General features: G+C 42.1%; 2 protein-coding genes across 6 annotated transcripts; one reads left to right on the top strand and one right to left on the bottom strand.

The window, feature by feature from the left end:
* Positions 1-18,409: 18,409 nt before the first annotated feature.
* Positions 18,410-26,588, bottom strand: LOC308045364 (ras-like protein family member 11A-like; the record flags this gene model as incomplete). The annotated part of the gene is made up of 4 exons (XM_080352615.1): positions 18,410-18,877; positions 22,594-22,676; positions 24,981-25,037; positions 26,444-26,588. 4 exons carry the CDS (start codon positions 26,586-26,588, stop codon positions 18,410-18,412), a joined length of 753 nt encoding a protein of 250 aa, XP_080208741.1.
* A 6,622-nt stretch (positions 26,589-33,210) lies between these two features.
* LOC308045342 (ubiquitin carboxyl-terminal hydrolase 12-like) lies at positions 33,211-68,645 on the top strand. Of its 5 annotated transcripts, none has more exons than XR_013922753.1 (10): positions 33,217-33,317; positions 46,093-46,173; positions 50,490-50,703; positions 51,676-51,902; positions 53,065-53,141; positions 54,040-54,123; positions 54,803-55,000; positions 58,375-58,453; positions 62,723-65,244; positions 68,564-68,645. XR_013922753.1 is itself a non-coding variant. In XM_080352580.1 (9 exons), the coding sequence occupies exons 2-9, from the start codon at positions 46,148-46,150 to the stop codon at positions 62,822-62,824; spliced, it is 867 nt and encodes a 288-aa protein (XP_080208706.1). In that variant the 5' UTR covers positions 33,211-33,317; positions 46,093-46,147; the 3' UTR covers positions 62,825-65,539. The 5 variants fall into 5 exon arrangements, 3 of the variants coding, with proteins under 3 accessions (XP_080208706.1, XP_080208705.1, XP_080208704.1); XR_013922754.1 differs by lacking the exon at positions 68,564-68,645 and having other exon boundaries at positions 62,723-64,706; positions 65,092-65,192; XM_080352580.1 differs by lacking the exon at positions 68,564-68,645 and having other exon boundaries at positions 33,211-33,317; positions 50,630-50,703; positions 62,723-65,539.
* The last annotated feature ends 2,796 nt before the right edge of the window (positions 68,646-71,441 follow it).

Here is a 71,441-nt window from a genome sequence, read left to right as displayed (position 1 = left end):
GATTCTCTGTTTTCCAAACCTTCCTGTTGCTACTTCCCTCGCTGAAAGGCTGTAAAATGCCACAAAGCTGTATTGGTGAAATTTCGTTTGCTTTGACTTTCTTTATAGCATTATAAATAATGATAGAAGATGAAGAAAATGGGACTTTCACATGTTCTTCTGTGTGAAGTCTCGCACACTAAGAAAGTCTAGAATCTGCACATCTTTGTATATGGCAGCGTGCAGGGACACCATCCTTCTGTCTACAACAAAGTAAAGGGATACTGCTCAGCTTTGGGGCTTGAGGGGAAGAATACCTGGAAAGGGTTCTGGTCTTTGCCAAGTGATGTCCAGTTCTCCCGAATCCTTTCCTTGTTTGCTTTTGTAGGATGCTTTGCTGTATTGCCCCTTATAAGAGTTTTCACAGTTTCTTTGGAGGTGTCTGCCACATTCCAGGGCACATAAGGAACATACTGATTTTCCCTGAAGCCTTTGTGTAAATGCTGATGCCATGTGTAAATTAATCAGATTAGCATCTCCTGGTTATCCCGGTTGTGTGCAGGTGTGGTAACTGGGAATGCTTCTGCTTATGTACTTCAGAACTGATCCAAGAGAAACACCTCTGCAGTAGTGTTATGAAGAACTGAGCTTTTCCCTCACTCTTTGACATCACTTGTCTTGAGGAGTTTTGTGTGAAGGATGTTTGTCTCCTAAACCCTGAGAACATTAAATTCACATCTAGTAGACCTCTGGAAAAAACACTTTTTGAGGTCTTTAGCTCTTGTTGAAGTGACATCAGGACTAAATTCACTATCTTTTCAGCTGCCTGAAACAGCTGTCATACTCTGCTTTCATTCACATTTATCCAGTGATCCCTGCAGTGACAGCAGTGGCTCGTGCAGGTACCTGAGCTGATGTCACACTAACCCAAGCCCTGTCCCCACATTAAGGTGTTGTCCAAATTTGCTGGTCCTTTGAACTTGCACCAACTAGGCTATTGGAAAGGTCAAGTGCTGCACACAGTGGGGATGCAGCAGCTCAAGTTTTAATAGCTCATCAGCCACTAATTCAGTAGGGCTGCTAATCCAGTCTTGCTGTACAGCTAATCAAATCACGCTGTGGATCTTGAGTGTCTTTTGAGGGTGTCTGCGCGTTTTCAAGATAACTGTTGCTGTGAAAACAAGCACTGGAATTCTGGCAATTCGTGCAGGTGAGGTAACAGGTAGCGTTATTCTTTCCTCCTTCAAGATGCTATTATCTTAGGTGGCTGGACAAGTTTTAATGATAACGTGATTTTGGAGAAAATAAAGAAATCCATCATCAGATGCTTAGATTGGGTCAGCTTCTCAGATTTGCAGTGATCCAGAGGACATTGGCTTAGCCTGGTGACTCCATTCCATAATAGCTTGTGGGGTTTTAGTGATAGGGAACTGGGAGGAGCTACATAAGTCTTGTCATTCTGGGCCAAAAATATTTTCACAAGAAGCGACTCCTGCCAAAGAATTGGTTCTCTGAAGTCGCAGACTTTGGCCTCAAAGTGTTGCGGAATGCCATGAGCTCTAAATGCAGGAGGAAAAACATATTTGCAGGCAGTGTTCTCATTTGATTATATAAGTGGGGACGCCGAGTAGTATAAATAAATGAATTTCAAGAACAGACTGTATTTAGCTCTAACTAAAGGAAGACTTCAAAATTTGCCAGATTAAGTAAATACAATATTAGATTTCTGTGTATGAAAACCATGGACAAACTAGTCTGTTTGGAAGTTACATTGTTTCCTGGAGACATATAAAAAGATAATGTGCTCTACCATAGAAAGTTTTGGTTGATCAAAATGCTACTTATGCCCAAATTAAGGGCTCAAATGATGCTCTGCGGTCTGTGATAGTTTTCTGTGCTGTGTGGGAATTGCCCCTCAGTGACTGGAGCTATATAGCTCCCAGAAGAACTGTGCAAAGGAAAACTTCTAGGAACTGCTGTAGGAAGTTACACCTGGCTGCCCAGTCTTGGACCATCTGTTGCTACAGGAGTTATTTGTGTCATTTGCGTTAATCAAAGAGGTAAACATAAGCCTTATTATATGTGGGCTAATGTGATCATAAGATATCACAATGCAATACCTACTTCAGTTGAAAATTTAATCAAAACATCTTAATCCCTTCATAAAAGGAATTATCGAGGCCTTTCATTGTGCCTTTGCAGTACAAGTTCAGGCTATGCACAGGGAAGGCTGTTGCAAGAAGGTCTGTCTCTTAACATGAGGGGAGAGAGTTCGTCACTTCACATTAGATACTTTTGAGGCATTTGCCACACCAGACAGTTGTCCAGGCTCTCCTTAAAGGATCTTCTATACAAGGTTTATCTGTAGTATAACATTTATATAATATATATGGTGACTCTACATAATAGAAAAATAGGTTCTTCTCTGAGGTGCAATTCTTCTCACCCTGGCAGAGATATTTCCAAATGTCTAGGATGAGACAAAGTGTGTCCTTCAAGTACCTGTTTCTCTTAGTTGCAGAGAGGAGTTGGAAAACTAGCCTTCAGCTATTTATGTCCAGTCTGTAGATATCCAAAGCTAATGAGATTAATCTAGGCTGTGTACTCCTCAGGGATGATGGCTGATGATCTGTCTGCCCAGCTCTTTACCTATTTACAAATACAGAACATTCTCACTGCAGATTTTCTTTAAAGCAAATTAATAATTCCAATCAGCTGCTACAGTCTTAGAAACAATTAAGGGAACTTTCGTTACTTATGCATGGCTGTAATGCCACCCAGAAATGTGTTAGAAGAAGACAAAGGAGACAATTTAAAATTTGGGACAAATCCAGGGAATTCAGTAAGAAAATCTCATGTGAGATTCCTGAGTCTAATTACTTTGCGTGTATTTTTCACGTGATTTATGGCACCCTGTACAAGCATTAATCATTCTGCAGTGTTCCAGTGGACTGACAGAATGCATATTAAAACCCTTCTGACTTTCAGAATATATGCAATTTCCCCTTCCCCACTCTTCCCTTTCTTTCCATGTTATTTCTTCTAAATTAGAAAGTCTAATGCTAACTCTGAGCTGAGGACCGAGACTTTTCACAGCTTGGTCATGTCTCCTGCCTTCCTTTGGTTTGTAAAGAGCTTAGCATACCATCAGTCCTCCACACATTTGTTGGTTGTATTTTGTCAAAGTCTTAATTCTAAGATGAGGAAACAGAGGTTTTTGAAGGAAATGTACTCTCCCTGGCTCTCAAACTTCCCAGTGTTAGATTCTAAAACAAGACTTTTATCAAATACTGTTGGTTTCCCTTGCTGTCTGCTGTGAGTGTATTTTATTTGAAGTGATGCTTGCTTCATTTCACCAGTTCATGGGTGATCTTCTAGGTGTTACCACTGACAACTACAGAAAAAGAGGGTCACCTTTCAAGGCCTTCAGAGAGCAGGTAATTAGGTGCAGTTTAAGGGCAACTCGTGTCCTGTAGGATAAAAGGCTTGTATCAGGCTTGTATCCTGGCTTGTATCAGGAATAGTGTGGCCAGCAGGACTAGAGAAGTGATTGTGTCATTGTACTCAGAATTAGTGAGGCCCCACCTTGAATCTTGTGTTCAGTTTGGGGCCCCCCGTCATAAGAAGGACATTAAAATACTAGAGAGAGTGCAGAGGAGGGAATGGAGCTGGTGAGGGGTCTGGAGCACAAGTCTGATGAGGAGCGACTGATGGAACTGGGGCTGTTCAGCCTGGAGAACAGGAGCTGAGGGGAGACCTTCTCGCTCTCTGCAACTACCTGAAAAGAGGTTGGAGCATGCAGGGTGTTGGTCTCTTTTCCTAAGTAGCAAGAGATAGGACAAGAGTAAATAGCCTCAAGTTGTGCCAGGGGAGGTTTAGATTGGATATTAGGAAAAAAATTCTTCACAGAAAGAGTTGTCATGTGTTGGAACAGGCTGCCCAGGGCAGTGGTGGAGTCGCCATCCCTGGAGAGGTTTAAAAGGAGTTTAGACGAGGTTCTTAGGGACGTGGTTTAGTGCTAGAGTTGGGTTAGGTTATGGTTGGACTCGATCCTGAGGGTCTCTTCCAACTGAAATGATTCCCTGATTCTATAACAGAACTGTTAATGTGGAAGCAGAGGAGTGGGACATGAAAGGTCCATGTCATAGACACCTGATTGACCTGGCCCATGGTGAGAGAAGTAACAAGGCCCTAGTGGCCACAGACATTAGGCGCACACACTGATGTATTCCAGCCTGAGTTATTCAGCTAAGAACAGAAAATAAAAATGGTAAATAAATGGTTTGCAAATAAGCCGGGCTAAACAGAGCCCAGCTTCCGGCACTAGAATGTACAAAACCACTGTGGAGAACCTTGATGATGGAAAATAAATCTCTTTGATGTTTGGAAGCAAGCAGGCTCACTTTGGTCATAAGCAGGAACATCTTAGATTGGTTACCAGTAGGTGTCATTGCAGGTTTGCGTACAGTGGGATTCATTGGGGCCCCAGCACTTGTGCCATGCACCCAGGCCATGGCCATGCTTCTTGGATGGGCGCTCCACAGCAAACCTCTGCATCATCCCAACTTTATGCTGCAGCTTTAGGCTGGGGCAGAAGAAAATCCTCTTTTATTCCTCATCTATCATCTTGAGTTGAATTTTTCTCTATTTAGGATCAGTCTTCCTCATTATGACAATTTCTTTTTAGCCATAGTGGCCAGTTCCGCTTTTCTGTGTATTTGAAACACTTGAAGTCAATCTGCCCAGGATGGAAAACTTCAATATTAAAGCGGAGAATGGTATGGAAATGAATGCAGTGCAACAGTTCAGCATAAGAGATTAGGATATGCCCTTCTCCTGCTTACTTTAGGGCTTGTTCCTTCCAAGAAGACAGTAAGTCTCTGAAGCCTTGTTCTCCTGTCTTGGACATTGTGTGGTCGATGTGTCTTGAGATATTTGAGTGAAAAGTGCTCATAAGCAATACTGGTGGAATTTGCACTGTATCACAAAGGTACGAAGTGGGGGGAAATGGCCAAGATTTTTTGTGTGTATACAAATGCGGTGTGGTTTGCCACACATTTTACTGTGTTCTCTGTGTGTGCCAGGTCATTGGAAAGGACCTCCTTGGACACTTCCAGCTATTGCAAAGCTGTCTTGTACAGTCCCTAAGGGGCAAACCTGTTCTAAAACCAGTTCAAGTGTTTGTTCTGCACTGGAAGGCTCTTCCAGATCTTCACCTGCTGTCATGGACAGAAACCAGCTTCTAATTCCCAGACGAGTGGGATTCACAGGCAGTTTCTTCAGTAATCCCTGCTCAGTGCTGTTCCTCAGCTAACTAATTTTTCTTCACTGCTCTAATGGGTGTACAGCGAGAAACTTTGTCTTTTCTCAGGATACTTTCCATAAGCCCCAATAGGGCACCCTTGCCAAGCCTTGCCGCTACAACAAACACGCCATTTCGCCAGGGTTCTCAAGTCACCATTGACTGAGCAAACCTCAGATTTCAAGGAAGTGCAGACATATTTGACTGTCTGTAGACCTGATCTTGAATAATTAGCTTTTTATTGTTGCTGCATTGTTCTTTGGGTGGATCAATTTTCTGACTATGTTCCCAGGTGACTGCAGAAAAGTTTGTGTCAGCACGATGGAGAGAAGCAGCCTGGAGGGCAAGAACAGGAAGCTGGAGGCTCCAGCAGGTGCACAGAAGCTTGTGTATTTAGCCCTACCACCAAACATCCAGCCACACCTGGGTTAATATTTCTGTGCCTAATGTGCTATTCCATGTGGACTTGAAAACACATTTGGAGCCTGCTGCAGGATCCTTACAGGTGAGAGGTATAAAAATGTAACCACAGCTTCAGCCTCCTCTGATACAACAGGTTTCCAACCCTCGGTAATTCCTCTGCCTGTACCTGTCCTGTAATGAAAATGGGGCTGTGGGCAGCGCTCAGGGGAAGGTCTCAGGCAGCCTGTGTGCAATTCCACCCATACACCCAGCCTTTGCTGTAATTATTTTGCCTGACACATCCTCAGATCACTTTTCCTGTTTCACAGCTGCAAGACATTGATACCCATCCATGCTACTGTAACATGCTTTGGCCTTTCTCTTCCTGTGTTGCTTATGACTGATTAGGAGAGAAATCCTTGTTCTCGGTCCCTAGGCGTTTGCTTTTGCATCCTATTACAATGATTCAGTTCCCTAGAGGAATGTCATTCTTCCTGTAGGGCACTCTGATCCTCCTGTATATTGATGGTCCCACCCAGCTTTACATCATCAGCAAGTTTTACTCGCATATTCTGATGGTTTGTGCCAGGGTCATTCATAAAAATATTTAACGAGATCTGTTCCAAGTCTGATTCTTCAGAAACTCTAGTGTTATATTCATACGAGTCCAGACCTCTTCGGTCCATTCCTCTTCGGTCCATTCTGTTACCATTTCTCTTTTAAATAGTTTTCTATCTACAGAAAAATCCTTATACCAAGCCCTGTTTTCTCTGGTTTAACCACTATTTTCCCAGCTGATATTTTGGTAAATTCTACACTGATGTCCATATAGCCCAGGTCAATTATATGTGCGTGGACATCTGGTGAATAGCCATCCTCTTTCATTAAATCCTCAGATGCTTATTTGGATGCCTGGGTGAGGGCAGCTAAAGCACATAGTTTGGAACTTTGGTAGTGGAAAATGTTGGCCATAAAGTGTGGTATAGAGCACACCCCTGCACACAGCCCTTCTGCCACTCAAAAGTGGTACAATATAAAACTGAGTTTTCAATGACACGTAACTGCCTCCATGGAGTCTTTAGAGAGGATGTTAAAGAAATGAGATAAAAATTAATATCTGAGAATAGTCATTTATTATATAATATCTTAAGTGGTTTAGTAGAACACAGAAATAATTCGCTGTTATCCTTCCTTTAAAATTTAATCTGGCCTAGACTACTGATTCCCAGATTTGTGGGACTGCAGAGTGCTGTTAGCTATAAAGAAACGACTGCAAATTGCTAAGCACCTGCCTGACATTTTCAGTTGCAAATTTGAAGGCACCAGTGCGGTTCTGCAGGGCAGCTGCAAGTCTTTCATCATGGCCTTGTAAACCATCAGTGATCTGGAACCCCAGCTATAGTGCTAGACAATGTTTGAGCTCGTTTTCCCTGCTTTTTAGAATTGAGGTTAAAGTATCTTCGTTAAAGGAGGCTAGAATCTCAAGGCAAATAAAGTTATTCAAGCTGATCAATTGAAATCAAATGGAAAATCTCCTCCATGCAGAAGTACTAGTATCTAAAAATACTCAAACAGTTTTACAGTGGCAAGCTTCTTTTTTTTCCCCTCTACATTTGCTTGGAATGTGCTGGTACAAAATTTATGTTTTGCTTTTAGCATTTCTGGACTTCATAAAACTCACATAACAGACCTAGGCTGATGGCTCCTTATAGTTCGTTTTATTTCCTGCTTCTTACTTTACAGGTAATCTTTATTGAGGCATCTGGACTTACTGGAACATTGAAAGGTAAATTGGGCATGGATAGTCAGAAGGGCACTCAAAGATCTTGATGCTTTTGTAGCTGCCATCATCATTAGAAACAACACTAAAGCATAAGGAGGAAAACGCACTAAAGAAAGAACACAACCATAAAACTGAATTTAAATAGTATGACCTAAATTTTCCATGACTGGTTTCCTTAGTATCTCTTTAATTGCTTTTATGCCCTGCTGAATAACTGGACCAGAGAGTCCTGTTTATTTTTATGTGATAGCTCTTTCTTAGACCTGGATTTCTGGGCATGAACCGCAGTGGCATAGCTACTGCCACCGCTGATGTTATAATAAACGAACAAGCTTTGTGAGCTTAGATGTTTACAGAACACTGTCTGTCACATCTCCAGTTCACAGCACACTAAGCGTGCAGCAATTGTGAAGGCTGCTCATACCATAGAGCATTTATTAAACATTGCTTGAACATTAAAGGCAGGGAGATGATACCGCTGATGAATTTAGGCTTTGTTTTGCTCACTGAATTCTGGTGGTAAGATTATTTACTTTTTTGTGCTATTCAAAAGCAGTGGGGAGGTAATTATTTTTCTGTGGATTTCTCCAGTGATGTTGAGCAGTGCTGTATGATTATATGGGTCGTGCTTTGTTAATTATGACCACTTAGAAAAAATCACATTGCATTGTTTCTGGGCTGAGTGGGTGAGTGCATGAGCATTTCCAGAACAAATACCCAGCTGCATAACTCTAAGGGCATGTCCACATCACACAATAGAGTGTGGGGCAGCAAGTCCTCAGTTAATGCCGACTAAACCAGCTCCAAAACTGGAAGCAGCAGGCCTGTGCTAGCATAGTGCTACATTTTTGCAGTTAAGCAGGGATTATTAGCGAGAATGCAGCTTTGTGGGAACAGAGCTATGCGGTTTTCAGAGCTGGGTCTGGTATGGCTGCAGAGGCAATTCCTGTGCTATCTGGATGTACCGGTGTGGCCAGTGGGAGCTCACAACCTTCTGTACCGTGCTAGAAGGTACTGGTGCATCTATAAATAATCTCTTTGGTTGTTGCTGGAATATCATATTTGTTTTATGATAGTCTGGTAGCCCACGGGTGGATCAGGACTCCCATGTGCATCGTAGCAGTCTGATGCTGCACAGCAGTGCAATTGATATCATGAAGACATCAATCCTAGTTGCTAGGAGCTCTTGTGCCAGGATAAATCTCACCAGGCTATTCCTGGAAAGTGAATGCAAAATATGCATGAGGAGTTTAAAGCAAATCAAAAGGCCACTAAACACGCAGAGCTTTTGTTTACACAACTCTCCAAGCTTTTTCTGTGTGACTTAATGTAGACACCACAGCTACCTCTGCAAAGCTGGGCTTGGAAAAGATGACTGTCCTACTTTGTCTGCCTACGTGAAACTTCTTTCCTGGCCTCAGAAATCAGTTTTGCTGGGGGTGATTTTTAGGCTGGGTTGAATCCTCAGCCAATAAAAACTGACAGCTGGATTTCTTTTGATCCACAAGACTCTCATGATGCTACAGCAATTTACACCACTTGAAAATGTGGCTTAGGCACACGTTAATAAAAATCCCAGCTGCTTGATGTGGAGCCTGCACAGAGCATTTGCAACCGGAAACCCCGTGTCAAAGCAGTTATGTTCCAGACCCGTCCCTTGGAGAACATTCACAAGGTGAAGAGGAGGCAGGCTGCCAAGCCTGACCTTCTTTCAGTTCAGCTCCCTTGGAGACATCAATCTGGGTTTCTGCTTCTGGGATTCACTTTCCTTACAAACAGTTGTTCATTCCTAGGTTTACCCAGAAGCTACAGAGCTCTTGTTTGTGATTAGAGCTTTTGTTTGCGATTAGCAAGCAAAGTTTAATCCCCACTTCCTGCTCTAGTAATAACAAACCATCCGCTCTTCTCCACAGCAGCAATGGAATCTTGGAAACAGTGTGACACCTAGCTCACACACAGGAATTTAATCAATACACCTCAAAACACGTTACAAAGGAAGGAAGTATCATTTTAATTTTATGGAAACTGAGGCTCAAGGGTGGGACAACCTGAGCAACACCCTGCAGTGCTCTTGGTCCCTTAGGTTACATTATGTCTTGCACTGGCAGGAAAAAGTGCCTGAGAGACAGGGAGCGTGAATATATGGGATTAGAGGGACTGGTAGTGTCCCACAATACACACAGCAGCATTAAGGAAAGAGACTTAAATTAGAACCTTTCTGTTTGGTTTAAAGGGTGAAACTGCATGCTGAAAACTGGTAGGTCTGACCCAGGGAATTTTCACGTGGCCCATTTTAGAAATAAAATGTTTGGAGCTGTGGGCAGGAGTTCGACCTTTTCCTAAATCATAAGGAATTGTTTTCATGTAAAACTCTTAGAAAGAGTTGTAGAGTCCTCCTCCTTGGAGGAGCCTGCTTCTTCATCCTGAAAGCATTAGTACTCGCGTTTGCCTGAGAGATTAAAACAGGATTTGTACCTATCAGCCCACAGAAATGCTTGCTGACCAGCTTTCCTGGCTGTATCATTCACCTGTCAAAATCCATTGCTAGTGGCTCAGTTATTTAAATCTTTCTGAATCCTGGTGACAAACCAGCCTGAGGATTTCCTGCCATGAAAGGAGTTTGGTTCTTTCATGCAGCTTAGGGGTGAGTGGCTTTGAGCAAGAGGATTTGTCGACTGATTCCCTTCAGACATTTGTTATCATTTGGTAGGAAGATGCAGAATTTACTGTTCTCGGCGGAAGGCTGATCTACCAAATCTCCATGTTATTGCTATCATTTGGGCAGGGGGGTCTCCTTGTCTTTGCCGCTTGGGAACACCCCGTTGCATGCCCAAACCTCAGCCCACCAGAGGAGTGCATGATGATGCCCTTCCTCAGGCTTATTTAAGAAAGGAATTGGGGTGGCCTGAGTGTAACCCAGGCTGAAAACAGTGAGGCTGAGACTGTTGTGTTTGGCTTGAGGGAGACAGTAAGGAAATGTGTTCACTGAAGTGTTTGTGTAACTGTTTTTGTTTGTTTGTTTGTTTTCTCAGACCCTGTATCAGTGCTTACAAGTTTATGTTAAGTAGCAAGAAATTAAAGAAGTAAAAATTCCCCAAATGAAAACTTTTGCCCGTGGCAGAGAAGGTGGGGACTACAAGGGAATCAGATGAACTGATCTGTAGCAATACATTTCTGACATCATGATATTCATGAATGAGTGATTACCTTGTCCTTGCAGGAAGGCCTGCAAATGGTATCAAACCAGGCCAGTCTCTGTGTAACAAGTGATCTGAGATCAGGTTAGCCCAAAAAACCAAATTGATTTGAAATCTGATGAGTTTTGAAATTGAACTTTGCCACGTCAAGTAGAGCCCTTTGGTGTAAGAAACAGATCTCATAGCACAGGAAAAGCTCCACACAGGCAGGAAAAATAAATATAGCGAGAAGTACCCCCAAAGGAGTCCCACCTCCTGAATTTGCAGGGTGGAGGAAGGACCGAAGCTGCAGTTAGTGTCTGGGCAGCAATACTGTGAGAAACTCAAAGCACATTTTGCAATGTAGCGTGGGAACTGTGCCCAGAGCAGAAACACACACATGGGAGAAGCAGAGGCAGCCCCGAGCAGGAAGTCCTTAAAGTCACAGATTTTGCCTATGGCTCCACCACAGCCCCTTCCAGCTGGGCTGAAGCTGCTTGAGAAACCACCCTTTTTATTTCTCGGGGTTTCTGTGTGTTTCTCTGGGTTTAGTAGCTCACCACTCCATGCTCCCCCTCTTTCCTCCCCATCTCTCCCACACTTTGACCTCACACCATGAAACTGTCAGGGTGAGGAAACATTTTGAGCTGAAACATTCATTCCACATTACGTGATTCTAGATTAAAGGCAGGAAACATTTAACCCTTTGACAACCTTCTCCCCTCATCCTGTGAAGCCTCAGTTTTAAAGCTCCTTGCAAACCGTGTGTAAATAGGTAGTGAGCACTGATGCTTTTCAGCTGTATATTCTTCTCTCACCAGTGGCTCTTACCAGTAGCCACAGCACAGGGATTGAGGGGTATCTGGGCTTTGCAAACTGAACGTATTTTCTCAGCCCTTTTCATGATTATTGGTTCTTCCAGTGCTGAGACGTATTTGCAGTGTGGGGAAAATGTGCATTGCAAAACATATAAAAGATGAAACTTTGGCTCCATTTGTTTCTCTTAATTCCCCAGTGTGAGGTTCATAAGTGCAAATGGCTAAAATTAAAAACACAAAAATAGATAAAATGAGGAATCTCAGTGATTAGCACTCAGGATTTAGAAACAAAACTTCTTGCTTTCTGCAAAGCTGCCTAATAAATAATACTAGCAGAACAGCACTTACATAGAAAATGTATCATTTCACAGTCCTGACACAAATATGTATTCTGATCTTTAAAAGCTGCTCTTTTGGCAGATTGTGGCTCTCCTGAGAGCCAGTTACAGCTCTCCAGCACAGATTGATGAATGCAAGTCAGATATATTTGGTACTAGCTCTTGGACTCTGGACTTCATAGGTGGTCTTGGCAGTGAAAAGGTGGGTAAGGATGGCAACTCAAACCCGCCATTCATTGCTGGAGCTGTACCAGTGTCTACACTGAGACCAGCAATACTGCTGTGGTCCTTTAGGAGAAGAAGTGGCTTTGACATGGGCATAATTGAAGCACCTGGGCTGCAGTGTGACAGAGACGTGGGGTGTTCACCGCTGCTCTGAAAGGATGTAGAAGGGAAATGCTAATGGCTCTCCAAGGCCTGGGTTCCGGTTTCGCATTTCAGCAGAGCACCTCCAGATGTGCAGTTCACAGAAACGCCACTTTGGTTCTGCCTCAGAGAACCCGTAGTTTCCCGCTGACCCTTTTTCATGCACTTGGGAGGCTGTTCTCACAAATGTGACCTTCCCCACCATTCCCAAACGGAGGGACTGGAGCACAGTCTGTTGAGCCAGAATTGCCATCACTATGTTCATCACCATATTCTCTGTATTCAGCACTGTCACCAGCCTGTTGCCTTTCCCAGTGCTTGAGGGGGAGTCAGTCTCTCTTACTGAAAATCAAATGCACACAGGAGCATAATTTAAAGATTTGATGCCTCTCTTTCATTTCCCTATCCCACTCGTCTTTACTGACAGTCACAGAACAACAGTATACCTTGTTCTGCTAGTTAAATAATGAAGCCTTGTCCATTTGAAATGACAACCACCTTTGCTTATAGAGCACGAGTTCTAGTCCCCAACAAATGTAAAACTAGCTCAGATACCCATGATCTTGATCAAAAATAGTGAGGCAAGAGAATAGGCTGTTGCAGTTCAGTGTGATATTCCAAAATTGTTTCTCTTTTTCATCATGGCACAGAAAAATATTGAGAGTTTTGAAATGAAATACAATGCAGAACACTCTGAAGAGTGGTGGCTCCTGCAAGCATCTGGAAACCTGGATCACGGTCAAAAAGTGATATAATTCAGCTTTCTTTGTGAGAGTTCAAAAGCTACATCAGAAAAAGCCCAACCCCTGCTTATCTGGTGAGCTTTGTAACCAGCAGAGAAGGTACAGTGTGTCTCCAGATTCATCAAACAAAATTAATATCCTTTCAAACTGACCACTTACTGATTGCTAATGTTCTGCATTATTGCCCAGAAAGAATTAAAACATTATTCTTAGGAACAGTCTCCACAAGCATCCGTAATAACAGCACAAGGCATGCATACTTTCACCCATCGTATTTAGAAAATGTGCGGCTATCCCTTGACCTGCAGCAGAGGAGGCAGTAAGTGTCTGTGTGATGAGATCCAGAGCCTGTGTCTTGAAACCCATTTGGATAAAAAGGAAAATGTAAAAAATGTATCTTCTAAAGAGAAGAAGATTGGTATGACAGCTCCTGAATGAATTGGATCCCAGGGTTTACAGAGCCTATCAACTCATCTCTCTGCTTCATATTTGGTGGTTTTTTCCAGCTGTAGGAATCCTTGCTGAAACACTATCATTTAGGATAAACTTTGTCCACTTTGTGATGGATAAAATTATTGTCACCAAATGAGGATGGCAGATGAAAGGAGACTACAACTGGGTTTGCTGCATTGCTCTCCATGCTCCTGTTTATTCCAAAATCTTCAATAATGGGCAAAAATCTGACAGAGCAGAAAATCACCAGCTGTTCTGAGCTCATCTACCGCTTACACAGCAGCTCAGAGAAGAGAACTTACTTGATTAAACCAAAGAGATTTCAGGGAAACGCAGCAGAAGTTTATAAGAACTAAACAGGTTTAAATAAGCAATGACTATGCAACTCAAATGAGCTCAACACAGTAAGCACAAAACAAGGGAAGGAAATACTGGGCTAAGCCAGTGAGAGCACTTGGGGAGAAATGGAATGAATTCAAAAGTTTGTCTAAATACAGAGTTGTGCTGACTTCAATTAGATATGCTTTAAAATGCGTTAGGTAAGTAAGGTCAAAAGGCTAAGTAGACACTTATTTTGCTATCAACTGTGTTTGGAGTTAAAAATATATTTCTAAATCTAAGGGAGAACAATTGCAGAAGTTTTGCTTGCTAAATTAAATGAGCACAAAGGCATGAATGGAGAGGGACAAGGAAGGGCAGAGCCAGTGCGAACAGGGGTGAAAAACTATCGAAGGAAGAGTCTTGCTTTGGCTCCAGAGGTGACAGATTAGATTGTCTTTTCTAGCACCACTGTCCCTGCTTTTGAGATTTTGAGAGTGAAACTGGAGAACTCTTTTAACTTCTAGTTGTATGGCTTTCCTCTGTCAGCCCCAAAAGAGACAGGGACAGCTCCTAACGACTCTGAAAATACATTAATAACTAAATACTAGCAAATAAGTCATTATGTTCTGCTACCTCCGGGTCATGTGCTGGCTCTGCAAATATAGCTGCAGCTCGAGCAGAGTCAGTGTGATTTTGACCCCAAGTCTTCTAGCTGGGCAGAGGGAACTCCAGCAGTAACAATAAGCTGGCAGCCTTCCTGTTTGCCCTGTAAACCACTCAGACAGCTGTTTTCTGGTACAGACTAAGTTTCTTTCAGCGTCTCAGAAAGTTACTCTTTCCTCTTCATTTATACACCTGACATAAATCCTGTAGGTAGTCGAGTACCCCAGATACAAATATTTCTGTTGAGCTGTTCCTTGAAAGCAAGATCTGAATTTTCCATTTTGTTCCTGAGTTTTAAATAGGAATGTGAGATCCAAACAACTTTGAGTTTAAGGAACCTGGAACTGAGATCTGAATTCAGATGTTAAGATTTAAGCCATTCGTACTACAAATGCAGGCAATTCCTTTATTTCTCACTGGTGATTCTCTCCTGTGCATGGCAAAGATGTGACAATATCCTTCCTCTTAGGGACACAGTAACTTTGGTTAAGAGACCTGGCCTAAATCATCAAGCAACTCACAGGACAAGTTAAAAATGGAGTCTGATTTTCCCAACTCCCAAATCACACTGTATTTCCATGAGGAACCACTGCAAACGTGTGAAAAATGCAGCTGACAGAAATACTACAGCAAATAACCATTTACAGAAATCTTCAATAACTCCTGAGCCAGTCTGGGTATTACTATAATTGTGCATAGTGCCAGCACGTCAGTAATACTTTGCTCAGTCAGTTCCTAACATAGCTTGTAATTTAAGTTACTTTTTCCAACTTTTAATTACATTCTTGTGTAATACACCTCACTGTGCTTTGTGCATACCTTGAGGGAGGTGGTATGGTCTGGTAGTTATTGTAAAGAGTTTGGAATTAATTACAAAGGACATAGGTTTTGAGTTGCTCTCAAGTACTTGCTCAGCTGTGTAACCTTGGGGCAAATCACTCAACTGCTTTGTGCCCAAGTAAACCCAGCTGCAAACCATCTTGAAAACCAGATGGTGCACACGATTTAAACCGCTCAGGAGAATGAAGAGGGATGAGAAAGAAAAAATAAGTGAATTCTACAGCTTGTTGCTATTGGTTTTGCTTCCAATGAAGTTAATCTGGACTCAACCAATATAACTGAGAATAGAATTTGCCTTGATATCAGAAAAAACCACCTCACCCTCAAATCTTTTTTTTTCCATTCCTCTTGACTTTATGTCAAGCACCTTCTCTCTAGAGGCTTCATTTGAAACCTTCAGTAGAATACATGTTTTTTCCCTGGCAGCCTGAAGTTTCTAATTCAGGATCAGGTTCTACATGACTAATCTTTGATATTTTACATGATTATTTTTAGGCGCTTAATTCTACAGTGTTCTCTTCTCCCTGCTTTCATGCTACCGTTCTCCTTGCTTAGCTTCAGTGGCACAGCCCTGTGTTCTGGTGCTTAAGTCCTGCATTACTATCATAATAAATATGCTGAGCTCTATTGTCCTCTGTGGATGGTATATTCTGGCTTAAAACCAGGATCAGAGCTATTACAGGATTTGTATTGCTGGTCAACAAACAAAGGAGAAACTATACTCAACTTTCTGTAGCAGAATAACTGTTTGCCACATGTTAGTATTTAGGAGAAGACTTAAATATTTTTTAGCCTTAGCTAAAATGTAGATTTTATTTGTCCCCCACCAGTGCTGCAGGAACATGGGGATACATCCTTATGTAGGAGTACAAGCACAGGAATACTTGTGTGCACTTCCAAAGCAGGGTGTATTAGGTTATAGAAGTGGAAAAAAATATATTTATAGTATAAACAAGGAACACTGAAAGATGTGAGACGTAAAGGAGCTATTTTAGATGCTACTCAGGCAAGACCTTGCATGTTTTATTAATCGCTATTGAAAATAAAACATTGACAGGTTTGAAATTTGTTGAACTTTCTTCTCAAATAAGAAAGGGTTCGAGTTGAAGTTGCAAAAAATTTACCAAGCTAGATCACCTAATTCTCTGAGGCTCTTATAAAAACACACGTCAGCAAATTTAGCCCTTGCTGTGCAGTACTGGGATGGTAAAATATTTGGTTGCTATTCAAAATTAGTGATCATTTTTCCAGCGTGAACAATTTTCAGTTTGTTTCTCTCTTGCAAACTTTTTGCTCTATTTCGTGTTATGAATCTTTAGATTTGATATTTGAGCTATGCTATTAGTAATTTAAAATATTGAAATTCTGTGCCAATAAATGCCATATCAAAGTACCTGCAGTGAATAATGACACTGCACAAACATCAAATTGTTAATTAGACATAAGCTAAAGGAGAAATCCCCTGCTATTGTTTGAGTCCCTGTTTGGATGATCTAGCTTTCTTTTTCCCTTCCTACTACCACTTGAAACTAATAAAAAATACAGCAGTTCTTTTGTGTGAACAAAAGACATTTAAGTTAATCAGAACTTGTGTTCTCAGATGACCAGCTGTGGAAAACAATAAATAAAACAGAAAGTGAGCTGCAGATAGAGCAAATCCAGGTGATAAGGAAAACCATTATTAGAGCTGTCTAATAAAGGGACAAGAAAAATATAAAATACATTTTCAAGCCCTGATCTATATAAATACTCATCAGCCTCAGCTTATATTTTTGCTGCTCATAATGAGTAAAAGGTTGATTTAGCTCAGCATTGCCAGCTGAAAGCACAGCTGGGAGTGTTTTTCTGTATCCATCAAATGAGGGTTTCCCCTTCTGCCTTCCTGAGTGTAAATCATTGAGCTCTCCTTCATTTCATGGTCCTGTGAATTGCTCAGAGGGTCTGTTTAAAGAAGAGATTGTTCCTCCGTGACTTGGGCGCGGTCCAAGCCAGTTTCTTCCCACTCGCTTTGGGAACAGCACGATGGATGATGCTTCGCGTGTCATCACCATTAAACACGGCAGCTCCCAGGATGCAGCTTCCAACCCCTTGGTACGTGCTGAGACACAACGCAGGGACGTGCTGCCCATGAAATACGTGTTGAGAGACCAGTGAGTTGGATGTATTGCAAGGTATTGAGTAAAGGCTGGTTTTAAGGCAAATGACAGAAGGATGATTTCCAAAAGCCAGAATTTTCAGGCATCATCAATCATTTTCTTCTTAAAAAAAAACCAAACACCACCAACAACAAATAAACCCCACACTAATGAGTTAAATTTAGTTTATGTAATGACTTTGTTTCTTTAAAACAGCATCTTGAACTCGAAAGCTAACTAGTTTGGAAAAAAGAGAAAGTTAAATAGTTTTAGGTCACCTCCTTGCTCTTCTTTAACACAGTCCATTTGTCTTGCAGATTTTTAAACCACACTGCTCTGTTTTTCTCTCTCTTGTTGATATGTAAGAAACCTACAGAAAAATTAGAAGTATGCCTACAAAATGCTGCTACAAGTACGTATTTTGTCCATATAATTACTTTCAGAAATAGTCAATATACATTTAAAGAAAAATAATCTAAAAAAATAGTGATTTTTTAAAAATCTCCCTTTGAAGAGACACTGTGAGGCCAAAGCTTGCATATGAACAAGTCACTCCCCAAGTTTCTAAGAACACTTTCTAAACTGCAATTTAGAAGTGTTCAATCATTACTTTTCACTATTTATGCTCTTTGTTTACTTTTTGCCTTTATTTTCCAGTCTTGTGACTGGGCATATCTGGTAAATTTTGCTTGCTCAGTATAGCTCACATCACTCTCCTCCTGTCTTGCTGGAGCTTACAGCCATCCCCACGAGAAGTCACTTCTCTTCAAAGTAGGCTTGAATGATTTTTATTAATAAAAACTCACATTGTAATCCTAGACTATTTGACTTCATCCCTTTCAAAAAGGAAATTACTTAGGACAATCTATTTTTTAAATCGCAGTTTCTAAACTCTCACCCCAAAGAGCAAATTCTGCAGGTTCCTTTGCTGAATGAGCACGGGATTTTTAAGGAAGATGTAAAGACAACACAGAAGAGCCTCTCACACAACCTGCTTGCTGAATTTCAGCGGTGCCCCTTATGACCAGCTTATTTTCTTGCCTTTTTTGCTTTTTTTCAGGGCTGCGGAAAACAATTTCTGTGGGCTCCATCAAAGCGTCGTGGCAGATTTCCCTTTGGAAGTCAGAGCCTGTTTCAAACGTCTCTTCAAGTCCTGCATATTTGGGGACTTGGGCCGGACGAGGTGGAGGCCTCTTCGTTTCTCTCCGTTGCAGCTCCCGATCATCCTGCTGACCTCCTGGCAGAGCTGCTGGAAGGCTTCGTGCACTCCCTCGCAGTTCTCCCGGGCTGAGACTTCATAGTAAGTACCTCCCAGTTCACTGGCCAGCTGGAGTCCCTCTTTGGAGGACACCTGCCTGGCTCGCAGGAGGTCTCCTTTGTTCGCCATCAGAAGCAGGGGGATGTTGGCGTTAGGGTGGATCTTGCGGATGTGCTGGTGCAGGGGCCGGATGACTCGGTAGCTCTCGTAGTCTGTGATGGAGTAAACAAAAACGAAGCCATCCGCCCAGTAGATCGAACGGTTTATCTGCTCTTGGCAGCAGATGCTGTCAGTGTCATCCTGCCGTCAAAACCGAGAGGTGTGAGATTAGAAAACTGAGAAACGGGAGCAGACAGAGCAAAGAGTCGTATAGCACTGTTAGCTACTCGGAGCTTCGTTTTAACGTGTGGCTGTTTCTCAATGTACAGGCAGAAACCCCTCTGACCGCTGGGGAATCTACCAGGGACAGGAGAAATCTCCACTGTGACAGTAACGTGATGACGGGTAAGCTGTACAGGAGTGAAGAGGGGTCAGAGTAAATTGCTTGAAAATAAGACAACAGCCAAAATATTCATATTGAAAAGTTTGTTCTATATTCTGTTGTGCTAAATCAGTGTGACAGAAACCCACACTTTCATTGTGGATAAAATAATGATGAGCACCGTAAGAGCCTTATAAAATTCAGCAGTGTAGTCACACTGCTGGAAATGAACTGTTGTCCCCCAAAGGTGATTTTTTAGGGTTTTTTTCCAAGTTCTGTGCTCAGAGTCTCCATGGACGGGGATTCTCACTTACTCCGGTGAAGCCTGATAGGTTTTTCTACCATGTAGGTGTCCAGATAGTCAAAGGCAAAGCTCCTCTGAGAAAGCAATTTGTTACAAATCACCAATTCCTGGAACTTAAAAGGATGTGAAATCTCATTGCTCATTTGTAGAGCAGCAACGGGTTTACATTATTATTTTGCTGCTCAGAGGTTTGTTCAGTCTATCACTGCTCCTACTCAGCCAGCCATAACAATCACCAGTACTGGGAATATAAAACTGAATACAATAGCGTGGGGCTTGAAAAGAGATCAGCTTTCTTTCAAGATGAAGCTATTTTCAGCTAATCTTCTACTCTTTGTTATCCATGCTGGCGTGTAACCCAACGAGACATGGAGATCACTGCTTCAGTTCTTGCCAGTATGCTCAGTCTGTAAGAACTGACATTCCTGTCAATACTACAGGTTTTCTGGAACTTTGTAATTTCTTCCATATCCATCAAGGCCCTAAGCATATTCACTATTCAGCTCTTGATGAAATTGGTCGGAATTAGTGGCTTTTGTGTATTTTAGGGGGAGCTCAACATCATGGATATAGAGCCCAGACTTTTATTATTATTGCTAAATTCTATTCAAGGAAACTTCAACAACCTCAGTAAGACTATTAGAACATATGTTCCATTTTCTATTTACCTATAGAATATATATCAGCCATTCACACTCATTTTAACAGAATTTGCGTGTGCTCAGCAATCTCCCAAAACAGATCACTTTTATTTAGACACCTAAATATGAACTATAAAGCCTAACTTCAAGAAGCAGAGGTGGAAAAGAGTGAGTAAAGCCGGTCAGTTCTTTTATGGTAGATCGGATAGTAAAGAAAGGATGAGCGACAAGGCTTGTGGGAAGAAGGAAGCAGAATTTCTGAAGGCTCAGAGTATAAATCAGGCTTACAACTTTCAACAGGAGTTCTGCTAACTAACTGCCTTTCATAAATATTTCAGTATTGCCCACAGAGACGTTGGCTTATTGTACCTAGTAGTTCTTTGCCCTTGCCAGCTCACAGTTAACACTAAATCCTGTTAGCAGTGAAACTGTTGAACAGATGCTCTTATCGCTCCTCTCCCTCCCCAAAACCCTCAAACCCCAAACCCCAACAGAGTTGCACATGGAATCAGAGGGATCCTCACTAGCAGCCTTATTTGAAAGGCTAATGAGAGTGAACTCAAGCCAGGACAGGGCAGACTGTGGGAAGAAGGGCAATTTGTGCTGTTGGTGTCTGGGTTGTATCCAATCTGTAGATAATTAGCCACCCTTCGTGTCCTGCTAGCCTCTTTTCACCAGCAAACTCCTTTCATGGGGGAAAAAGAACTCATTGCTCTGGCAAGCGTCTGAAAATGTTTTTGGAGAAGGTGTACATTCAGACAGCCCTAATGAGCAGAAATTCTCAGTTACTCCATCTAGGCCCACCCAGCAGTGAGATGGATGGATAATCCCCAACGGAATGCTTTATTCAGGAAAATCAAAGGCTAATGGGCTACTTTTTAAATGGAAATCTCTGCTCCAGAATGAATTTTGCAACACACAGTCATTTGCTGTGTATAGACCAAGCAGCAATGAATGGCCTAACAAAATCAGTTATCTGTTTGCTTCTGTTTCTCTCTTAAACATTCACATTTCCAATGTGGCTAGAATCCTGAGGGGTTCCACAGGACTTCCTCCTGAAACGCTGTGCTCAGCCTGCAGAGCACAAGAAATTCTCTCCCTTAAGGTTTTTAAACAGAAAATCCAACCTGTCCTCAGACTTAACAAGTCCTGTTCAGGAACAGTCCCTTCAAATGATTTTAGATACATGATTTGATGCAAAGAGAGATAAGGCGAAGATAAGTGTGTCTGTGGGAACTATTGAAACAGTGCAGATCTTTGACTGGGACTTAAAAAACAAAACTCCTCCCTAACTAAATTAAAATTGCTTCTGACTAAGAAACCTCAGGTGTTGCCATTACTAAATTTTAAGGAGTTCTGGCTACAGTCACAGAACTTTAGGGCACAGTCTTGATTAAAACAGAAAGACTGGAAAATAAACACTTTTCCTGTGTGAAAGGGGGGGATTCCCTTTGTTATCAGGCAGTCCCAATTGTGCCTAATCACCACCAACAGCTTCTCCTTGCAGGTCTTCTTGAAGTAAGCTGGCATAGCCTTTGTATTAAGTCCTACTTGAATATTTGGAGGACTTTCATAGCAGCTTTTGTTTGCTTTTTAGTGTCCAGAGTAAATGAGGGGTCCTCTCCACTGCTCTGAGCACCCCCAGCAGCAGCAGAGAGCGTGGAACTTTGTCAAAGATTTCTGCTTAAATCTACTTTCAAGCATCAGAGAAAATGGAAATGGAAACTGAAGCTGTGGGAGCTTTGCTTATTTTGTTCTGGAAGCTCAGAGTGGAAGAGTTCTACGGCACAGAAATGAGCCCATGTTTGATGGTGACAAGAGTGTACCTAATTTTATCATGAAATCTCTGCTCTTCTCTGGGAATTATTTCTCTCATGAGATTTCCACCATTCATGTAAAAACAAACTTCACTACATTTCCTGCTGCTTTGACATTATTTTTATGCTCTTCAAAAAAAGACATCTTAATCTTAGATCCTACTTGGAAAGATATTTCTAGAAACAGGTTCCTAGTCAAATATTAAATCTAGAATACGGATAGAGAAAGGGGTATAGATAAATGTTCACACCTTTAATATAACGAATGAATGAAATAACAATAAAATAAATAAATTCATTAAAGAGACCACTGAAAAACACCCTGGCTGGAAATGACAACTGCTGTAAGGCCTGTTCCTTTGGAAAGAAACACCTTTCTAGAGAAGAAAGATTCTGGATGTGTAGATAGGTCTAAGCTGAGCCAGCTGGTCTTGTAGGCAGGTGAGTTTTCTGCCATGCAAGGACAGAAACCATTTGACAGGAAATAAAACAATAAAGGAGTTGGCAGGAGTGAGCCAGTCTATGATTTTACAGCTCTTTAGGCTTCGGAGGCAGTAATGTGTTTTAAATAGATTTGGTTTAATTCACTCTTAAAGGAGCCTGATTTAAGCTCTTCAAGGGCTCTTTTTGGCAGGGCTTAAGGTACCCCCGTTAGTATGCATTTAGATTTGAGCCCAAGTGTGTTTCTGCGAAGCGGAGTTACAGAAGTGCTGGCAACAAACAAGAGACAGTAACTGTGCTGGAAGGACCGATGCACTGAGCAGATGTTTTACCTCCAGTGAAACAAAGGGAGTATCCTGCACCTGTAGAGAGATCTGTTCCCCATCTATGGTGAACTTCCTTGAATACAAAGCACCTGGTGAAAAAGTAAGATCATAGGAGTCAGTGATTATAACAAGAAAGAGAACATAAAGGTAAAATGGAAGTGTTGAAATCCAGATTTTTGAGGCTTCTGATACGTACCTGCTTATAGAGAATTGGATGGCAGCAGAGCGGTTGTGTGGCTGTTTACTTCAGTAAAGCAGTTTTGTATTTGTTGTGTGGTTGGAGGTTTTGGATGTGTACCTAGTGTGGTATCTGGGAAAGGTGGCACCTTGTGTTGAATTAAATAGTCAAACTGGGCGCATAAATCCCATTCGGGGTTTCAGTCCATATTTTTTAACTTCTTAAAATGTGAACTGCATATATTTTTAATCTTAAACCAAGATTAAAGGTGTTGCCTGTAAAAGGACAGATCTGTTTCCTCTTCCTATTCTTGGAAAGTTTTTAAAAAGGAAATGTATTCCAGTTTTGGACACAGAGTGACTGTACACGAAACACCCAGATGCTGTTTGGGATTTGTGTGACCTTAGCAGTCAGGGATTGGTTGAAATCCCCAATCACTGGACACTTAGAATCTGACTTCTGATTTATCTGAATGACACACATTCAGGGCCTAGTGCAAGTTCCAAACATCTAGGTTCGATCCAGCTCTAGTAAGACCATCATTGTTCTGGGCTTGAACTTTATTACTGAAATACGGATTAAGTGATGATGAAAATTTAAGTTTTGATGTTATGAACTACCCATGGTTGTGATAAGGACAGCTTCAGAGATTTTTTTCTCATAATTTTTCTTTGGAACTTGATACAAGTCACATGGCTGTGTGAAGAAATGCAATATCCACAGCTGTTGAGTGCAGCCTTTCAGTCTTGTCCAAATACAATTGTCACCGCTACATCTAAACCAATGTATTTCACCTCAAATGTAGAGAAATCCCATCTATTGGAGAGTAAGGAATTCAGATTGACAGGGAGGTCAGTGACAATAATGCCATTGCTTCTGTGTTCCTAGAAACATTTACAATATGAAGAGATTTAGTATGGCAAAGTTTGCTCTAACTCAATCTAGCATTACCATGTTATGTTTTAATACTGACTCTGTGAGGTGATAGAGCCCTTCTGAGATGTGTTTTTAAAAAAATCAGATTTTAAGATGAAAAGATGGTACTGTTCTATGGGGAGACAAGACCAGACAACATATTATTCCCACTCTGTAATGCATTGCAGAAAAAAACGCAGGTACTTCCAGAGATGACTGTGCTCTGCCTTATAGCCAGCTGAAGGAGAAGCATGGTTGAATGATCACAAATACACTGCCACCTGTTTCTTATTTCTGGCCTATTTGTTTCTTCTACAGCGTGGCTGTTGGGCTGCTAGCTTAATGAGAAAAGCATGTGGATCTCAGTAATGTCTCTGGCAGCAATTCTTTGCAAAGCTCAGAAGTCTAACTTGATATACAGTCTCCCATGGAAGAGATGAAGGAAAAGAAAGAGAAATAGCGCAGCCAACCCTGAAGGTTACTTAGGGTCAGTGAGAGCTGTAAGGAGGAGCTTTCAGATTGTGTTTTGTCAGACAGGCAGAGATCAAAGGTGTCTGCCATCTCCTTTCCTAACTCATCGTTAGAAATTCAGCATGTGTCTCCAAAGTCAAGCCATCACTGCTTTAAATCCTGTCCTCCTTCACCCAAAACCTGGGAGACGGCCTACGTGCGGGATGTGCTGGTAGGCATGGTGTACGTAGGTCCTTTCTACAACACTGGCCAGTGTGGTTGGCACTTTCTTGGAACAGAGGCTGTGAATTAAACAGCTCACAGGAACGCGTCCTCTGAGGTGTCAGTATTAAACAAGAAAGGCAGTAGAAGCAGTTTGCATGGTCATTTTGCTTATATCATGGAAAGAAGACTTTGAGTTAGAAATCTCCCTTAAGTCTCCCATAAAAGCCGCTGAAAAAAAGGGAAAACACAGGAAAAGTTCTGAACTGCCTTTTACGCACTTTGGAATTCCTCTGGCTTCCCTGGGGTTGCAGAGGGAGCAGCGTTGGGTTTCTGCGGTTTAGTCGATAGGCAAGTTGTTCCTTGGGTCTGCGTTTTAGTACAGGTATGTCTCCAAGCAAACCTTTTACTCGGATCCTTTTCCATCAAGTTGGACAAAAAATAGCTAAAAGGATCATAAATAATGAGCCTTTGATTTATTGCTTTCATAGCTTGAGGCTATTAACTGAAAATATGCACCTTATGGACATCTAACACTGCCTGGCTTTCCTGTAATATGCACCAGTCACAAAAGAGAGCAGATTTCTTTTCAAGCTCTCTGCAGTACTGCAGTAGAAAGCAGACTCACCAGTATTGGCTTCATAGTCTCCAATAAATCTCTTTGTGAGAAAGCGCACAACCAGGGCTGTAAAACAATGAAAAAAAGATGGGTCTTTAATGTGAACCAAAATCAGTCTTTGCAGAACACATGTAATATCTTACTGGAAGAGTTAGTATAATATGAGACCAAGTTAATCTTTGAATTGCTCATACATTATTCTGCAAAAGCTTCTCTCAGCACTCGCAGAACATGATCTGGGGCCAGGCTGTGATATTTAATGCAGAGTTTTTTGCAACTTGTGTTGGAAACTACCCCTTAGATTCAATGTGGCTGTTCAGTGTACGATACGGAGGTTTGCTTGTTGAGATTGCAGCTATAACAATCTGACCTTTGCTTTGAAATAATTTAGAAAAAGAGTAACAAGCCAGTAAACCAAACCTAATCCCAATACTACACTTAAGACCTCTGTGTTTTATAAGTGAGGCTGTAATGGTTCTTCCCAGCCTTAAAAATTCTCAGTCCTCCTCATGGAACCCATTAGTGGTATCTAATCACATCCAGCAAACAAACTGCATGTGCTCTGCACACATGGGTGGTGCTCCAGCTCCCTGGGCGTTCTTCATCTTAACCTGTGGGACCGTCTTATGCTGTTCGATTAGAACATTTTCCTTTTTCTTGATCGCTATACAACACTTAAAATCCTGTCATGGCAACAGTAACTTACATTCCTGTAGTGCTTTCATCTCAGCAGATTCCTTATCATTTGCAAAACCACTTCATTAATAGCTAAATAAAAGGGTTCATTCTGCAAATAACTCTATAATAGATTTCATTTAAAATAATCATTTTTCTCACAGTGAATACCACCAGGTCATCTCTTCAGTACCCTTAAAGGAAATTGACTGTGCAGCTCTCTGCAACAAACTACTTAAAAATAATATGAAAATGTGGCTGCTTCAAATCCAAACCAATCAGATGTTTCGCTGAGTGCTGTGTAACCCCAGATGTAGTAAAACAGATTTGGCCTTAATAATCTGAAATTATGAACCACATATTAAAAAGCAATAACGCTTGCTTTATCCTCTTTTCTTCTCCTTCCCTTTGGAGAACAATACAGGAAGACACATGTACGCTGTTATTTCTCTGCAGAGCATAAAACATTTACAACAGGAGAATAAAAACTGTTAGGTCCATTTTTGGGGTGTGGAAATTTAGCCACAGTTAAATAATTTGCACAGGAGCGGGTAGAACCTTTTGTGAGTGCAGAGCTCCCAACACGGTGCCCTCTCCTCTGAGCTGCCACCTCACGTTGGCTGCTCATGCAAACCCTCAAATTATTCAGTGCATTTTCAGGAAAAAAATAAGAAAATAATTAAAATGTTCAAGCTGCAACAGTTAAGGATTTTCACAGCCTTGGGTCTAACTGAGCTGCAAATTAGCTGGTAAGTGCAGCAGCAAGAAAAAGCGTGGAGCTACACCTGCAAACTTACCTGTCTTGCCAACGCTACTGCCACCCAGTACCACCAGCTTGATGATTTTGTTGGGCACGCAGTCCAATACAGGATACTCTGGTATGGGGAGCAAGAGAAAGTTAGTAGAATACTGTGACATAGTATCCTGAGAGATGAGACGCATGCCAGAAATGAGAGCCGTTCAACTCCACGAGGAGTTGGGGGAGAAAATAAGGAAAACAGCTTCCCAGCGTCAGTTCTTGGCTGTATATCCTTGGATAGAGAAGCCTTTTCATTTCATTTAAGTCGCTTTCCTGCGGAATGTTAGAGCGCCTGGCCTCCTCTTCCCAATGCCTCTGCTCAGACAGCAACTTTGGGAAAGCAAAAGGGAACTTTTTGATCAGCCCCCGTGAAAACTGACTCCTCCGTTCCCCAGCCAATCACAAGGGAACCCAGGACATTCCTCCGGCCGGGCACCGAGCTGTGTCTCCATCCTCCGCGCTCCCCACTCGCTCCCCGCTTTATCTCCCCACTGCCTGTTTGATGTGCTGGCCCTTGGCTCTTTGCTAAAACGAGATTCTTCTGTTTTACAGTCCTCCCGGCAGCATTTTCAGTGAGATACAGCCACCCCCGTGCTCTGCTCTAATTCCACTTTGAATAATCCCGTTCTGCCTGTCTAGTTTCTTTGCATTTTCAATTGGCTCCAGCTCCATGCTCTGTTGTTCTCCCTGTCCTATTGTATCCTGCAGTTGGGCCCCTTCAGAGTGCCGAAGCTGATGGGACACTCCTCTTCAGGAAAGCAAACACATTTCACACACACCCCCCTCCAGTTTTCAGGCAGCTGTGGGTTATTCTGAAATACTAGCTCACATGTGTATCCTCCAGGATACATTTGATCTGCTGGTTTATATATGTTGTTAGTCTTAATGGCCCACTGGAATGTGGGTTAGCATTGGGTTGGGACCCTGCAGTTTCTCCAAACATGGAAAAGTGAATTTAGGGCTGGCAACAGACTTGGGAAGGCTGCGGAAGGACTCAGTATCCTTCAGTGGGGCGAGACAGGCAGAGGAAATGAAGAAAGAATGACTTCTATAGGAAAACCCAGCATAGTTTTAAGACAGCTGGCGGCTGCGAGGTCTGTAGGGATGACAGCATGTAACCGTACACTGGCTGCAATCAGCTCTCAGTTATCAAGGATAATGGGGCGGGAAGAAAAAGGGAAGAGCAGTGGGGAGGGAATGAGCCGGATAAAGCAAAACTGCAAATAATATAAACCAGATGTAAATTAAAGTACAGAAAATAGAGTTAGAGCATTCAACTTTGAAAAACTTTTTAAAAGAGGTCTGAAAGGGGCAGGAGCAGCTTCAGGCAGTGGGGGGAAGAGGCGAGCCTGGTGCGGGCAGCATAATTCTGAGACATGTGCTTTGTCACGCTGTGTAGGAGACAGAGATATTAACAGAAAGTGGCACCGCAGCTAATCCACCCACAGATCATGGAGACCTGAGGATGCAGATTTTTCTCATCTTCTGGACAGCCCTAGCAGAAGGTAGGCATGGGTCACTGGTCATTATGTAGAGGCTGCAGCCACCGAAGAGACTTTCTCTGCCCAGCTGCTTTCACGCCACCACTTTTAATCACAGCACACACACGAGTTCTCCCCAGAAGGATTTAGAGCCGAGGGGTACAGTTGCGAGTGAGCACAAGAGGAAGGGAAATCAGGCCAGGTCCTGGATTATGACCTCTTCCTGAAGCACTGGGGGCCAGGTTGTCAAATGATCTTGATTTCCACGGCAGCATCACAGAGGACATGCTGAGTGTGAACTGGTTTTAGAAAAATCCAGCTTTGGTGTGCAACAGTCCGATGAAATAAGCACAGGATGCAGAAGATTTATGGATGTGTCACTTTTCTAAGACTCTGCTTCCCCTCTGAAAACTACTTCTGAAGCAGTATTTGTATAGAGTTGCTGTGTAAGCACCAAGTGTTATTACTTTGAGCATCATGACAGTCAGCTGATGAAGAGGTGGAACAAAATGTCTGGAGGGCTCCCCAGCTCATGGTATCGGGTGGGAGCTGCCGGATCATGTGTCTTTTGGGACACGGCTCCTGTGCGAATGGTTTTCAAATTTCCAATGTAAATTTGCTTCCAGATTTTTGCAAACACCCACAGACTGGAGGATTTGTTTTCCAGGAAATTTCATTACCAGGGTGCTTTAATCTCACACAAGTTTTGTAAGAACAGGGAAAATGAAAGGAGGAATAGGAGAATACTCAAAATCTTGTGGTCAATTAACAGGGCACTTTGAAATGTGTTATTGAATTGGACACATTATAAATTCGGGGATTAGCTACCACCAGTATGTAACTGTCCGCCTCTCTAAGTGTAGGATGTTAAAACCTTTGTTACCATTTGCTATTAAAAGCATATGTTAGTGAGTAATATAAAAGTATTCATCTGAAGAGTCCCCCTATAAAAACTAACAGTAATGTATCTATCAGCTTCTAGGTGGTCAGAAGAGTTTCAACCCAAGAAAAAATGCCGGGTCAGTTAAGGAACATCATGGAGAGTATTCCATATGAGCAAAGACATTCCTAGAAGACTACAGATCTCCTGGCTTGCTCCAAAAGAGAGGCAACACAATCAATAGAAACAAAAGTTCAAGTCCTTTTGGGTAACCAAATGTTGTGCCAGTGCTGAGGAACACCAGAAGGGTCTCACAAAAGCGAGTGAGTGCACATAAAGTTGGCAGGTGAGTTTTAGCCTAGATCCAGAGAAAATGAATATCAACTACGCTTAAATGATGCTGAACTTGGACGTGGCACTCATAAATTAGGAAAGAGACCTTGGAGTTGTCACTGGCTGTTCACACTCATCAGCTCAGAGTGCAACAGCAGCAAAAAAAGCCAACTAAATGTTGCGTATCCTTGGGAGGGGAACGGAGAAGGAGACATAGGGGAACATTTTGCTGCTGACACAAACCCTCAGAGCATCCCCGTTGCCAGGGCAACACGCAGTTCTCTGCATCTCAAAAACGTAGCAGGGTCTGCAGAGGCACAGAGCGGGGCACCAGAAATGATCACAGCAGCTGGAGGAGAGACTGGAAAAGCTGTTTCGCATGTGCTTGTACTGACGCTGGTGCTGACATGAGAGGAGACGCGTGGGGGCAGAAATGAAAGACCCGTGGTGGAGGAAATGTTGAACTGCTTCTTTTGGCAGCTGCGATGGCTTCTGGTTGCTTAAAACAAATGTGAAAGCAGTTTTAGGCTGCATCTTGGAAGCAGACCAATTGATTTCTCATTCCTTTGCTAATATGGTTCAATCTAAATTTCTTATGTACTTGGGCTTCTTGTGCTTCTAACCAAAGCTTGTTTCCACTGTGCGCAGAAACCTCTGTCCAGAGAGAATGGGGTTTAGTAACAATAACAAAGCAGCATATTCTCCAAAACTTTTAAATCTATTCTCAAGTTCCGGCCCCTCTTCCCCCCTCTTCCCCCCCCCAACTTTTAGACTCTAATTCTGAAACAATTCAAGTTAAGATATAGAGTAAAAGCCAGAGGTTTTAAAATCTGATCCTTGTCTGGTTTTCTAGATTGTCAGAATAGTCTTTTCACTGAGGGAAACCATGCAGAAGGATTCACACTATTTGAGATTGTATAACCCTTGGCATGTAGAATAAGAATTGTTTTTAAAAGAGATAGTCATTGTTTGTGCACAATGGACTTATATTTAGCTAAGAAAACCATGTTTTACATTCAAATTCTCTTGGAAAAACAATAGTTTAATTTAGAAGGAAAGTGTTTGCAAAACTCAGAGCAACTTTGAAAACATTTGGATGATTCTGGAGATTTCACTAACCACTCCTTGGGTTGCTCCATGCAAAGATATGTGCCTTTGCATGCTGCACAGAGACTATGTTATTTCCACACATTTTTTTTTACAGATTTATTTATTGGTCTGTGTTGCTTTGGGCTACGTTTTTAATAAGATTTTCTGTTTTTATTGTTGTTGGCACTCCTACACATCTTCAGAGATGAAGCATTCTAAAAATAAAAATATTTACTATTACCATAGTGCTTTTCATATGAGGATGTCAAATTGCTTTCAAAATTGGGTGTAATTATTCCTCATACATTTTACAAAAGGAGTAACAGATGAGCAGAGCCAGCGATCATGCTAAGATCCCAGCATGCTGGGGAAATGATGATTGTTGTCACTCTTTCCCTTCTGCCCAGCACTGGCAAAAATCATCTTTCTTCTGAAAGTCTATTTGCGATGGTCACATTTCCCTGCAGTACATCTCAGATGTTTTTGCACAGCACACTGATGTTACGGTGACACGGCTGGAGAAGCACAGCTCATTTCTGAGCAGAAAAGCCAAAGGTGGTGCTGGGGAAATGCCAGTTGCTTTGGCAGATGTTGGGATAAAACTCATAGCTGGCAGCTCATGTACACGTCCCCCATTCCTGAACGTATTCCAAACAACAACAGATCCATCTTTGCAGCTTTGTCTGACCATTCTTTGCTGCAAACTTGGGGCGCAAAGGCCAGTTCTCACACTGCATTAAACACAAGTAGCGTTTTCACCACCTTTTTGCTCCCTCATTGTTGGGAAAGGCAAATAAAAAGCATCTTTGCAGGAGGCAGGGAAGGAGCAGAACAGAACGTGATGTGCACAAGGAGCCAGCCTTTCTTTGGGCACTTGGGATTTCACCTTGCACGGTGCCTGATCATGGGCAAAATGTGTTAAAAATTCAGCCGCATGCTCCAGCAGTAACCTCAGCAGATGTTGTCTGGGGACAAGGCTGCTATTTTAGCACCATAATTGTACCCAGCACAAAGTTGTTCTGATCCTGAGGCCAAAGGGGAAGGAAGTGTCCTCAGATACTATTGTGACAGCTGTGATAAATCATATTTGATTCTATTTTGAGATGTAAGGGAAGTGATAATTTAAATATATAGTTCAGCTCGGTTAAACTCTGTACAAATTCCACTATTTCTGTATTTCCTGTCCCTAATTTTGTTGCATTGCTGTTCATGGAAACCCTGTAAGGAGCACGTGTCCCTATTCACTTTTAGCATATCTTGTAAGGAATTTTTTTTTTTAGGTTGCCAAATACTCTCCCTTGGGAGCCTGTAGTAGATGACGTGGAAAGTACAATGTGTATAAGAGAACATCGCTGCAGGCGGACAACTCAAATAGAACAGAAACATCTTGGCCTCATAAAAAAAAGTTGGTGCTTTGGAAACTGAACCATCCTTCCATCTCTGCAGAAATCGCCATGAGGTCAGGGCTGGAGTGAGGGACAGCGTGTGGAAACTGTCCTGTCTCGGTGATGGTGTGTGTGGCGCACAGCGTGACCAGGGGACTTCCAGCCACTTCATCAGCGCTCCATTTCTAGTTAGCACGAAATACAAGCTGGGCTCCTTTCAGGTTTGACACAATTCTGTAGATATTAATCAGCCAAATGACAAACATTTCTACCCATCCCTGGCTCCATTCCTCTGATATGTATTTGCTTTGAGTATGCACTGCACAAAGTGCTTTATGGTGACACGGCAACATTTTTCGCTCCTTTTCCTCCTGGGCTTACAATAGACACTGTTGTCATTTGTAGCGCTGTGCTCTGAAAGAGCCCTTTTTGTGATGTTGCTGAAAGGAGGACATGTGTTGCAGAACAGCAAAGGATTACTGGTGCAAAACCGCTCTCTGACTCCACCATTGCTCTGGGCATCGCTGTAAAAACCCATTTGTGGACAGCAGGATGACCATGAGCCAACACTGGGCCCTTGTGACCAGGAAGGCCAATGGTACCTGGGGTGGATTAGAAGAGGGTGGTCAGTAGGTCAGAGAGGTTCTCCTGCCCCTCTGCTCTGCCCTGGGGAGACCACACCTGGAATATTGTGTCCAGTTGTGGCCCCTCAGTTCCAGCAGGACAGGGAACTGCTGGAGAGAGTCCAGCGCAGCCACCAAGATGCTGAAGGGAGTGGAGCATCTCCCGTGTGAGGAAAGGCTGAGGTAGCTGGGGCTCTGGAGCTGGACAAGAAGAGGCTGAGGGGGAACTCATTCATGGGGATCAATATGGAAAGGGGGAGTGTCAGGAGGATGGAGCCAGGATCTTCTGGGTGACAACCAGTGATAGGACAAGGGGCAATGGGTTCAAACTGGAACACAGGAGGTTCCACTTAAATTTGAGAAGAAACTTCTTCATGGTGAGGGTGGCAGAGCCTGGCCCAGGCTGCCCAGGGAGGTTGTGGAGTCTCCTTCTGTGCAGACATTCCAACCCGCCTGGACACCTTCCTGTGTAACCTCATCTGGGTGTTCCTGCTCCATGGGGGGATTGCACTGGATGAGCTTTCCAGGTCCCTTCCAACCCCTGACATTCTGGGATTTGCGGGTGCTCACCATCACTGAAAAGCATCTCAGGGAACACAGAGTTTCCGCACGCACCATTTTGGTGCTCTAGGTGTCTGCGGTTTCCCTCTCTGGGGTGTTTGACAACATCCCCCAACTCCCCAAGACCAGCACTGTGAGAACGGCACCTTCCAGCCGTTTCACCGGTGACGCAAGGGGCCTCCAGCCACCTCCCTGGGGGAGGGAACTGAGGCACCTCTTGCCATCCGCACGGACCGGGCGGGCCTGGAGCGAGGGGCCCAGGAGGGGCTGCGGGGAGGGCCGGGAAGCCGGGGGAACCCCGGCGGCAGCGGCGCGGGGCGCAGCCGGCGCCGTTTTGGCGCCGCACCGCCCGGCCCGGCCCCGTTTGGCGGTTGCGCCACCTGCGGCTCCGGCTGCCGCTGTCAGTTGGGCGGCTGCGTCCCAACATGGCGCCGGCGGCAGCGGCCGCGGGGCGCGGGGCCGCGGCGGGCGGATGGAAGTACTGACGACGGTCCGGAGACTCGCCTCCATCTGTACCATGGTGAGAGCCGCGGGCGGGCGGCGGGGCCGCCGGCCCCGCGCTGAGGGGCTCGGGAGGGCCGCAGCCGGAGCGGGGCGGCCTCGCAGGGGCGGCGGCGGGAGCGGGTGAGGCGGCGGCGGGAGCGGAGCGGGCAGGGCCGGCCGGGCTGCGATTCCGTGATCCTGCGGGGGGATTAGGCCCCGGTCCGGGGAGCGGGGAAAGGCGTGGGGAGCTCGCTGCAGAAAGGAGAGTTCGCCGGGGGATGTGTCAGCTCCCAGAGATATGTGCTTAGGGCAGGTGGATGCTCTCTTTCAGGAAATGAAGGAATTATCGAGCATAAATTATTTTTCTGGGTCAGGTCGCAGTCGTTTGTTGTGATAACTGAGCTCAATTTAAAGGTCGTTACACCAGTTTGTAGAAGCTCTGTAATCATTTCACATGAATGCACATAAGAGGGTGTCATCCATATTACCAATGAAAATCTAGCAAGGGGAGACTGATAATTGCATGATTATGCAGAATTTTTAATGAAGTTACATTGCTGCATAAATAGAGGCCAGTAAGTGGTTTGTCTACTGCTGAAACACACTGACTCATAGGAAAATATTGCAACTTGATACGCCATCAAAACATTTCACTAAGATTCTTACTGTAAGGAGTTTAGTCAGTATAAACTATAACAGGGGGTTGAATTGCCAAAATCCAACTTAGAATCAAGCTGAGGGTATTCAGTTTTAGTATTTTGGTTTTCGTAGTCCTGCATCTTAATTGCTCCGAGTGGTCAGACATCAGGTTTAGATCTCACCCGAAGCAGTAGCAAAGCGGAGAGCCTGTCGCCCTGTCCAAAGGGGCTCTTGTCTTCCAACTTGCTGAGACTGATTTCACACGTGTGTAAAGCATGCAAGGTTTTCCTGTTTCTTTTCCATGTAGGTACTGGCTGCTGGTTTTGATTAACTTGAAATCCAGTTGAACAGAGCCGCAGTGGTTCTGTACAAACCCATTTGCAGTTTCATAGTAACACTCTTAACAAGAGATTCTTTTTCTTTTTAAATTTGTGGCAATGGGTACCTGATCTTAAAGTTTGCAGCACTGAAGATTTCCCAGAACTTTACACTTTACTAATCTCACTAGATTTTTTTACAATATAATTTGCATTTTTAATTGCCCATCGCAAACACAAGTGAAAATAAGGTCATGAGAGGTGGCTGAATCATGACTTTGTTGGGGAGTTCTGCTCCCCAGAGGCAAGTGATTGACTCAGCCCCATGTAATATTTTGGATGCATTCCTGAGATCAGCTGACTGAGCCTCAGATTAAGAGGACAAGTGTAAGGCAATGCATTTTCTTGTGAGTATGTAGCCAAACCTGAATACAGCCAGTTGCTTGTGATTTGGTTTTGGAGACTTTGGCTATATGTGCTCAATCTTGCATTCATTTCTGCTCCCGCGCTTACCTTCGTTTTGGTTGGGATGACAGAAAGCTAAGCAGATACCTATAGCTTGCTAGTGCCCCTTCTCAAATACCGTGGGTTTTTTCAAGAGACTTTTCACAATGTTGCAGCTTTTGGGGAGCCGGTTCTCCTTTTACTGCTTTTGTTTCAAGTGGAGAACTTGTTTCATTTCTCTGCAGAAAAGGTTAGGCAGTGCTGCTGGCACTACATGATTGTATTAAACTTGCTCCCAAATTTCTTATGTAGCTGTTTAATCAGATGTTATGGAATTTTTGAGCATCAGTGTTTCAGGTGCATGTGTAGCTTGGCTAAACTTACTGTCAATCTCACTTTTTTTTCTTCAGCTAGCCCAGGAAAAACAAGGCCTGGGTGCTGTATTTGAAAATTGAATCAGTTTATTTGCATCTACTTCAATTAATTTCCAGTAAGAGAAATCACTGTTTGCTTTGTCATGATGCGAATATGAAAAACCTAAGCCTTCTTTAGAAACACATGTAATTACATTAACAAAGTCTCTTTGGGAAACTACGTTCTTCAGGATTATGCTAATATGTAGTGATTGTACAGTACTTTACATACTTGTAGTAAAATATGCAGTTTTCACCAGTGCTTCTAGTCATCATCTGCGCTTCAGGCTTGAAAACTGAAACAGAGGTTTATGACATTCTCAGACCCCTTAGTCAATCAGTAGCACAGGGACTGGTGTTTCTGCCTTTCTGTCTCAGACACTCCTCTCCAATATCTTTTTAAAAATTAAATTCCATGCCTCAACTCATTATAGACAGTAATGTAGTTATAACTTTAATCATATGCCCCTCCCTAAAATAACTTCCAGATTTTTGTGCTGCGGATCATCTCTCCTGTGCCCCATGACTGTTGCGTTTCCTTTATGTGATCACTGTCCCTTTTTCAGCGATTCCTTACTGTTCATGTGGCACCTATAGCATCGCGAAGAGTGGAAACTCATAGTAAAATACTTGTCCATTTGAATATGATTCATTGTTCTGGTAAAGCTGCTGTTGCCTATGGCAAGACACATCCATAGCCAAGAGCTACCAACTAGAGCTCTGCCGCGTTCCTTTGACTTAATTTCATTTCCCAGCCCTTATCTTTCCTGTGGACTTCAGGAGCTTCTGTTTTCTTTTTGCAAGCAACTGCAGAATTAAGTGGGAAAGTGAAATAGAAAGCACTATTACAGTATTTTGTTACCCTTCATGAAAAATGCATAGCTCCTGTTTCAAAAATATTTCAAAGCGATGTCTTTGTAGTTCTGTGGCACACACGTGGTCGTGGACAGATGTGAATCCTCTCTTGACTGAGGAGAGTGGACAGGTAGGGCTGAATTTCCATGGGTCTGACTGCGTCATCTAATTCAGAACACACCTCCAGGGGGCTGAGGCCGTCGAACTGGGGTATTGAGTCAGGAATTGGGTTTTTCTTGTTGCATTGACATTTTTTTTGTTGTTGGAGAAGCAGAACAGAACATTAGAATGGAGCAAAATGTGAATTATAGATCTGATCTTGTCCTCTCTGACTTCTAATTTTGTATAATAAAAAGTCTGTAGTAAGCTGTTAGCAGAAATATTGGCGTTTCTGGTAGGCTAATTAGAGACACTTCCCCTAGATTCATGTCTAATTGTTTGCTAAACCAGTAAGACATGCCTGAAGAACTCAAATCCAGTGTACAAATTGGTCATAGTCTTATTCTACTCCTCTGAATCAGTACAGCACGGGTGTAATTATTAACTTCAGTGCTAGAGAGAAGATGACTGAATCATTTGTAAGTAACGCATTTCCATTTGCCGCCTGAATAATTTACATTATTCAGTTCAAGCAGGGCTTTCGTGTTCCTGATGTATGTTTGCCTTGCTGCTGTTTCACCTATATTTATAGAACTCTGGTTTAGCTTTATCAGTGAAATAGCATTTATGGCTGGGAAGGCATCGCTCAGGAAGGGAGGATAAAAGCGGAGGTAGCTAAGCAAACTTCTGTTTCCAGCAGTACTCTGCTTCTTGATTGACTTGTTAAGCTAAAGGGAACAAATATTCATCTTTGGACTTAAAACTCAGCTTGAAAATAACCTGCTTTATTTTAAGGGGAAAAAAAAGCAACAAAACCACATGTATAAGCCATTGCGAAGCAGTTAGTAAGTCACTTTGTGCAAGGTGTTTCACGGGCTGTTTGTACTCTGGTTCAATGCTGTGTGTGTGATGGGTGGTTGCTGATGCGTTCTCCAGATTTTAGGCTTGCAGCAGTTTGGAGATGCCAGCCTGTGCAAAGCAGCCAGCCAGGCTGCAGGTACCCGCCAGCTCCAGTCCATAATATACAGCTTTGCTTTGAATGATTTTTTGGGATTTTGCAGGAGTCCTGAACTACCGCATGGACTGGTTTCTTCTGCTATTCCGGTGTCTGTTTTGTCCCAGATTGCCTATAAACTTCTAGATTTCTTGACTTTCTTTTGGAAAATGAGAGATCATAACCGTGTTGTGCCATGAGGAAACTATGTGCAGTATATGATTCATTAGTTGAAGCTAGATATTAATTATACTAGAGGTCCTTTACTACAGAGCTGTTACAATTAAAAAATGAAGTGTGAATACCCAGGAAAAGATGTCAACATAGCAGTGGAGGTAGTTCAATGTGCTCTATGTTATTGAATCTTTCTTGTTTTGTTCTTTGGTCAGGATTTAGGGCAAATGCTTTTAATACAAGGAATTCATCTGTATTTATATTAATATGAACATCGCTTAGTATTTGTTCCTGTTGAAAAGTAACTGGCTTTCAGTGTTTGCTCTTACAGATGTCAGTTTGGGAGATTCCTGAACTTGTTGCCAAAACAAAGGGCTAAATAAAAGGGATCATTGTTTGGTTTCTTATGTTGTATTTTATATTTTCAGCTCCTTTCCTAGTGAATTATCCACTTAGCTTCCCATCCACTAAGTTGTGAATATATACACATTCAGACCCATTGATGGGCCCTGTGTCTGAATTTTACTGCTGTACCTCTGTGCGTGTTTAACTTGTACATGTGTAATCTATTAAGTTACAACCTATTAATAAATCCGTAGTGTTTTGCCTTCCATCAGCATCCACTTCCTTGCTTCTTACAGTATTGTTTCTGCCCTGTTTGATGTGTGAAGGTCATGAGAAACTCTTATTCCCAGCTCACAAAAGAACAGAACTGGTAAACATTTGGCCTGGGGTGCACCTGTAGATCTGTTTTTGTTTGTTCTTTTAGAGAGCTGAAAAGCTGCACAATATCTCAGAGCTGTGCTAGCGAGACATCGTCTCTTCTGTGTGTTGCAAGGTCTGGAGAAATCTTGTGGAGCTCTTCTCAGGTGGATGAACTGGCTGTGAACACTTTGGTGATCTTGGAGACAGTGGCCAAGAAGAGGGAAATGGGTTGCATACAGTAGGACTTTAGGGGCTGAGACTAGCAGCAGCTTCCATATTTCTTACCCTTCATCCAGCATCCTTTCCATATGTCCTTTTTATAGGAACCTGGCTTTACTATCTAATGTTAAAGAGCATAAAATTACAGAATTTCACGAGTGTATACGACTTGCTTTACATCTGTAAGTGAGGCGTAGATCCTTCGACCTTGCAAGACCAGCTCCTAATTGAATAAACATTGACATACAACAGTTTATAAAGCATTCTGTATTAATTTATTTAAAACACTCCAACTAAGACTTCAGATTTTAAACCCTTCAGAGTAGTCAACTTATTTTGAAATACAGCTTTTTCTAATTTCCCTGTGGTCTCCATGATGTTGGCAGTAACCAAAGTGTTCCGTAAGCTTGGCTCACTGTTGAAGAGAGGGCAAAGCCAGGCGTTCCTGCCTGTAAAGTCTGTGACACTGTTACACCTGCTTCTTTCAAGATTATCAGCTTGTTTTGCATGCATAAGCACGCTAAGCGCTGGCATCCAAAGTTCAATTTACCATAATTTGTTATGCCTAGAGCGGCAGCCTTCCTGGATATGTGAGAAGGGATAATTTCAAAACCTAAATCACATTGACTGATAGCTGAGCTGACAACTCTTTTTATCTGACTTCAGTGCTACACAACCAAGGAGTTTTAAAAGGTGGGGAAGCAACATCTCATTCTGTGTTTAGAAAATCATGACAGTATGTTCTGTAAACTTGCAGAAATCCAGCCTCAGCTCTGCTCCTTTCTGTGATCCCCCGCATAGTATTTTAATAGTCCTGAAGCTGGAACTATTATCACGGCTAATATAGCAATTTAAGTGCAGGCAGACTTTATGAAATGCATCATCTCATTCAGCTTTCTTTGCTGAAAGGCTTTAAGTAGCTCTGTCTTGGCCTACATTTTTTAATTTTCCTTTTTGTTTTGTTTGTTCACTCTTTAAAAGACAGTCTGCAGTCATGCAGTGTATTTAACCAACTAAATGTCTTTCCCTTTTTTGTGTTTCTCGAAGAGAAATGTCTTTTGCAGGCAGGTGCATGCAGTGCACTCAGTGGCAATAAACTGGTTCCAATCCAAAAGCTGAATTACTATGGTATCGAGCCCAAACTAGTATATCATGAGGGATTTTTATTTCAACAAGCTGTTACACCAAACATGCTACTCAGTTCTGAGCCTGCATGCAGCTGTCATAACAGTTTAGAGATATCCTAAGTTGCAATGTTTTAATGACTTCATTTGAACTGAATGATGTTATTTGCAATGGGAGAAGGATGAAAGGCTTGTATAAAAGCATATAATGTGGAAATTAATATTTTGCACTGGACAAAAAAACCCCAGTAATTTATCCTTGAAGGAAGACTGTATCTTCAGACTTCCATGAACTGTATGGAGTGTTTTAAATTACCTGCTTCTCTATAGCTCGTTAAAAGTAATCGGGTGATGATATTAGTCTTGTGTATATTTTAGATAGGGCTAAAGAAGCTGAAGTATGTAGGCAAGTATAGGAAACTACAGTTTAAATATTATACAATGTACATATAGGGGTTCTTCTGGAACTTTGAGAGCAATAATACAAATACATACAGATTTCAAGAGTTCACTTCTGAAAATCCCCTGCTGTCTACAAATGAACTGTAAATGGAGCATCTAAAATAAGCAAGACGGTGATTTACTCGGACTTGGTGGATTTTGTCAGGATCATTATTGTTAAAAAAAGAAACAAACTGCAAGTTTGTGGTTGTAGTTTGTGAAAATGCAAGAAGGGCTTTGTGGTTCTACTTACTTCTTTTTCTTGTACTTTAAGCCACTGCTTCATCCTTGTTAGCATTTAAAAAACTCTGGTAGCATTTGTTTGTCAAGTGTCCTGTCTTGCTTAGGTATCTCTAAATTTCAATGTCCTTCTAAGAAACCAGGCAAATCTTTAGTATGCTGTCCGATTCTGTTGAGCTAATAAGGAATGGTTATAAATCCATTGACAATCTGCTGTTGCGTGGATTTTCCTGCGTAATTTCAAACCCATTGTATAGTTGGAGCACGTCAGAAATGCTGCTTGCACCGCTACCTCCTTTAATGACTATTTTGATCGTTATTTTTTTTGTATCTTCACTTACTATCCCTCTTCTTTCACCATAGTTGTTTCTTGTTTTCTTACTGTGATTCTTTCAGCCTGTCTCACGAATGTGTCACACACCCACCTCTACAGCGTAGCAAATGCACCCAGTTGTTGGTAGCTGGTGGATTGTGCTAATGTGAGACACTCCACTTTTCCGTCCGAGCAGGTGTGAAACCAGCACCCTCCAAAATGTGCAGGACGACGACCTGAGCCCTCCTGTGCTGTCCTAATCCTTGACCAAATCACAGCACTGCACTCTTTGCCGTCATCTGCTCTGTGCTGGTTTTCTCTTTCATTTTATACGCTCAGTGCCTCCCACTGCTCGAGCAGCAGCACAGCCTTGACCTGATTATTTTTGCCAAGAGCTCTGAACAGCAGCAAGGATACCCAATGTTGAGTTAATTTTGATCCTTTTCTTACTGCAGCTCGAGCAGCAGCTGCTTCATTCTCATAAGGTCTGCTTGCATGCTTATCAAAACAGCACAACCTTGCTTTGTAACCATTCCCACATCTGCAAAGTTACCTTGATACTAGCAAAAAGTAAATACTTATAAATGGAAGTGTGAATTCCTTCAAAGTGTGAAAGTGTTAGTTCAAGATAAACAATTTTGACCGGTAATGTTGCTTTGTCTGTAATAATCCACTTTTTTTCAGCCAAGTTTTGTGGACGCTCAGGATTTCACTGAAACTTAATAAAATCCATAGCACTGAAAATGGAAGAAGTTCTAACTTGAAGCGGGACCCGTGTGGATGCCAGCCGTGGTTTTCTCTCATCACTTGACTCTAGTTCATGTTCTGAGCTGTGTAGTTGTTCCTAATCACTCCCAGCTGTTCTTCTGTAGCTTCAGAACTCTTCAGCTCTGGGCCTTATTATCACTTCTACTGTAAAGCCACTTATGCAAAGTGAATAGAAAAGTGATAACTTTTCTTCATCTCCCAACAATAATTTCTTCTTATGCCTCCTCTCAGAGAAGTGATACAATCGATAAACCCTGGTCTATAGGAATAATTACATATTCAAATAAGTTTAAGGGTATTGAAGTATTTAAGCCCCTGGAAAATGTTGATACAGTTCCAGTTCCGAAATCATTTAAATCTAGACCAGGCAAAATATTCATTGTCTTTGCAGGAGTAGTCGCAAACTGTAGAGCTTATAAGAGACTGTAATGCCTGAGCGTACTTGTTTCTTATCTCGTTTGGCTGATGCAATGAGTTAGCAGTGTAATCTGGCTAAAGAAATAGAAGTCTACTACTATTTTTTCTACTTGCGTGGTGTATTGAACTGGAAATATATCTTTAAGACTTCTCTACCGAGCAAAAAGGACTCGCAGCTTGAAAGTTGGAAGGCTTGATAGGTCTCTGTTCTGGTTTTGATGGGTTATTCAGTTAGAATTTCAGCTATACTGTGCGGTCACTTCATCCATGTTGACTTGCTTAGATAGCTACCTCAGGTAAGACTTTCTGAAACTGGTCTTTTCATATCCCTTATTACTTTACTGTCCTTTTTGGCTTTACCAAACTCAACAAAACCTGCCTCAGAGACCTTTTGGTGTTCTTTGGGTAAATATTAGTTTTAATTAATCCCGTCTTCCCTATATGTCGTACATATCTAATGCTGGTGTGATGTCCTCACTGAGTTGGTATGAAAAACGGAGAAAAATTTGAATATTACCAGTTCCCTGTGCTTTTGTTTGCTAATTTAAAATCCATTATATGGGATTGTTTTAAGGGTGTTCTTTTCTGCTGGAAATCAGCGAGCACAAATGTTCTTGGATAGGTCCCTTTTTTAATCAGCTATGACAGAAAATATTTTATTGTTGTTTTTCTGGGGCCATCTTGGCCATTGTTAATCGTATCTATTATTCCAAACTGCTAAAATAGTTCAGATGGACCAGGCAGCTTTCCATTCTTCTATTCGATTAATAGTGCAGGAACTGTGGAAACCACTGAGCTGAGTTTACCTGCTCTCTGGATTCAAAGGAGATGTGAACAGAGTATGGGAGCTCTTGAAAAGTGCAACCAACCTCCAAGACATCGCTTTAAGTCATAGTAAATTCTAGAAGTTTTAAAATCCTGATTGCAAGTTGCTGAAACTTTAGTTGTCACCTCCCCCAGCGATATGGAAGTGTTAAATTTGCATCTATCTGGGAGTCTAATTATATAAGCAAAACAGTATTGCTGCTTTAGTTAAACTAGGAGGATGTTTTCCTTGTCAAGTAATTACATGTTGACTGTATAAATTTGTGGTTTGTTCCTGCTCACAGAACCGTGTACAGAAAGTTTGATCGTCTCTTCCTGAACCAGAATAACAGAGCAGATACTTGAGAGCGTTTCCTTGGACCTCCTGGAAGTCTCAAGGATGTTCTTCCGGGGTTTTTATAAGATGTATTTATTTGTCTTGCTCTAGCAATGAGAAGTCAATTTTAATCTCATGCATTAAACTTTATATTTAGCTGTATTGTGGTGTACATTATTTGCTTAGCTTTTATATGCCAACCAAACTCAATTGGAATGTATTAGTGATATTTTTTGGTCATTTTTTTATTGCTCCCACAATGTGTATCATAGTTTAGCAATACAGTATTGATTTTCTTATGTTTTTAGATGTATAAAGTACTGTAAGATGCAGAATAGTTTGTGGCACCCCAGAAGAGATCCATCTCTCTTGATTCACCAAATAACCAAGTATAAATTTTCATACTTTGGATGCTTGCCACTTTTGTTAGATTCTATTTCTAGATGAGAGACATGACTTTTATGTTTCCAAAATTATGAAGCATGTACTTTTTCTTATGGACAAATATTTATGTGATTTGAGGCAGAAATATTTATCCAGATGGAAAAAATTTGGAGTGGGGGTGGGAAAATGTGTATAACACCTCTCGGTCTGAAAACAAAGCTGCTTATTAGGCTTCATTACAGCAAGACATGATTCCTGCTGCACTAGATCTCATCTCCGGTTGGTTAATTTGCTATTGCACATTTAGTTGTAAAGGTGACGGATTGTGAGTAGCTGAGCGTTGACTCCAGTTGTGCAGCCTTACAAGTGTCTTATGTATTTCCATGCTGATATGTGACCAAGGCCAATTTGTGCTGTCACCATAAAGTGCTTTTTTCCCTATGTACTCGTTGCCTTGTGTAGTGTAGATCTAGGCGTTGACTCCAATGATAAATCGCTCTATATTGTTTGCACTATTGGTATTTTACTGTGGTATGCTAGGCATGTGCATCCTAAAGAGCCTCTTCAGTATGTTACATATTATTTAATTTGCAAGTTTGCATCTTCAGAACTATTTATGACTCGGTTGTAATTTTGATTCCTCCCACAATTGCTTTCAGTCTCCTGTTTGGTTTTTATGATTTTGGTGTGCTAATTTATAATCTTCTCTGACAAGAAACTTCAGAAGCATTGCAACTAAATGTCAGGTTAATTTAGCTTCTGTGGCCGATTGACTTTAGCATTTGACTTATTAAGAAAAGCTTAATTTTTGATCTGCCCCTGCAGTGAACTTAACCAAACGTACAAAGTTTGAGCAGTAGATAAAAGGAAGCACTTGGAAAAAAGCCACATGTAGCCTGTTAGATTAAATGGATAGATACATGTGGAACATGGGTTGGTGGTTTCATTGAACTGCAATAGTGCTTTATGGTAGGTTATTAAATTCCTTATAGCATACTTTTGATAAAAAATTCAATTTTATTTTTTGTTCAGGTATTTGTTCCATATATTGCTTTATAGGCTGGAGTATTGGGGTTCTGTAGGTTGTGGTACCTGCTTATTCGTTTGTTTCTCCAATACAGTGTCGGTGATTGTGGAGGAGATGAGAAGACAGTTCGGAGCAATTTAAACTGAGCTTCGTAGGCTTGCAGATTTTACATACGTCCCTTCCTTTATCTTGCCACAAAGAGAATATAGGAGTAAAGGAACCTTACTGAGCAGTCAGGTCTGTTTTCAAGGCTGAACATTTTTCAAAACCAGTATCACCTCTTGTGCACTTACATAGTACGTGGGTTATAATTTTTTATTACAGTATTACCCAAAGTCACAGGGTTGATCCGAACAAGATGAGTGAAGAGCTGAACTAACATTTGGAGAGAGTTGTATCAGCCATTCTTCCTTGCAGATGTCTCGGTTTGGTGCAGGTTTCTTGGGGGGAGATAATGGAGGAAAAATGAGGTACTGGATGTGGGGAAACAAATGAGAGGAGCTGCTTGAACTGGCACTGATGCCTCAGAAAATGTCTGTAGAATTGCTGCTTGCAAAGCCTCTTGCTTCTAAATCTTTTAGCATCTAGTGAACGTGTTTGTGGTTTTTATAGTACCCAATTTTGAGCCTTCCGTATTTTGTCTCTCTTTTTAATATATGTAATTTACTGTAAATCTGATATGGGAGATCCAGCCACAGAGTTTCCATTCCACCTTTTAAACTAGATTATTTCTTGGTTTCTTTCCTGTTTCTTAGAAGATTTTTAGCTATTTCTTTGGTAATGGCAATCTAGATGGACCTGTCCATACAGTCTCTCCTTGTCTGTGGTTTACATTCATAGCAGAACGCTAATGGCAGTGATGGAAATGTTTGCTCAGCAGTTAAAAAACATTACCAGCTTCAGGGAAATGGAGGCATTGAATTGTTTGGAACAGTAATTTTTGTTTGTTTAGTGCTTTTCTGGGGTGCCTTAAGGTGGCTCACCCATGCAGAAGGATCTCTGTTTACAGAAGGTTATAGGTGGAGTGACTTGGATATTTGAAATACAAGTCAAGAATCCAAAGGTGCTTGGATTCTGCGTTGAATGATGGCAGCTCCTTAGACAACAGCACAGATGCAGCTTAAGGACTGTTGGAAGATCAACAAGAAACATTAGAGAACAAGGTGGAGTGGGGTGAGGGAAGGTTCCAAATCCCAAGTGAGAGCTCAGCTATAACGTAGCTGATGGATTAAAAAAAAAGGGGGAAAAATGGAAAGAGAGGTGTATAAACCACTTTGAGTGGCAAAGTTAAAACTGAAACTAAAATGCTTATATGTTTTAGTTCTTGTTCTGTGTGACAAATCACACTATATGGATCTGTAGTGGTATTTTTCAGTTGTATCGAAAATAGTGAGTTCTGTCCTTATTTACTGGAGACACAAGGATGTATCAAAATGTGCTGTAAGCTTAATGCCGTGTTCTTAAATCACAAATGGCAAACCCAAAGCCCTTCTGGTGATCTGAGTTTGAGCAATGACCGATAAAATTATTCTTTCCATTCTTTTTGTAATCCTGCTCCACTTTTCCATTAGGATTTTTCCAGGAAGAATATTAAAACATTCTAATATTTCTAATGTGTCAGTGAAGGCAAGATTTTTTCAAGAATTCTTTGTATGAGATGCAAATCATAAACAGCCACATCAAACCTTTTGTGCATCAACATCCCAAAAAGGTGGTTTTTTCTTTCGTGGGATTTGTAGCCCATATGGTTTGTGTCCTCTAGACTGATAAGTTCCCTGTGTGTCACAAGTTTCTTTATTTGTACAATGCATTCTTGACTAAGTTTAAATTGGTGTTGCTAAGTCACTGTGAGTAACCTGAAGTCTTAAGTGAAAACAAATTTATTGTTGTTAGTTTTCAAATGAACTCAAATGCCAAACCCCCCTCTGTTAAATCAAATAGCTCTAATTTGGGCTGATGAAGCTGAGTTTTCAAGAGAAACCCTGTTACCTTTTATAATAATAAAGCATCATATTGATTTCATTTTGAAGAAATCAGAAGCACAAGATGCTAATTCTGCATTATTTCTAATTTCTAACATAACATTATTTCTTTATAGGGCGCCAATGCCTCTGCTTTGGAGAAAGAGATTGGTCCTGAACAGTTCCCTGTGAATGAGCATTATTTTGGTTTGGTCAATGTAAGTGAATTTTCTATGCTTGAAATGCTGGGTTTTAATTCATATCATAATTTTGGTAAGCTTCTCTGTTAGAAACATATCTATGAGCACTTCTAACTTAAAAGCGGACTCTGCATACACACCACATCCTACAATATGGTGCTGTGCCTTGTTATTAACCAAGATATAAATGTCATCTTAAATACAGAAAAATAAGTATATATATTATGAAGTCTTTGAGAGAAACCTTCCTATTCAGGTACGTTTCTAATTATAGGATTGTAATATTTAGCTGGAAAGGGCACTAACTCATTATGTATGTGCATTGTTCATATGTTCTTCTAGAGAAAAGAGATTTGATGCTACAGTGTAAAATTTGAAGCTTTTAAATGGAATTTTGAGCTTTAAAAATGAAAATGTGTCACTTTTCCAAAAAGATATTGCTCATGGGATTAGTGGAAGTTCTTCTATGCAAGAACATAGCCAGGAGATGGCATTGACTTGGTCAATAATTTTCTTACATGTAGTAATATGCCTTCTTTATTTTTTGACAGCCTTGTGTAACAGTGAATCCTTCTGAAAAGCTGTATTTTTTGGTATCTGTCAGTTTGTGTAGAGCTCACTTGCCTGGGATCTGTTGGCCAATAAGAATTGTCTGCCTAAGTTGCCTATGGGGAGAATGGAACATTGATGTTGATCTTGCCAGTGCTTCTGGAGGAGAAAGGCAGGCGTTGCACTTGTGACATCTTTTACCAATTAATATAGAAAGCTGGTTAACAGAAACACTAATTCCATGGCATCATATTCATTATGTGAAACTACAATTTTTGCAGAACTCATGATAAACATAAATATATTTCTGTTTGCTGGTCGTCTGGGTACATTTTGTTGAAAATGGAAAGATATTTTGTTTGACACACCAAATAAGGTTAACGTAACAGTTGAAGTGTTATTTGTTGCAGCTTGTTACAAATGCATTTAATTGACTTCTGTGTGGGTTTCTAGCGGTTTGTGCTCTCAGACAGCAAACTGTCTAAACACGTTGTTATATTCCGTAAGTATGGTGTTAATGGCCATTCCAAAGCTGCTGAGGTTTGCGCCATAATGAGAAAAATGGAAGGCATCTCCAATTGTAACATAAATAGCTGAGCGATGAATAGTGTGAAGAGGAAAAAAATAGCATTCTAAAAATAACCAGAATTATTATAACTGCATCCATTCTCTGTTTTGAAGGACAAAATATTACTAATACTGTTGTGCTTTGCTTCTTGCAACCAATTTCTTTAGGTTTATCGTTTTCACGCTGTTTTTCTGCAGGGCTTTTTCCTGAGTTATTTCTAGTTCTTTCATGATTTGAAGGTAATTGGAGCACTTTAAAGAAGGCAGTTTCATGGCTTCAGCATCACTGCTGGTAAATGTGGTTGCATTGCAAATAGAATAAAGTGTTCACACACACAGAATCACACACAGAATTGACTGGGTTGGAAAAGACCTCAGAGATCATCAAGTCCAACCCTTGGTCCAACTCCAGTCCATTGACTAGATCATGGCACTAAGTGCCATGTCCAATCTCAGTTTAAAACCCTCCAGGGCCGGTGAGTCCAGCACCTCCCTGGGCAGCCATTCCAGTGCCTGACCACTCTCTCTGCAAAGAATTGCTGTCTGATCTCCAGCCTCAATTTCCCCTGGCAGAGTTGAAGCCCATGGCCCCTTGTCCTATTGCTGACTGCCTGAGACCAATCCCCACCTGGCTAGAACTGCCCTTCAGGTAGTTCTAGAGAGTGCTGAGCTCACCTCTGAGCCTCCTCTTCTCCAGACTAAACAAGCCCAGCTCCCTCAGCCTCTCCCCATAGGGCTTGTGTTCAAGTCCCTTCCCCAGTCTTGTTGCTCTTCTCTGGACCCGCTCCAATATCCTTCCTGACTTGAGGGGCCCAGAACTGAACACAATACTCCAGGTGTGGCCTCCCCAATGCAGAGTACAGGGGAACGATCACTGCCCTTGTCCTGCTGACCACGCTATTTTTGATACAGGACAAGATACCATTGGCCTTCTTGGCCCCCTGGGCACACTGTTGTCTCATGTTGAGCTTCCTGTCCATTATTCCCCCCACGTCCCTTTCTGCCCGACTGCTCTCCAGCCACTCTGTGCCCAGCCTGAAGCGCTGCAGGGGGTTGTTGTGGCCGAAGTGCAGCAGCCGGCGCTTGGCCTTGAAGAATTCCTAGCACAGTTAAGGTCATGATTGGAAAGATCTGACTCTTTCGGACTTCTCAATGCAAACCAATTGCAGTTTGAAAGTGCGACACTGCTATGTAATACTGTTTATGTGTGGAGAACTCTCTACTTCAGAGAAGGGTAGATCAATAATGGAGAAATTGAGACATTTCCCAAAGCCCTGAATTGCTCAAAGTTGGAAGGATTGTGTTCCAGCTTGAAAAAAGAAGTCAGAAATGCTGAATAAAAATGCATGGTGTGGTCTTTTTGCAAAGTACTTGGCATGCAGTAAAATATCTAAAATAGATGTTGATTTCAGGAACAAAAGTTCTTCCACGTTACTTTATGTAAAGGTGGTAGACAACAAAGAGAGTTGAAATACTATTTAGAAGGACATTTTCAAAATGTAGATCATGCCATAAAGTGGATTTTTCACCATATCACACTGACTGCTGCAAAGCATCTTGCATCTTACTGGCAGCAATTTTAAAAGCTATTTGGATGGAATGTAAATTCTTTAACTCCTTTAACTCTTCCATGTAGTTTGGTTCTAATAATTTCTCTCTGTATAGATAGCATCGAAGCAGGACATGTATAACCAGTCGACTTGTGGTTTTTTATATGGTTTCACCATTAATATAATTCTGAAATCTCATTAACTACTTGCTCTTTAAACTTGTTTTGACTTAAGATGCAACATGACATTATTTCTTTTTTTGTTAAGATGGCTAATTTCTAGTTTCTTCTGTCTCTTATTTTTCTGGGATTATTATAGACCAATATATTAGATACCTCATCTGAAAACCATTATATTTAATCACACTTTCGGTAGTTCTCTTGCCTATTTTGTCTTCTATGCAAATTCAGTTAGCATGATGCTTATTTGTTTTCTTTGGCCGCTAACAAGCATATGAGTTAGTTTCTATCCTAATTCACATTTGCTCAGCTTGTATATTTGTTTTCCTCATGTCAGTAAGTTTTAACTCTTGTTCTGCGTTGCTTGCATATGGTAGAAATTAATGTTAATGTAACTATAATGCTGTAACCTTTTAAGCTGTTAATGTTCTGTTTCACTCAGCAAACAGATTATTATATTAACTTGAAATCATTCTGCTATAGTAATCACACTGAATTTTGGTGAACATTAGTGACCATATTCTCTGAGTACCACTTAACAAAATAGTCAATGTTCCGTAGTGAGATTTGTATGATCATTTTGTTTATTTAAAATATTTTGTTCTCAATAATCTGGAGATGCAGAATCTCATTGCCAGAATATCTGGGGACAGGCAAAGCCAGGATTTCTTTCGCTTTTTTTAAGCGACAGCATTGTACAATACAGTTGCACAATAAATTGCAAAGAGACATCTTTAAAAACCATGGTGTATTTCTTGGGGATGATACGGTAATATCTGAGTGTTTGCTCTGGTTGAGCAATGCGGAGCGCTGCCTCTGGAAGCTGTTATCGCTGTCCTCCTTTCTCCAAAACGACTTCAGATACAGCAGATGTAAACCAGCTGCTCTTTGAATTTGCCTGCATCTTGTTCTTCTCATAATATTTCATTAGAAACAGGAAATGTTTAGCAGATACCTTGCTAACTATCTCTAAAAAGTACTTTGGGGATCTGACATGGGCAAATCTACCGTCTGAGGTCATGCATTGAGCTCGTTACTGTCACACGGCTGGGACGCAGCGATGCAGATGGGCGCCGTGTGCCTGCGGATGGGTGCTGTCTCTTTCTGTTTCCTTGTCCCTCTGTCCCTGACACATCAGCCCCAGCAGGTTCTCCCATCAGGATTAGTCACATGCTGTATCTGCACAAGTTTGATTTTGTGGTGAGCCCTCAACTGGATGTTTTTTTGTTGGTGCTTTCCTGCTTTTTGTGTGCGCTCAGCATCACTGTGACTGTTGCCTTCTCTTCCTTTTCTTGCTATTACCAGCTGTGTGGATACAAGGATGAATCTCCTACACCATGCCTACATGTATTTCCCCAATAAATGAGCTCTGACAGACAACCTTTCCATTTTCAGTATGTGACATTCTTAATGAGCAACCTTTCTTTGATTACTTCCTAACAGACCTAATATGAAAACGTTTGTTTTCCTTCTGTTCTGTTTTAACCAGTTCGGCAATACCTGCTACTGCAACTCAGTCTTACAGGCACTTTATTTTTGTCGTCCATTTCGGGAAAAAGTTTTGGCATACAAAGTGCAGCCTCGAAAGAAGGAAAGCCTCCTGACATGCCTCTCTGATCTCTTCAACAGTATTGCTACGCAAAAGAAGAAGGTGGGAGTCATCCCACCCAAGAAATTTATTTCCCGATTGAGGAAAGAAAATGGTAAATGAATACATGACTTTTTAATGCAGATTTAAGCATTGGATATTTAAGAATAGAAAACATAAACAGATTTCTTTTTGAGTGAGTCCAAGCTGTCAAGTTTTAACAGATTTCTGGAAGATTTTCGAATTCCTGTTTGCGGTGTGAATTTCAGCACCTGTGTAGCACAGGAGCAGAGATTATATCAGAACGATGCTGTGTCGTGAGAGCATTCTCTAGGTATCTCTGTTTGTGTACTTGCTCAGACCAGGCACAGAGCATTGTATGAGTCTCAGTGCTCCGGTTACTCCATGCTGGCATCATGTTCTGCAGAGGTCGGCTGCAAGTCAGCACGTTTGGGGTCTTTTCTGGAAACCATCATGGGCTAAACAGACCTCACGGAGCTGATCAGAGTCCCTAGGGAAATTTAACCACCCTTAGCCTATTTACTTACATTTGTGGTAGGATAAATTCCTTAGGATGAGAACTGGTGTTTATTTCCCAGGGCTACTTCATGAGGAAGGGTTCTGTATGTTGATGTATAATCTCTGCTTGAATTTGAAAAGATAACAAACTTATAGGAGGGGTCTTTTGCCTAGTGGTGCTGGACTTAATGAACTAATGACCGAAGGCAGCAAATCTGAATTTCTCTATTTTTCTCCCTCCCCAAAGAAAAATAAAAACAAAACAAAAAGCAAACCAACAAACCTAAAAACCAATCATGGTTTTCTTCAGTTCCAAGAAATGCCCAAACTGTTTCCTTTATGTTATATTTCAGCTGCCTGTTTCTTGCAGCCTGAGGAATAGGTGAGGGTAACCTAATATCTGTTGTGGGAACAAAGTACAGTTCTTTAAAGACTTTTAACAGTGTAACCCATGATTGCAGGATAGGCCAGAAAATGGGGAAGGGCATGCGCTGATTGCTAAATCATAGTAACTTGATATTACGAAGTATCTGTATTTTTTCATTCTCCTTCATCTCCTCCTTTGCAGAATTATTTGATAATTATATGCAGCAGGATGCACACGAATTCCTGAACTACCTACTTAACACTATTGCTGACTTACTCCAAGAAGAGAAAAAGCAGGAGAAGCAGAATGGCAAACTCCAGAATGGCAGCATTGAGAGTGAAGAAGGAGACAAGACCGATCTGACGTGGGTCCATGAAATCTTCCAAGGAACACTAACCAATGAAACCAGATGTCTTAACTGTGAGGCTGTACGTTTAAAACAAAACAAAACCTCTTAGATTTTTGCACAGGTTCTGGTTCATTTTTCCTAATACTAAGCACACTTTTTCATTTATTAGGGTAGATGAAATTGCACTCTCTCTATTAAAATATGGAGCATAGCCTATTTTATGACTGTATCACCTCTATGTTCAAACCAATACTCATTAAGGTATGTTTCTCAGAAAAAGCGTAGTGTTTTTTCTGTTCCTCCTCCCTGTTTCCATCGAGGCAGTCTGCACCTGGCTGATCTAAGCTGCCTTTTTGTCTTCGTGTTATTCCTGTGTCAGTGATTGATAGTTCATGTTGTGTTTCTACATGAGAGTTGCTCGCTATTTATTGAACTCTGGGATTAACTGAATTTATTGCACTTTAAGTCTGTGCTTCTTGATGCTGGTCCACAGTGACTCTATTTGAGAGCAAAAGTAGTGCCACGAAGTCTAGAATTAGAACAACACCACCTTCAGACCAGAAATTTGTAGTTAGTCATGTGCTATGTCTAGTTTAATGTTTCTAAAAGAATTAAAACTTAGAAGGGGAGAGAAAAGGAGAAGTGATTACAACTGAAATGGCTGTTCTTGGCATTTTACATGTAAAATTATGGTTATATGGTGAACAGAAGCTCTAAAAGAATTTTGAAATTAAATGTGAGTGTTCCACAAATGGAAAGATGGTTTTCCTAACTGCTAACCCGTTTAATTGAAAACCCATCTGCCTGTTTCTGTGTTTCCTATAACCATTTACTGTTAAACTCTGAAATGCAGCAGAAAGCTGTGTTGGTTTACAAAGCAGAGTGGAATATGATTAAAACTTGTCCAGCTCTGAGAGCTCTGACTGGTTAAAAACTCAGTTTTGCCAGTGAAGTGAGCAGATGTGTCTTGAAGTCTCAAGGGGGAGGCATGTTTTTCCATAAAGGTTTGGTGGTTTTGTGTTGTTTTGTTTTTCAATATTCCCCTCTGGATTGTAACAACACATCAGATTATTTCTTCAGTTTTAGTTTACCTCAAGAAAGGACTTGTGTGTGTATGTAGATTTCTTCCTTATCACAAAGCTCTCTACTTGCAGCGAGGACATTGCGGCATTCCAGCAACGGGTGAAAGAAATCTGCCGGTTCTAAACCGTTATGAAATATTTCTTATTATTCTTTTCAAGGTTAGTAGCAAAGATGAGGACTTTCTGGATCTATCGGTTGATGTGGAACAAAATACATCAATTACACACTGTCTAAGGTAAATGAAAATACTTGTGAATGGAAAAATGGTCAGAAGAAAAGAGCCTAGCTTAGTGGCTCTATTGTGCAGCAGGTGTAGGCTTTGGCTTATGGGAAAATACATTCTGTTCAGAGTGCTGTTCATTTTATCTTTATTGTGGCTTTTTGAAGCTGCTATTAGTTTCTTCAGTTTTTAGTAGTTAACCAATACAGTGATTCATATCTTAGTGGTATGTAAGATTGATTTTTCACTTTCTTCAATGGGGATTTAAATTTGTTACATCATATAGTCAGGTTTTATCAAAACTAAGCACAATATGTTTGGTTTCATAATAATTTCTTGTTTATTTTAATATTGTTATTGCATTTCAGTTGTCTGGTCCTGATGTTTGTGTCCAGGGGTTTCTTTGCTGATAGAAATTTGCTCCGTGTATTTGGCTGCTAGATCCAAGGCTTATCAGCTGCTAGGATACTACAAGTTGTGTCTAACAGCTGGCTTTTTAATAGCTGATAATGGATGTATAATTGCTAGGAGATGAAAGATAATCCAGACTTGTGCTAGCCAGCGGCTCATGGCTGTAGGTCTTAACATTCAATGTCTGCCCCCAAAGAAAACACGGAGTGGCTACCTCTGGAAACAAAACACCTTATTGCTGTTCAACAAAAACCTTATTGCTGTTTATTGCCTATCATGTTCGACTCCTGCCCAGAAAATACGCAGTTAATGCTGGAGGGTGTAGTTTCCAGATTTTTTCCAGCTGAACATTGATACTGCATCCCAAGACTGGCACATATACACCTAAAATATGTTTGGGTATTATGAGCGTTTTGAATAAGAGGAAATTCATCTTCTGTGTGTACTTTGGGGTTTTTTTTCAGCATTATTAGCTTATCTCACTTTTCTTTCATTTCCACAGGGGATTTAGTAATACTGAAACTCTATGCAGTGAATATAAATACTATTGCGAGCAGTGCCGCAGTAAACAGGAAGCACAGAAGAGGTAAGGTTCAAATATTCAGGCTAATGGAAGTGTCCTCTTAAAATGGGCAGTTGTGGGAAAAATACACCTTGTGAATTCAGTCAGAAGAGAATGTATGACTGTTTAGGTCTGTGTTTGGTGGGGAAGGGAGTAAGGAAAAGTGGAGAGACCAAGTAACTTTGTGGCAACCTTATCAGAGAGAAATGAAGAGATTGATTTTGTATTCCTCACAGAAGAGCTTGTATCTGGTGCTTCCAGACACTTGCATTTTCCCCAGTTAACATTAATCAGCTTAAAGCCACTGGAAACCATCCCATCTGCTTTCACTGCGAATACCAAATACAAAAATCTTATTTCTCACCTCATACTTGGTCACAGAGCAGCAAACCAGATTTATTCCATCTATTTCTTCCCATTGATGTGATTGAAAAATGATGTTTTCTACATAGGCAGTTGTCCTGCATTCAGATGTCGATTATGCTGTTAATCTTTCCGAGTAAATGTTGCCTATTCTCACTGGAATATACATGAGAAAAGTGAATTTTTTTTAAAAAACAGGAAAATTTCAAAATAAAATTTTCATCAACATTTTAGATGCCTTTTAAGAAGCTTCTTCGTATTGAAACTGTTCTTGAAAAGCTTTGTTTTAGGTGGTCTGCTAATACCTTTTCCTTTGTTTAACGTATTTTTTGTGGCTCAGAATGCGAGTGAAAAAGTTGCCCATGATTCTAGCTCTGCACTTAAAAAGGTTCAAATACATGGACCAGCTGCATCGATACACCAAACTCTCCTACCGTGTCGTCTTTCCCTTGGAGCTCCGGCTCTTCAACACTTCAGGAGATGCTACAAACCCTGACAGAATGTATGACCTTGTGGCCGTAGTTGTTCACTGTGGCAGGTACGTTGGCTTTGTGGCCCTTAAATGCTTTTAATTGACATTTGAACAGAGTCTGTCATCCATATACCGTTTTATAACAGTACCCTGGCTGACGATATGGGACCCTGCTAAGCAGCGTCAGAGCTAATTGTCCAAAAGTACATATTTTTAAAACGTTTCAGTCTTTTTTACTACTTCTTTTTTCCTGGTTTAAATTTTCCTTTCTGGGTACGTAGGTTTGCTCTTTTAGCAGCTTTCAAATATTTCGAAGCTGGGAGGAGTGGCTGACACACCAGAGGCTGTGCCGTCATCCAGAGACCTGGACAGGCTGGAGGGCTGGGCAGGGAAAAATTGAATGAAATATAACAAGAGCAAGTGTAGAGTCTGTCATCTGGGTAGGAACAACCCCAGGTTCCAGTATAAGTTGGGGAATGACCTGTTAGAGAGTAGTGTAGGGGGAAGGGACCTGGGGGTGCTGGTGGACAGCAGGATGACCATGAGCCAGCACTGGGCCCTTGTGGCCAGGAAGCCAATGGTACCTGGGGTGGGTTAGAAGGGGGTGGTCAGTAGGTCAGAGAGGTTTCTCCTGCCCCTCTGCTCTGCCCTGGGGAGACCACACCTGGAATATTGTGTCCAGTTGTGGCCCCTCAGTTCCAGCAGGACAGGGAACTGCTGGAGAGAGTCCAGCGCAGCCACCAAGATGCTGAAGGGAGTGGAGCATCTCCCGTGTGAGGAAAGGCTGAGGGAGCTGGGGCTCTGGAGCTGGACAAGAGGAGGCTGAGGGGGAACTCATTCCTGGGGATCAATATGGAAAGGGGCAGTGTCAGGAGGATGGAGCCAGGCTCTTCTGGTGACAACCAGTGATAGGACAAGGGGCAGTGGGTTCAAACTGGAACACAGGAGGTTCCACTTAAATTTGAGAAGAAACTTCTTGATGGTGAGGGTGGCAGAGCCCGGCCCAGGCTGCCCAGGGGGGTTGTGAAGTCTCCTTCTGTGCAGACATTCCAACCCGCCTGGACACCTTCCTGTGTAACCTCATCTGGGTGTTCCTGCTCCATGGGGGGATTGCACTGGATGAGCTTTCCAGGGCCCTTCCAACCCCTCACATTCTGGGATTCTGTGATGTCAGCAATTCAGACAACTTGGTTGTTTGAACTGTGGCAAAGAGCAATATTTAAAAAAACAAAACCAACAAAAGCCCCGCACCCTCACCCCTGCTTTCCAAGAAAGCTAAATGAAGTTAGAATAAATCTTGGAAAAACACTGAAACAGAATTAAGTTACAGTTCTCATGTTGCTGCTTGCTAAACCATTACAGGTTTTTTTAGAAGCTGGTGCCACCACGTGGAATAAACTGTGTACTGCTCATCTTTTAAAATACCCTTGTTTTCTTTATTAAATTGTTGTTGTGGTGGTGGTGGCTTCAATTCTGGTTTTAAAAGCAAAGAGGAAAAAATTTCAAGCACTTTTAGGCAAAACAGCAGCCGTGGAAGGCAAAACATTTTTATAACTGCCTTCTGGAAGTGTGAGTTTTAAAGTAATAAGTTATTACAGCACACAAATGTTCTGAAACATTTTTGTGAGGAGCAAGACAATATAATCAACACACTAATATTGCATAGATTTAGTATAAATAAACTGCGTATAGTGAAAGGTGATTTCTGTTGTGGTACAGTTGTGCTACTTTTTATTTATTGTATAACGTTAAGATCTTATCCTATGTATTTTTTTCTATAGATTCTTAATTTGCTATGCCTATAACTACGCTTAGATGTTTTAACAATGATGTTTAATAATTTAGATGTATTAAGTGGCTTTGCTTTTTCTTCTCAAACCTGTTGTCTTATCTAGGGCTTCTAGGAACCCTGTGACCCCTCTGGTCTCAGTTCTTACTAGGAACTTACCAAAGACTTAAGATAAACTACATTTTCTAAATATTGGAGTTCTCAGAACTTGTTTTGAATATTTTGCCCTTAAGTTTCAGTTTTCATTTAGTTGTTCTAAACAAAGAAGTTTCATTCCATGGCGGGTAATATTTTAAGTATATCAATAATTCCAGAAGGATTAGAGAAGTACTTTAATTTGCCTACACCTGATATGAATATAGGTTGTTTTAAAGCCTTGGGTACATGCAAAGTAAAAAGTACTTTGGGGCAGGGGTGGAGTCAGAACCCTATTTTTTTTGGTTGGTAGATTGATAGCTCATGATTTTCCATCCATATAGTTGTTGAGAGTTTTGATTGCGGGGTGACAATAAAACCCTGGCAGATGTATTGTTAACCTCCTCTCCTCCCCTTCCCCCTTTTGCCCCTCCCTCTCCCCCTTCCCACTCAGCAAAGGCGATCGGGAGGGAAAGAAAGACAGAGAGAAGAGAGTTGGAAAAATTAAAAATGTTTTACTAATGCTACTGATAAAATAGAGAAAATAATACAAAATACACAAAACCAATCTGGAAAGTCCCAGCAACTGCAGAGCCGGCACCCGAAGTCCTGGACTGGACTCTGCAGCCAACCGGAGCTGGATTCAGTCTGTCACTGGCCTCCGTTCGCTGGGACGACTAGCAAGTCCTCTCCTAGTGTCGGCCATAAGGAAAAGGGAAAAAAAAGGGACGAGATTGTCGTGATCTCCCACTTTTATATGAAGTATTCACGTGAATGGGATGTTATACTCCATTGGTCAGTTTCTTGGTCACCTGTGTCTCGTTGCCCCTCTCGGGAGATGTGAATCTGTCCTTATCAATAACCTCACATTCCATTGCTATGTTTACCAAAACATGTATCTGGTTCTCCAGGAAAATGCAGCTCATATGAAGCTTTAGCTGACAGGCAAATTCACTAAAAGAGAAACTTGTTTTTAACAAAACCAGGACAATAGTTCATTAACCCAAACCACCACCTTTTCACGGTGAGCATTTGGGATATAGGCAATAGAATCAGACTGGGAAACTGCTTCTGGAAAAGTGGGAGCAGCAGTTGCAGAAAGCCTGGCTGCCGTCAGCCATAGGCGAAACCACACTGGGAATTAAAAATATCTGTGCAAATAAAATAGTTCAGACAGTTATTAAAATTTTTGGACCGTGGTCAAAAGTTTTTGAACAGTGATTGAAATAACTGGCTTTCAATTTTGGTTTTTGAAATAAATGAATGACAATCGGAAATATTTAGGAAACGGTGTATTTTGAATATATTGTATTTGGCAAGTAGCAAAGACAGACATTTTAATTCAAGCAATTTGGCGAAGGCTAAGAACCTAAACGATGTTATGAGTACTATTAGACAACATTAAGAGTCGGGAAACCTAACCCTGCCAGTAATAGCTAGAATCATGAGGGAGAGCAGCGCTCCTGCTTTTGTAGGCACAAGATTAATAAGTCTTTAATCCTTTTTTTCCTGGCAGTGGTCCAAACCGTGGACATTATATCACCATTGTGAAGAGCCATGGCTTTTGGTTGCTGTTTGATGATGACATTGTAGAGGTAGGTATGATTTACCTGGTGAAAACAAGTGTAGGCAGCATCGCTCCCCCAATCTGGTTTTATGTCTGGGATTAGCTTTTGTACCTCTGAAAGTATTTCAGCAAAACACAGAATCATTCCGGATGTTTCAAAGGTAAACTTCAGCATTTTGGGGTATCTTCATTATAGAAATCGTGTGGAGAAGGGCAAACCCACATGAGGGCTGTATTGACCCCTCAGACCACAGTTGTCTTGTTCCAGATCTGAAATGCTCTTGTCTCAGCCCACCTTTTGGGCTCCTTTTTGTTGCTAACTTGCTTTGTGCTAGTTGCATTTCATTGCTGTATTTAAGAACTTCTCTCCTTTGTAGGCAAATCCCCCCCTAAATTGAAGTGTATTAAAACTGAAGACTGTGGGAAGGTCCTGAGAGCATACAAAGATATTTGAGCTATTTGTGATAATATTTAAACAGTCTATTCAAGCAAATTGTTCCTTAACTTTTCTACTAACATATCTGTAAAGACTAATATCCAAAATACTTATATATCCATGTATTTCACGTAATTATCAAGCAAATATTGAACAGTAGAACAAATACCACAGTAGGGCTGCTTTTTATAGAGATGAAAATGTAGTGTTTGCCTCCGAGATCTCATGGTCAAGGTTGAGGCCTCATGCTATGTGTCCAAATAGGTGCACCAAATTCCTTGCTTGTGTTGATATAAAGTTGCCTTTCTCCCGTTATTGTATTTTGAGGGTTATTTTCCTCTGTTTCTGGCATGGCCAAGGTATGTAATTGTGTCAGCAAATTTTGGAAGTAGTGTTCACTTCAATATTTTTAAATGCAAGTATTCACTGTCTTTTCCAGCCAGGAGATAAACTTTACATTTTAAAAGCAGGTATAAAATAACCGCCTTGTTGTTCTCTATTTGTTTTTTATCGGTCACTTCTATGTTGTATCTTAGCTTTTAGGTCAAAATGGAATTTCTTGTTATCTGCAAACACTGTGGGCACTTTTATAGATGTGCCAAAACACAGCTTTTAAATATGTGCTGTCTGTTATTGGACAATAAATTCAAGGAGCTGTCACAAGTAAGCTAGAATGTAGTTCCTCTCTCTTAGAGGGATGCTTTTTTTTGTCTTTTTCCTTCAAGTTACTTTTCTAACTTTAATAATGGCTTTCTTTTTTATGTTAAGTTCATCTTCTTTTACTGAGTTTATCTAAAATGCTGTAAAAACAAAGCTCATTGTTCTGAAATTTCTGCTTTTTGTGTTTTCCATGGTCCTTGGAGTATTCACTGTCTTGATTAGGATTAGCAAGGTAGCCCTGTCCTGTAGCACTGTCTCAGCAGTTTACAATTCCTTTTCCCGCTAGAGGACTCTCCTTGCCTGGAGTTTGCATGTGGTGTTTATTTTCTGTGAAATTTAGGCTTTATTTTTCCGCTGGAAGGCATGAAAAACTGCACAGGAGAGTTTTACACGAGTCATTTGAGACCGTTGGCCCATTCAGATGAACGGTTGCTCCTTGCTCTGCTTTGAAGAGCAGAGGATGAGGATTCCCGCTGGGTTTGTCCCAGAGCATCTCTTTGTAGCTTCTCCTGTCTTCCACATGTGTGATGAACATGAAGGTCCTATCTCACTGTCCTCTATCTATAAGTCCCACCCTTCATCTTTCCTTGACCTTCTGAAACTCACCTGAATTTCTGGAGATTCGGTGATCGGGGAGAACAGGACAGTGGAGGCTTCTCCTCCTCTGCTGATACTACAGGCTGCTGGAAGAAGTAGCTGCAGTTTTACTCATCTGTTCTCTCTCTTCCCTCTTAGTCATCAGCTCTTGAGAATTAATTCCTCACTAGTGCCGCAGGCTGTTCACTGGAAAAGTGAGGTAAAGCCACAACTGCTTTTGTCATTTCCATCTGCTGCCTAAAGACATTGAAGTGTCCACTCTGAACTCGACCAAGTACTATTTTCAAACTGCTTGTGACTGGCCATAAGGTGACACCGCAGGAAATTGCTGTATGTGGCATTTCAGAGGTTGTCCTCAAAAATGGAGTGACAAAAAACCTCCAAATCCCCTAAAATGTGAATTCTTCTGCTCTTCAGAGACTCTAAGAACATGAAGTCAGATTTTTAAGACTTAACATTTTCTGTGTGAACTGGCTGCATGACAAAACAAGTGCTAGTCAGCAGATGACAGGAGATGAGTCCAAAGCTCTTGTGCCTCTATACAGATATTGCAACTGAAAGAGAACATGGGTAAAAGCTTTTTCCCCTCAAGCACAGTTTAAAAGCTTTGTTGCATTTTTGGCAAGTAATAGGAATTAGTAGCTCTGAACCGCCAATAGGAAGTAGTTTATCCTTATTAGCCACTAAATGTCAGAAATGGTGAAGTCATATTTATTTATCTGTTTGGATTGGGTTGGAAGGCCAACTTTCAATTAAATTGGAGATAGATAATAATCAAACATACTACAGCATATGTGAAAAGCAGCTGCATCAAATCCAGGAGGCTGATCAGTCCGCATGGGATACCGTGCCAAGTAAAATTAATTGAGAAACCTGAGTTAATGATCTCTGGCTACTTAGGCGTGTTGTCATTAGAGCAGCTAAGTGAGACATTACAGTGACAGGTTTTATCTGAGAGAGGGAAAAGTGTCCACCCAGGGACTTCTCCACATTGAGAAAAGGGGGAGAATGATTCTACATCTTCACTTCAATATTTGTTCAGTTGGATGCAATGAATGGTACGCAAGAAAAGGAGTTGGTTTGGGGAACCAGCAGAGTTATCTGGAAATGAACAAAGAATATTGGAGCTCAGTTAGCAGGAAAAATAGTCATAACGCCAGGTGAGGCTGCAGAATCCTAAAAATAGTTGTGAAACCATCAGCTTGGTTGTTCCCTTAAAGCTGCAACTTTGTAGTCCACTTTGTGGTCTATATAATCCTCTTTCAGTCCCACGGTGTTTTCTGTGGGTAGTGAAATTAAAAAAGGAAGTCAGATTTGCTGTGAGAAAACTAAAAATATCTGTAGGATGAATTAATCTAGATCAAATGTTTGAGTTGCATTCAAAATGAGTGGTGGAAATAGACTTGATTGCATGACAAGTTACTTGGCACTTAAAATAAAACGTTTGAGTTGTCTCCTAAATATATGACAAGGCCTATGTACCTGACAGTTTATAGGAGATGTTTGGTTAATAAATGGGGTGAAAATACAAAAGCCCTTAGTACAGTATTGCAGCTTCTCTGAAGTCTTAGAATGGAGAAGAGAGAAAGGCAAAACATCTCCTTGGGGTTTTTTCCCCCCATTATTTTGTTCTTAACATCCAGAGTCCTGAAGGTATTTTAAAATACTAAAATATAGTGCTGAGCAACAGAGGTCACTGGGAGTGGTTTATTTCAGTGTTTGGTCGCTGTGCTTGCTCTCCACTGGCTGCAGAGGCACATTCAGGAATGTGAAGCCAATCATTCTCAGGAGCTGGATCGAGACTCTGGAACTTGCATCTTTAAAAGACCTTTAAAATGCCCTACAGGCCTTGCTGGTTGGAGGAGAAAATGGGAAAACAGCTTTTCTGCATTTAGTTCTCAACTTGAAATAAAAGCAGACCATCTATTTGTATCAATATGGCAAATAATTTATTTCTCATAAGTGAAAACCTTGTGATAATATTGCAGTAGGCATTGTACTGGCAAATCCTAAGGAAAGGAAGTTCTTGTAAGGCCAGAAGGTCATAACCAGATGAGATCCACAGATTTCATGGTATAGTTAGCAGTAGCACTTGAGGGCTTCTCTATGTAAAAGGATCACAAGAACTTGAAAATCTGGGGGTATTTAATCTGAATGTTAAAAAATGTTCCAGATGGTCATTATGTACTCCCAGCTGTACAAAAATCTTTGCTGATCAGTGACCGCTTTTTTAAAATGTACATTACGAACAGTCAGGTAACATCTATCTGAATGCAAAAGCAAATACTAAAAAAGTAATGTATTCTTTTAAGGATACATTTTCCTGGGTCCCTTTTTTCATAGCCAGGCTTAAGAGTGCATTGATTCTGAGAGGTTTATTATTTCATCTTTATTTCTTTGTTTCTCAATAGTGGGTAAGGTAATAAGTGGAAAAAATGTTTTGTTGTGTTGGGTTGGATTCAATGATACTGAAATATTGTTGCATTAATGCTGGGTGGCTTTCCAGCATCACCCCCAAGAATGGAAAATAATGCTTTGTCTGGGAAAGGGATTCTTGGTGTGATGTTTTGACTGAGGCTAATTATAACTCTCATTAATTTTCAGAAAATCGATGCCCAAGCCATTGAAGAATTCTATGGGTTAACATCAGACATTTCCAAAAACTCAGAGTCTGGATATATCCTCTTCTACCAGTCAAGAGACTAAGATAAGAGATACATGTATACAAATCAGATAAAAAAGGGATCAAGATATGTCCAAATGGAACGTGTTTGTGAGAGCAGAAGCAGCTCCTCGTTGTTGCCGTAGGACCAGGACAGACGGAGCGGGGCGAATCGAGGTGTCTCCCTGCCCTTTGGTGGAGGATTAGTGCCGACTGCCGTAACAAGAAGAGCTTTTGTTCCAGTTTTCTTTCTGGGCTTTTTTTTACGTGCTATCTTCCAAAAGCTGTGTTACCTCTACTTGAAACCTGGCTGCTTATTTGTTCACGAACTGAAGAAGAGATTTAAAAGTAGCATTGTAGAATTTTTACCGTTTAACGTTGGCCTGAGGCTATACCTTGGTTTCTGCCATTGTCGTTTTTCTGTATTTTAGCAGAACGATTTCAATATTCAGTGTCAGCTGAAGGCATATTTTAGGATATGCACAGCAGCTGGTTGCTGGATATTTTGGGTGACTCAGACTTGAGAAGCAGTACAAAGCTAAGACATATTGGAAATGTCAAGTCTGTAGTTTTTGTTACAAAAACCCTCTCTCTGCAGCATTGTAAATTCCCCGTTATGCATTATCTTGGTTTTAGGTAACACTAACAGCACTGATTCTTTGTATATTTTTATTTTTCCTGTTCTGTTTCTTCTTCAGAAGGTCTAGAACTTTGTCCATGTTCAGCCTAGTCTCTTGTGCGTTTTTCTTTTGAAGTCTTGACTCAGAGCCTCATTGCTGCAGATTTAAGGGGAGCAGTTACCTTCTGAACAATATGTCTGGCAACCAGTTGCTGTAGAAACTTGGAAGTTACAGCATTTCTTGGAGCTATTGTGTAAACCAAAAGTGCCCTCCTTCCGAAACAGGATCTGTTCAACATTTCGTTCAATACGTCGTAAACTGATGCAACTCGCGTTTTGAATCTATGCGAATACACAGAAACAGCACTAGTTGTGAAGAGTTAACCAAGGGAAGCATTATTTATGTAGCTAATCCAGTTTGTAGTCTTCAAGATAATGAACAAGTAAGAAGGAAAACAAACCACCCAGCCCAGATGTTACCTTGCTAAGTGTTCCTCGTCACCCGTTGGTAATGTTCCGATCCATCTGGGAATCACAACACTCCTCTAAAAATGCTTCTGATTGTTTTACCTCTATAGGCCTTGCTTAACAGGGGAAATTGTTAGTCTTTTGAAGACTGAAATTAAGTAATTATCCGTTATGTGTGTATATATTATAATCTCAAGGATAACTAGAAAGAAAAGACTAAGGAAGTTTGTAAGAAATCTCAGAAAATGTTCTGAAATGTTCTTTTTGAGAAGTCCTGTTGCCGTGCCAAAGCTTGTCACAGCTGGCTCTAAACTACCAGTGGAAATGAATATCTTCCTTTCTTCATCTTGTTAGGTGACGTGAGAGCTGTCCTCTGTGTGGTTGTTCCCAGCACAGCCGTTCGTGGTATCTACCAGTGATTGTTGTTCTTGAGGATATTTAACTTATGCAATTCTGTGGCTTGTACAGGATAGAAAATATTTTACCAAAATACTGTCCTCAGGAAAACAGCATTTCACAAACAGTTTCTAGTTGTGGCTCTATGTATCTGTTTCTTCTTATCACAACCAGAAACGTCACGTTAGCAATTAACTCCTGTCTTCAAGATGCAAATGAATCACTATCATTGTGTTCCAGCTGGGTACAGCTTCCATCCTCCTGGCACATCTCTTCCAGAAGAGAAAATATGGATACTGGGTTTTTAAATTATTTTGTATTATCCAGAGTACTGTCATTTGAAGAGCCGTGTTCAATAACAGCAAACGTTCTTGTCATCTTGTTCCTGTCGTGTGCGAATTGTTGCTGGCTGAGAGCCTTCTCCCCTTGTTCACACACAAGCTGTGAGTCTCTCCTGGTGGCGCTCCCAGAAGCCTATCATCACCAAGCCTTGCAAAAAATAATAAGAAGAGAGCACTGAGTTAAAAATAATCTAAGCAGTAAATACAAGAATTAATGTAGTACACTAGACATGTATTTTGTATATCTGGCAAGACATTTTTACAAATAAAATACCTGACTGAGAGATAATATTGAAAGATATATACTATAGATTAAAAACTGTTAAAAGTGCACTTTTGCTACAGATTTATAAGGAGACTAAAAGGAATTAAATTGGAAGAGAACGGTGCGATGTTACTTCTGTATAATAGATGACCCCACCTGTCTCCAATAAAGGTCATGTATGATCAAATGCACATGGCCCAAATGCTTTTCCTTGTATTTCAGCCCCAGGCAGAAACAGACGGCCGCGGTTGGGCGCTCCCTCTCCTCAGACCTTCTCCCTCCGCGTTGGCTGGATTTGTACTTCTATAACCTGTGCACGAGCGATTTAAAGCAAGAGAAACGAACAATTCAGCGTCACGGATGATCACTGGAGAGGTTTGGCAGGGCCTGGTCCCCGGTGCGGGTGTTCCTTGGGCTGGGCAGCAGCCCCTGGAGCTCTGCCCTTGCCTTTCCCTCTCATTTCCTTTCTCCCTCTCCCTCTTTCACCCCTTGCTCTTGGATTCCTGAAGACTTTGTTGCAAATATTATCTGACTGATCTGGAACAGAGGCATTTAAAAGCAAAGATAGTACCATATGCTTGGAGCTTTATGGGTTCGTTGGGGGACAGGTCTTCATTTCTGTGTCGTTCATTGGAGTTTATGTTTCTATGGGGAAAATTGGATCAAACAAAGGCTGTTCCCATGAGGAGGAATTCGTGGGACTAGATCAGGATGCAACGGAAGCAAATGAGATTCAAAAACGACAACTGCTCTGTAAAACCATATTTTAAATCCAAAATACTGTCTGGTCCTTGTCCGGCTGGACCACACATTAGCAATAAATAAATGGAGCTCATTTTAACGCTGGTGAATGTTTGACTTCCAGTCACTTTTGAAAAAGTATTACCCAGAATTACTTTTCTCGAGGGCAAACAACCAAAATCAGAACAACTGAAAGCGACGTGGCTTTAGCTTGGAGCACAGGTAAGGGAGGATTGATACCAAGATTTGGGGGCTGGTCTTGTCACTTCAGGTCTCCTCCAGAACCTGGTGCTGGAGTGAGGGTGCTCTAAAGACCATCCCATAATTATTATTTCTCTCTGCTCGCCAGCAGCTGAAGCAAAACTCACCCCGTGTGGCTATTTTGCTTCCAGGTCAGCAGATCCTGTGGTTTGTGGAGAGGCTCTGCCCTAAAGACTTCAGAAACCAGAGCTGTTTATGAATTGGTGTTTGTGCTTGGCATGTTCTAGTTACCAGCAAGAGCTTTTAAAGTCACCGTGCCAGCTCGGTTTAGGATTTGTTTAAAACAAATCACATTTGATTGGTACAAGAAAGAAAATAGACTAACAAAGGCCCCTGAGACAAGTCAAACCTTCCCATTGTAGTCCTCAGTGCTCATCAAAAGGAAACAATTCCCTGAAACATAATTAATTCTCAACATGTAAAGTCCTGCCAGCATTTGCCGTTGTTGCACTAATTAACCTTCGGGCTACTTCTGTCTGCTTCCCTCCCTTTCCTGCAACATCAGTCCTATCTGCAGGATTGGTTTCCACCTACCCAGCCAGCCTTTGTTTGGTTCCTGAAAGCAGCAGCCGACTGGGATTAGATGTCTGTACGTGATAGTTCAGAGTATGTAAAGTTAAATATGAAGCGGTAGCGGTGGGATAGCGCGACGCTCATCTTGGACTTTTCCTCTGAAGACAACGCTTTGCAAAGGAAAAGGATTTGATGCTTTCTGCCATCTGGCTGCTCATTTTAATCAAGTCCCCTTTGTGTCAGCGGGTGTTTGGAGGGGATGCTGGCTCTGTGACATCCGGGGAGCTCGGCTTGTGTCAAAGCTCAGCCCACGGTGAGGATCTCACTGCTAGAGGTCGTATGTACAACAGAGTGTAGGAGCGTTGAAGCTGGTGGCACGGACTGGGGAGCATCACAGGTCCCTGGGCAGGCTGGGACTCGAATGAACCTGTTGTAGTGTGTACAACATCTCTGCACAGCACCCAAAAGGGGAAGGACAAATTCCACAGGGGCAGTATATCGCTTGGGTTGCCAACAATGAGCACGTTTAGCCGTTGGCAGCTGTTTTGGAAGCTCCTTCATACTGTGCCAGGGTATGTTTGTCTGGGACGTGGGAGATGGGTGTAGGAATAGATGCTCTTTGAGACCACCATGATGGGGTCTGGACCCCTGGGCCCGTGTCAGGGGCTTTGAAACAGAAGGTGACTTAGAAACCCCAAGAGGAGCAGTTAGACCTGAAGGGCCAAGCTAAGAAGGGATTTATGAAGGTCTTAAAATATCAGGGCTCCCAAAGTATTACTCTAGATACATTGGCCCAGTTTTATTGAGGGCAAAACGGTTTCGGTGCCATGCTGCTGAGAAGTGTCCTCTGCACCTGGACCAGGGAGCTGCGCCGAAGCCCGGACATGCAGTGGAGGCACAGACTACACCGCGGTTTGTGTAAAGAAAATCAAGTGGTCCCAGCTGGGTCTTCTGGTGATTTCCGAGGTGGTGTGCAAGAGGAAACCTGCAGGGAAAGGGCAAAAGGGCAAGGCTGGGGGCTAGAGCTGCGTTTGGGGTCAGGAACATCCCCAGATCTACCCAGAGTTCGTTTCCTTTTCAGGATGCTTTAGCAAAAGATAGCGTGTGAGGAAGATAGAGGTGGAAAGAGACATTTATATGGCTTCAAGGCCTGGACTTAGAAGGGACAAGCTAACAGGAGCTTCAGCTGCCCAGCTGAGTGAGCTTCAGACTGACCACCACACCATGGCTGGGGATAGAGGTCGGGTCAAATGTGACTGAAGTCATTTCTTCTGTCTACCCCTAAGTATAGACACAAAAGACAATAGCAGGTAGTTTTCAGCAGGAGATGAATAACTTTGTAATTAAGTACCCTAATTAGTGGTCTATTAGCGCATTTGTTTCCTTCTGAGAGGAGCAGCGTGCATCTACCGCAACAAGTCACCGCGACGCTGTAAAGCAGAAAGTGGGACTGTGCCGTGGAGAAACGGAAGCGGGGAAGGGGTGGCCCGAAGGAAAGGAAACCACAGTGGGGAGCAGAGGGCTGGTGTCTCGGAGGTCTTTGTGTGACAGACCCCAGGCAAAGCCAGCAGGAAAGAGGTATTTGGCCAGGAACCTTGTGTTGGTGTCAGCACAGACTTCACACCTTGTGAGACCTCCTTGTCTTGACTCGTTTGCACCCCCTACAATTTGGGTTCGTTGTTCCTTTTTCTCTTAGCAACAGGCAATTTGAAATACGCTCAGTATTTTGAAATCGTCAGGTCTGTGGTGGTGTCTCTGCAGGTCGGGGGCACTGAACATTCCAGGGGCTGTTGCAGGTGGGAAGTCTTGTCTCAGTGGCACGTCTCTACCTCTGTGTCCCTGGGTGATGAAACACATGTGGGTGGATGTTTGGGCTTTAACTGGGGCACCATCAAGTTGCCATGTGCTTTTCAAGTCTGAGCAACACCTGTAAGCTCCCCTGCCCCGTCACCTGGACAAGCCAAGTGCCAAAGGATTGCTCCGTTACGAAACTCCTCTGGGTCCCTTTGCTTCCACCCTCACGCCAGCAAACACTCAGCTCCTCCCCGGCAAGAGCACAATGAATTGCCTGAAAGAGCACGTGGTGGTGATGGGGGAAAAGTGTTATTCCTGGCAACCCTTTCCAAGTCCTCTTTTTTTATCTTTTTACATTTTCTGATGTTAAACTGTTCATTTTCAGATTTTGAGTCACAATGTTTCTCCACGCAAAAGGCCACGAGTTTGGAAAAAATCCAGTTTATTCCTTCAAAATTCTTTGCCATCACTTCAGCACGGAAGAGCCAAACCACGCTGGTACCTGCTGCCGACATGCATGGAGGAACAGCCCCGACATCTCCGTGTCCCTGCACCGAGGACACTCGCTGACACCTTTCTAAGCCTCCTGGCAGGTGTTTGGGGTGTCCCCGAAACGTGGGGACAAGTGAGGATCAGAGAATGAGCCTTCAGGTGGGAAGGGGTTTTAAAGGATGTGTGAAGCCACGAAACAGAGCAAAATGAAAATATTTTCATTAACTTAGCCCTAAGGTGCAAGTTACGCAGAGCTTGAATTTTACCCTTATTTGCTTGGTTTCTCATGGGCGGTATAGAACTGAAGATAAAACTAGGTTTGAATTTCTGAGGCCTCACAGTTTCTTTAGACTCAGACCCAGCAGAAAGGCCAAACTTGGGTTTTACTGAAGTTTCCCATCCATCCCCCAACAGGAGGAGGTTACTGGATTTGGGAAAACCAGTTTCTCCAGGCTGCTCCTCCACAGTTTGAGCCAAGTGCTTCACCAGCAGCGACTCGGGGAGCGAAGGATTCCCGTGAGAGCTGGCAACCGCATTATCTTCTAAAAATATCTTCTGACAAAACATACAACCTCTCCGAAATAACCCATCTGAAAGCGCGGGATCCAACTTTGGGCTCTCTGGAGGCTGCAGCTCGGCTCACAGCTAAAGGGCAGTAATTGCAGCGGTGTCACCTTCGGTCTCCTGGACAGCCATCCTTCCTCAAGGCACAGCTGGCGAGAGGAGCTTGGAGAAACCGCTGTGTTAAAAGGGCTCTGCTGAGAGGGCGGTGTTGAGATTCTGATTGCGGGGTGACAATAAAACCCTGGCAGATGTATTGTTAACCTCCTCTCCCCAATTCCCCCTTCAGCTCCTCCCTCTCCCCCCTTCCCACTCAGCACAGGCGATCGGGAGGGAAAGAAGGACAGAGAGAAGAGAGCTGGAAAAATTAAAAATGTTTTACTAATGCTACTGATAAAATAGAGAAAATAATACAAAATATACAAAACCAATCTTGAAAGTCTCGGCAACTGCAGAGCCGGCACCCGAAGTCCTGGACTGGACTCTGCAGCCAACCGGAGCTGGATTCAGTCTGTCACTGGCCTCCGTTCGCAGGGGCAACTAGCAAGTCCTCTCCTAATGTCGGCCATAAGGAAAAGGGATGAGATCCTCATGATCTCCCACTTTTATATGAAGTATTTATGTGAATGGGATGGAATACTTCAGCTGATCAGTTTCTGGTCACCTGTGTCTCGTTGCCCCTCTCGTGAGATGTCCATCCATGCTTATCAATATCTTCGCATTCCATTGCTATGTTTACCAAAACATGTACCTTGTTCTCCAGGAAAATGCAGCTCATATGAAGCTTTAGCTGACAGGCAAATTCACTAAAAGAGAAACTTGTTTTTAACAAAACCAGGACAGGCGGGCAAATGAGAGTATCCTCTGCAGCACAAAAACCGGGAAAAAACAGGAGCTGGGTAGGAGGGTGGCTTGACTTTTTCTTGGGGTCATGGCTCTGAGCGTCCTTGTGCTGGAGCCGTGCATCCCTCCTCAAGCGCTGTCAAAGTTTATTCCACTCTCTGTGACTGCAAAGTGGCTCCTGAAGTTGTTTTGTTGGGTTGGTTTTTTTTTCAAATCCTAGGCAGGAAAAAGAATTCACTCCCCCCTCCTCCTTCGGTGAGCGTGTTTAATCATTTGCCAGTTAGTCATATTCCTAAGAAAAGCAAATGTTGCGTGATGGTGAGTGGCAGCTCCTGAAGAACTGCCACTAATTATATCTCGGCACTGAAAGAAATAAAACACCGGGCTGGCGAATGTTGCTGAGAGGGAGTCGCTTCTCCTCTGAGCGCTCGTGCAGACGGCCTGATTGCCCCAAAATCACCGAGCAGCCACTCTCCTGGCCCCTTCTCCAGCTATCCAGTGTAGGTTTGGGGACGATAAACACCACCCTGCTTTGGGTTTCATCCCATCCATTTCCACCCTGGTTTTCCTCCACGGCTGGTGAGAAGCATTTCGGGAAGTCTCCCTTCACCTTGTGCATCTTTGATGGATTCAAACTGCCGCTCGCCCCCTCGGCAGCCAACGCTCCCCGAGTTGGCACCGTCAGCTGCTGCCGTGCCTGGTGGCATCGCCTCTTCCTCGGCTGCCGGGAGAAGCCGGGCATCCTCTCTTCCTCCCTCTCTTCCTCCCATTGCCCCCACATTGCGGAGCTGCGATGAGTCAGGAGCAGTAGGCGCAGGGATGAGTGGGATGGTCTGGCCGGGGGTGTCCACCTGGCTTTTGTTGTGTGTTAACTCTCTTTTATTTATCCTGCAGAGCGGGTTGCACTGGGCAGACACAGCTCTGCTCCTCTGTTGCTTTCTGGGGCATCTGGGGGATCCAAACCACCTTGTTTTGGGGATATTTCTCCTAAGATGCTCTGTCCCATCCCCCATGGCTGGGCAGCAGGGGCCAGGGACCGGCACCCATCCCCGTACAGGACTTCGCACCAGGACTGAGTCACGCTGTGAGCACCAGGGTCACGCTCGCCTTGAAAGGTTTCCAGGATGAAAATACTGTAATGTGGGGGGAAAATCATGCTCCTGGTTTTGCCTGGTTGTGTAAGTGCAGGGGTGGGGAGGAAGGCACTCGCACCATACATGGGTGCCCCACAAACGAACCCCAGTTGCCGTCCGCTCCCCTCCCCTTCTGCACTCACACTGGGGTTTTATCTGAGGCATCAGTTAATGCCACCTGGACTGTGCAGTGAGTGGCTGCTCTGACGCTGGTCAGAGCATTCACTACCTGAT

This window comes from Nesoenas mayeri, assembly GCF_963082525.1.
Source record: "Nesoenas mayeri genome assembly, chromosome: 13".
Classification (NCBI taxonomy): domain Eukaryota; kingdom Metazoa; phylum Chordata; class Aves; order Columbiformes; family Columbidae; genus Nesoenas; species Nesoenas mayeri.
This window is presented reverse-complemented; position numbering and strand designations above follow the sequence as displayed.

Coding starts and splice junctions, on each gene's coding strand:
- LOC308045342 (XM_080352578.1), top strand. CDS start 33,270: ATGGAAGTACTGACGACGGTCCGGAGACTCGCCTCCATCTGTACCATG. Junction 46,174..50,489: donor ATTATTTTGGTTTGGTCAAT/GTAAGTGAATTT, acceptor TGTTTTAACCAG/TTCGGCAATACCTGCTACTG. Junction 50,704..51,675: donor CCGATTGAGGAAAGAAAATG/GTAAATGAATAC, acceptor CCTCCTTTGCAG/AATTATTTGATAATTATATG.